General features: G+C 32.1%; 2 protein-coding genes across 2 annotated transcripts; one reads left to right on the top strand and one right to left on the bottom strand.

The window, feature by feature from the left end:
* Positions 1-27,733: 27,733 nt before the first annotated feature.
* On the top strand, positions 27,734-28,611 carry LOC132724584 (zinc finger BED domain-containing protein 4-like). The gene is made up of 2 exons (XM_060709460.1): positions 27,734-28,028; positions 28,213-28,611. The coding sequence occupies exons 1-2, from the start codon at positions 27,756-27,758 to the stop codon at positions 28,411-28,413; spliced, it is 474 nt and encodes a 157-aa protein (XP_060565443.1). The 5' UTR covers positions 27,734-27,755; the 3' UTR covers positions 28,414-28,611.
* Positions 28,612-31,320: 2,709 nt separating this feature from the next.
* Positions 31,321-68,846, bottom strand: LOC132724585 (PCNA-interacting partner-like). The gene is made up of 12 exons (XM_060709461.1): positions 68,717-68,846; positions 65,029-65,165; positions 63,185-63,375; positions 62,533-62,808; positions 61,306-61,479; positions 60,137-60,301; positions 51,838-51,992; positions 49,377-49,542; positions 46,482-46,654; positions 42,404-42,497; positions 40,182-40,300; positions 31,321-32,557 (listed from the first exon to the last, which is right to left on the bottom strand). The coding sequence occupies exons 2-12, from the start codon at positions 65,150-65,152 to the stop codon at positions 32,212-32,214; spliced, it is 1,983 nt and encodes a 660-aa protein (XP_060565444.1). The 5' UTR covers positions 65,153-65,165; positions 68,717-68,846; the 3' UTR covers positions 31,321-32,211.
* Between the last annotated feature and the right edge of the window lie 3,243 nt (positions 68,847-72,089).

Genomic DNA, 72,089 nt, shown 5'->3' with positions numbered 1-72,089 from the left:
GCGGGCGCTATGGTGCAGTGGTAACACTGTCTGCCTACAAATCAAGGGGTCGTGAGTTCGATCCCCCGCTACTCTACTGAACGAATAAATTACTACAAGACTGACAAAACCAGGACATCGACACAGAATGACGGCAACGATAGAAACAAGAGAAGACCTTAACGGAAAGGAAACAAGTACCGAAAGTACAAAACCGAAGACGACCCCATCCCCAGAAAAGAACGGAGACAAAAAACGACAACAAGGGGAAAAAGAGACGTCGCCCGGGAAAAGGGGGAAAACGAGACGGGCCCGTAAAAAAGAACGAAAACCCAAACACGGGACGGGGAAATTAAAAAATAGAGACGAAGCCCAAAACAGAAAAATATAGACGAGGGATTGGGGGAAAAAAAAAAAAGATGAAAACAAAAGGGGAACCCGAGACAAAAGTTGAGAACAAAAAAAGTCTAAAAAAAAAAGAAAAAATCCCAAACCCAAAGACGGAAAAAACCCGGAGAAGAACGAAGACGGGACCGATAAAAAAGGGAAAAAAAAGACGGGACGAATAACCCAGAGGGGGCCCAATGCCCAAAAAATTTTGGAAAAACAACAAAACGGAGCCCCGGGATTGTTTTCAAAAGAATAGAGACGAGAACGGATGACAGAAGAACGGAAAAGAACAAAGAAACAAAGAGGAGAACCAATTACAGAAGAACGAAGACGACGACCGGTAGCAGAAAAACAAAGAACCGATAACAGAACATCTAACAAAAAAGGAACTGAGACCAGGACCGATTACAGAAGAACGAAGATCACGACCAATAACAGAAGAACTGACAACAAGAGAACGGCGACGAGAACCGATAAAAGAAGAACGAAGACGACGACGACTGATAACAGAAAAACGAACACCAAAACCAAAGAGTACTCAGAAAAAGGGGCCTTTTATAATGTATATTTTGAATGCACACGTTTTAACCCCCTCACACATATTTACGCTGTGCAAATATAAGTAGGCATCTGAGTGCCAGATAAAATCTAGCAGATAGGAATTTTTAGCTCTTACCATGCCATATATATTAAATTGACTTGTCAATCTTTCAATCTGGACAAACCCATTCATTATTTTAAGCGAATTTAAAAAATACTTACAGACTAAATAGCGAACAGTGCAGGCACGGAAGTGCCGGTTGATCTTGGTCTTCATTCGTCGCGTTGGTAAGATCTGCTACTGGCAGCAAGCGAACAAAAGATGAATATGAGCTAAGATATAAAGCAACATTGTATGCTTCCTTTAAGCTATTGTGGACTTTATTGTCATTTAAGAAATCAAATATTCTGGGGCAAATTATTCGGAAAAAGTAAAAAAGAGTGAAATGTAAAATACATGTATGTGAAATATTGAAATAGATATATTTAAACAAAAATATTAACAAGTCAACTTACTAATAAATCGAAATAACAGTTTCCTTTAACATCAAAAAACTCTTAAGAAACATTCTGTGAAAGTATTTTTAAGCTCAACATTATGTTCATGAATGGTTTGGTTTTTTTTAACTTAAACTTGCTAAGTTGATTTCCCAAGCTTTGAAATTTAAAAGGTTGAAAGCTGAAATGACAAAATAACATACACAAATCTAAACAATGGCAATTAGGCTGTAAAAATTGTATTTGTAATATGGATTTGTCCTGCTTTGAATTAGTACAGTCTATTCAGTTAAAGGAATTTCAATACAAAACTTAAATTACCAACAGTATTAGGTCTAGACAGACTGCATGGATGGCCAGGCATGTATCTATACTGGTGGCAAAGACTTATCATTTTCCGGTTCCAGCTGGTTGAAAAGTTATACTAGAAATAAATAATCAAGAAAACATCACTTTAGAAACACAAAAATCCTAAAATCATTCTAGATGAAAAATTCACATATATTAAAGGTAAATCATTGACATAAAAACAAAGCCCATCATATCATACTAGAAATTATGAAATGTATTAATTCTAAAATAGGAAACAATTAAACCTATTTTCAATTGAATTATAATGTTGATTCAATGCTGACCAAAATAAAATGTTATTATTAGAATAGTGCATGTGTTAAGCACAAAATATACATCACAGTTTAATAATCAGCTAGTTTCCCTTAATTTTGTTAACTATATACTCTAAAAGGCTTATATTGCATCAAATTATTATATATAATTACTTGTAGCGGATTTTCTAAGAACCGATGCTATTTTAGAAACAAATTCAATGTAACTGTTTTATCCAAATTAATGCTTAAAAAGTGACATATGCTCCTGGTTTGCTTTCAAGTAGAGTAGAATTAGTTATACATGTATATTACTATAATGGTGATTGACTAATAATTGATGATGAAAAATGATTAGGATACAGTATAACAAGAGCTGTCGGTAGGACAGCAACGCTCGACTATTCTAAGTGCTTGATAGTAAAAAAAATGCTTGATACAGTTACCTCCTCCTGTTTACAGGTTGGGGTAATGATGGTGAACAAGTGTGCAAAGTTTCAAAGCCATATGTCAATGAACTTTGAAAAATATTTGAGGTATTACAAAAACTTTTACATAAATTCTAAGTCGAAAAAGGGGCATAATTCTGTCAAAATGCTTGATAGAGTTACCTCCTCCTGTCTACAAGTTGGGGTCATGATGGTGAACAAGTGTGCAAAGTTTCAAAGCCATATGTCAATGGACTTGGAAAATATTTAAGGTATTACAAAAACTTTAACATAAATTCTAAGTCGAAAAGGGGGTATAATTCTGTCAAAATGCTTGATAGAGTTACCTCCTCCTGTCTACAAGTTGGGGTCATGATGGTGAACAAGTGTGCAAAGTTTCAAAGCCATTTGTCAATGGACTTTGAAAATATTTGAACTATTACAAAAATATTTAACATAAGTGGTTACGCCGACGCCGACGCCGACGCTCGGGTGACTGCAATAGCTCTACTTATTCTTATCGAATAGTCGAGCTAAAAGCTACCAAAATTACTGAAAGATTGTCACATTCTTTTTAAAAAAAATAACTGTTACTGATACATTCAGAACGATATCACTTAAGACATATAGACAAATAGACATGGATGCCTAAAAATTTTTTGACTTTTTTCTGAGGGATGATATAGGAAACTAAAAAAATTTTGAAATAAATGCCAGAGCAAAAGATAAACAAACGGATTTTTTTGACCAATAAAAAACGAAAGGTTTACATTAAATTTTCGTCCGAGAATCTAATTTGGGCGGGGGATTCAAATTTCCCTCCCTTCCCAAACCCATTTAGCCGAGCGGGCGGTTATTTTCGTTTTTTTTAAAAGGGGCTGTTATATAATACTCCTAAAACAAAAATTTTAAACTCGGGGGCCCGGTGTTTGGGGAAATGAGGCTTTAGAGGGGAAATTTCCCCCTTTCTTTTTTCATTGTCTATGAAAAATTTTTTAAAAAAATATTTTTCTTTTGAAATTTTTTTGGGTTTTGAGTTTTTTTCGAAAAAAGCTTTAAAATATTTTAAACCTGTTCAAATTTCGAAAAAACTTAGCCACCCAAATTTAAGGCCAGGGGCCAAACCTTTAACCCTTTTATTCAGTATGACAGTGTCTTCACTGTTAAATGAATAAGAAAATTTGGAAAAAAAGGCGGCGTTCAATAAACTGCAACCCCCAAAACTGTAAAAAAATAATTGGGGAAATTCTGAACATGGAAGGGGGATTTAAAATTATTTTAAAACTTTTAATGAAGGGGACAAAAAAAGATGATTTAAAAGTCATGTTTATTTCCGAGGCAAAATACCGTTCCCAAATTCAGGACTCACATGTAACCCAATTGCATTCTGTTTTTGTTTAACAAGCACAAACACAAAAATTTCTTGCCCCCAGAGTTAATGCTGAATTTAACTGTTTGCTAAGATTATTAAAATTCAAACGTGATAGTTTGATGTTCCAGGGTCAAGTAAACATGTACTTATGGACATTTGAGTACAGTTACTTCACGTTATTTTTTTTCTTTTATATAATAAACTATATGTTAACATATACGCAAAACATCTGCTGCCAGAGTTGATATCATTCTTTATGATACATGTAACAAATAATTTATTCTGTTTTTTATTTTTTTATTTTATCTCATATATGTTTTTTACTAAGTATTAAAGTCTATACTATTTATATGCAAAAGTGGGGTAATTAAGTTCAATAAAATACACCGTTTGTTTAATCATTTATTTAAGAAATTCTTAAAAAAAAAGTATCCCACTGAACTGTGAAATTGTTGATAAGCAAAACTATCGAAATACGTGAATTGTAAAAAATACTGTTGGACAAAAATTTTACAATTCAAAAAAGAATTGTTTTTTATATTTACTTTCAAAGTCTTTTTAAAAATATATTTTAAGGTTCGAAATGTCATTAACATGACCGTGCAACATAGATCATATTTCAAAACACGAACGTATTCATTATTGTAATATTCATAAAGCTATGACCTTCAGAAATATGTTTTGACCGAACCTCAAGTACATAAAAAATGTTTTAAGTTGATACAGAATATTTATTTAAATTAACAACTAATTCCCAGTGTTGAAGGAACACTTCCTTAAATTCAAGTTAAGATAAAAAATATGTATGGACGAAGTGTCCGCTTATTTTTTCTTCAAAAGACGTCACAAACATCATAACATCATTAGGTATCTGTTCAACGTCAGCAAGCAAAGTTAATATAAACAGTGCACTGAATGTGACGATGATTTAAACTGAGTCTTGGTCAAGATCAAACTTAAGAATATGTTTTACATTTGAAGTGTCAATGTAACAAAAAGCAGCTGTCATCGATATCTTAAGCTTCTTTTACAAAGGAATGTTGCGTTTAAAATGTAGCAAGGAGATACAGGCGAAAGATTTCATCAACCACTTTTGTCAATGAACATCTAAATCAAACAGATCCTGTAACTATTTCATGATTTAATTTTTATATAATTATCTTTTTTTCCGATACAAAAAAATACTTTGCATACGTTTTGCTGTAAACTTTACATCTTAAACTGTGATGAATAATTTATAATGTGCATTGATGTATTTTGAACAACTGTTTATTGTTACAGTATTAAAATATAAAATATCACTGAGAAACTTTTGTTCTGAGTAGGACTCAACAATGCATGCAATAAACTAAACTGAATGCTACATGGATGTTTTTACAAAATACATTTTGCTCATTTGTTGTGTTTAATTAAACAACATGAGTGGGTAATTTAGCATGATTGAATATTACTGTATGGCTGCAATTTAACCTCAAATCTGCTTGAGTTAATAAAGAGACTTGTTCGTCATTCATTTGAGGAACTTCCTTGTATTATTATTAAGGGAAGCAATTAAAATTACGTCAGTCAACAGTATAGAGCCTGGTCAGACGCCTCGTACATGCAGGCTGGCCTGGCTCTTTTCTGGTCACAGATTAATGACTTTCGATTCTATCAGGATAATTGTAAATATGGTCGTGACAAAACAAAGTGTTACAAAGATAAATAAATAAATAAATAAATCCTTAATCATTTTATTATAGACACCAACATAGTGTTTCAAAAGTAATCGTTTGTGCTTGCATTTGGGGAGCTTGCAATGATATTCTTGGTATAACGCAGTAAGTTTAAAACAAATAGATGGATAGCACAGACATGTTGTGTTTTATATTCTAAACGCTTCAAAAGAATATTGGTTAACTATGCAAAATTGACATTTTGGGCTGTTTCTAAAGCCATGGCCGGAATAAATAAATTTTAGTATTTCTAATATCATTTTTCAATTCTAATTTAAAAAAAAAACGAAAAAATCTTAGTTTTCTCAATTTATAATAGAGCAAAGAGTTTTAATAAAAAAAAGCACGTTCTAACAGAGAGACAAATGTCATTTACAACGATAACTCGTTTTATATAAATAAGCTATGAACTACGCCCCGTTTAAAAATTAACTAACTACAAAAAAAAAAAAAGTTAAGGCTAAAAAATTTCTATAAATCCTCATTCACGTTAAATGTATTTTTTCTTATGTTTCCCAAAAATTTTTATAACAATTAGGGTATTTCAGGCCCAGAAAGACATTGCAACTGCAATAAACTATTTGAAACTAATAAAATGATATAAATGTCACGGGCCTAGATTTAATTTCCCATCTTTTTCTTTCTGTTTTTTCAAATATCTTTAAATTCTTTTTTTTTCAAACCGTTCAAATATTGGGAAAAATTATATAAAATTAAACATAACAAAATCTTAATAAAAATTATTTCGAAATAAGTTTTATGCCTTTTAATACATTTTATATTTTTATTTTATCACTATTTACTACCACAGCTAAACCAGATACAATATTTGAAGCTCGATAAATTTTTATTTTAAAAAGGGCCCTTTCCCTATTTGGGGATTTTTGCCAAAATATACCGGAAAAAGGGGTTTTTGGGTTGATCTTGAAAAAATTTCCCAAAATTATTTTGGGCAAGATTACTCAAATGGGATATTAAAAAATACTATTTAAAAAAACTTCAAAAACTAGTTGGCAGTGAACAAAGTTCTGACATGATATATATAAAATGCATTTCTGAAATATGCCCAAAATGAAAAAACTACCGATAATACTGTTTCTACATAAAAACACCCTTATGCATATCTTTTAAAGTCACTGACTTTTAAAACGGAAATGGGAAGGTGTAAATTAAAAAATATTCTTTATATTTTAAAAAAAATATATAAGGAATTTTAAAAAGCTAATTTGAACAAAAACGGGGTTTTGGTATTCGAATATATTTTTAATTGATGTAAATAACTAACAACAAAAAACACTAGGGGGTTGTTTTTTAGAAAAGATTGGGAAATTTAAAATTAATTTTTATTTTTCCCCCCTCAAAAAACCCGCAACGTTTTATTTCAAATATAAAACAAGATATTTCATTTAAAAGAAAATTTTGATTCCATCTTCTAAAAAAAAATAAACATCCATTCTTTTTTTGGGGGATTTTATGGAAAATGTATTTATTATTTTAGAATGTTAACAAAATGAAATTTACTTTTTAAATAATTTATCGATCAATACAAGCTGTGGAAATTTTTCCTTTTATTTAAAAAACAATTAAAATTAAAAACATCATTTTAAATTTTAAAATCACACTTTTATGACATTTCATATTTATTATTTTTTTCAGTGATTGTTTATTTTTTAATGTTTACAAAAACCTTTTGCAAGATTTTAAAAAAACATTTCCCGGGTTTTTAAATTTCAATGTACAAAATTCCAAACAATATTCACTCCAGCAATTTATGTATTTTTCAAGTATTAACCGTATTAAAGCACAAATGGTACTTTTAACTCTTACCATGCCATATATATCAAATTAACTTATCAATCTTTCAATCTGGACAAAACCATTCATTATTTTAGGCGAATGTTCAAAATACTTACAGACTAAATAGCGAACAGTGCAGGCACGGATGTTGCCCGGTTGATCTTGGGTCTTTTCATTTCGTCGCTTTGGTTTGAAGATCTTGCTATTCAGCAAGCGAAAGAAAAATGAAATATGAACTCCTAAGATTATAAAGGCAACCAAATTGTATTGCTTCCTTTTTAAGCTATTGTGGACTTTTATTGTCATTTAAGAAATCAAATATTCTGGGGCAAATTATTCGGAAAAAGTAAAAAAGAGTGAAATGTAAAATACATGTATGTGAAATATTGAAATAGATATGTTTAAACAAAAATATTAACAAGTCAACTTACTAATAAATCGAATTAACATTTTCCTTTAACATCAAAACTCTTAAGAAACATTCTGTGAAAGTATTTTTAAGCTCAACATTATGTTCATGAATGGTTTGGGTTTTTTTTAACTTCAACTTGCTAAGTTGATTTCCCAAGCTTTGAATTTAAAAAGTTGAAAGCTGAATGACAAAATAACATACAAAAATTAAACAATGGCAATTAGGCTGTAAACAATTGTATTTGTAATATGGATTTGTCCTGCTTTGAATTAGTACAGTCTATTCAGTTTAAGGAATTTCAATACAAAACTTGAATTACCAACAGTATTAGGTCTAGACAGACTGCATGGATGGCCAGGCCTGACTCTATACTGGTGGCAAAGACTTATCATTTCCGGTTCCAGCTGGTTGAAAGTTATACTAGAAATAAATAATCAAGAAACATCACTTTAGAAACACCAAAATCCTAAAATCATTTTAGATGAAAAATTCACATATATTAAAGGTGAATCATTGACATAAAAACTAGAAATTATGAAATGTAATAATTCTAAAAAGGAAACAATTAAACCGATTTTCAATTGAATTATAATGTTGATTCAATGCTGACCAAAATGAAATGTTATTATAAGAGTAGTGCATGATGGTAAGCACAAAATATACATCACAGTTTAATAATCAGCTAGTTTCCCAAAAAATTTTTTTAACAAATTATATTTTAAAAGGTTTAAAATTTTGGCATTTTATTTATTATTTTTATAATTACTTTAAAGGGGATTTTCTATGAACCGTTTTGCTATTTTAGAAAAAAAAATTAAATTTAAAAACTGTGTTATAAAAATAAATGCTTTAAAAAGTAAACAATGCTCCTGGTTTGCTTCCATTGTGGGTTTATAATTATTATACAGTATATTACTAAAATTTGGTGATTTGATTTAAAAAATTGATGATAAAAAATGATTAGGATACAATATAAAAACTTACAAAATTATTAAAAGATTGTCACATTCTTTTTAAAAAATAAATGTTACTGATACATTCCGAACGATATCACTTAAGACATGGGATTGTTCCTAAAAGTAATTGCGACTTTTCTTGAGCATGATAGAAGCTAAGAATTAGAATAAAAAATGCCCCAGGCAGAGATTACAAGGAACCGATTTCTTGACCAATACAACGAAAGGTAAAATACTACGTCCGAAGAATCTTTACTTGGGTCGAAGGGAATCACATTCCACGTTCAACCCTAATTGAGCCGAGCGGACGGTTATTTTCTGTTTTGTTAAAATGGACTGTTATATAATACTTCTGAAGCAAAATGTTATACTCGAGCCGGTGTTGGGAGTGAGACTAAGAGGTATTGCGCTTTACATTTACATTGTCTATGAAAATTAAGAAATATCTTCTTTAGATTTCTGTTTTTTAAGAGTTATTCGATAAGCTTTAACTATTAACCTGTTCAATGCCAAAGCATTAGCCACTAGAATAAGGCCAGGCCAGCCTGCACTTCTATGCAGTATGACCAGTGTCTTCACTGTTTACTGAATAAGATATGGAAAACAAGGCGGCGTTCAATAACTGCAACCCCCACACTGTAAATAATAATGGAAGTTCTGAACATGGAAGGCGGATTAATATATTTACCACTTTTAACACTTTTAATGATAGCGACAAATAACATGATAAATGTCATGTTATTTGCGAGTACAAATATCCGTTCAATTCAGGACATCACTTGCAACATGCATTCTGTTAGGTTTAACAAGCACATAACACATAAATATTGCACTAGAGTTAATGCTGAATTTACTGTTTGCTAAGATATTAAAATACAAACGTGATAGCTTGATGTTCCAGAGTCAAGTAAACATGTACTTTTGAACATTTGAGTATAGTTATTTCAGGTTTTTTTGGTCTTTTATATCATAAACTAAGTGTTAACATATACGTAATACATATGCTGCCAGGGACCAGGGTTGATATCATTATATGATAACACATATTTTATAGTTTTTTTATCTCTTTAGTTCTTATATATCCCATAAGTACATTTTGAATTGTGAAATTGTTGATGAGGAAGTAAAACTGGCGATTTACATAAATGTAAAAAAATAATGTTGGAAAATTTTTTTACAGACATCTTTTATGAACTAATGAAGAAAGAATTGTCTTTTATATTTACTTGCAAAGTCTTTTTAAAAAAACAACAAAAACTATTAAGATTTTAAATGTGAATAACATTTTTGTGCAATATAGATTACCTTTCAAAACACGAACGTATTCAGTCTTGTAATGTTCATAACGCTATGAACTTCATAAATATGTTTTGACCGAACCTCAAGTACATAAAAATGTTTTAAGTTTATATAGAATATTTATTTAAATTAAGAACTAATTCACAGTGTTGAAGGTACACCTCCTTAATTCAAGATTTAAAAAAGAAATATGAATGGACGAAATGCCCGCTTATTTTCCTTCAAACGACGTCACTTACATTATTAGTCAGCAAACGAAGTCAATATAAACAGTGCACTGAATGTGACGATGATTTAAACTGGGTCTTGGTCAAGATCAAATTTAAGAACATGTTTTACATTTGAAGTGTCAACGTAACGAAAAGCAGCTGTCATGTTAAGCTTACTGCAGAAAGGAGTGTTGCTTTTAAATTGTAGCAAGGAGATATAGGCGAAAGATTTTATCAACCACTTTTGTCAATAAACATCTAAATCAAAACCGATCCTGTAAAATTTTCATGATTTAGTTTCTCTATAGTTATAGCTTTTCTTCCGATACAAATAATACTTTGCAAACAGTTTGCTGTAAATTTTACATATTAAACTATGATGTATTTTAAACAACAGCTTATTGTTACAGTATTTAAATATAAAATATCACTGAGAAACTTTTGTTCTAGGTAGGTCTCAACAATTCATGCAATAAACTAAAATGAATGCTACATGGATGTTTTTACAAAATACATTTTGCTCATTTGTTGTCGTGTTTAAACAATATGAGTGGGTCATTTAGCATGATTTATATAACTATATGGCTATAATTTAACCTCAAATCTGCCGGAATCTTAAAAGGACTTGTTCGGCATTCATTTGAGGAACTGTCTTGTATCAATATTAGGGATATCAAGATGAAAATTAAAATTACGTCAGCCAACAGTATAGAGTCTGGTCAGACGCCTTGGAATGCAGGCTGGCCTGGCTCATTCGATTCTAGCAGGATAATTGTAAATATGGTCGTGACAAATAAAGTGTTTCAAAGATGTTTTGTTTAAATAAATCCCTTATTATTTTATAATAATACAATGCAATGGATATTCTTGGTATAACGCAATAAGTTTAAAACAAATACAAAATGTAGATGGGTAGCACAGACATTCTAAACGTTCATTCAACGAATATTTGTTAACTATGCCAAATTGACATTTTGGGCTGTTTCTAAAGCCATGGCCTTAGTATTTCTAATATCTTTTTCAATTCTTATTTAAAAAAAAATCTTAGTTTTCTCCAATTTATATAGACAAAGAGTTTTAATAAAAAAGCACGTTACTAACAAGACAAATGTCATTTACACCGATAATCGTTTTATATAATAAGCTATGAATACGCACAGTTTAGAAGTATTAACTTAACTACAAAACAAAATAAAGAGGTTAAGGCTGAAAAAAGTACATATAAATCTCTCATTCACATGCTAAATGTATTTTTTCTTAACTGTTTCCATGAATATTTTCATAACAATTAGGATATTTCAGGCCCAGAAAGACATTAGCAACTGCAATAAACATTTTTGAATCGTAATAGATGATAAATGAATCACGGTGACCTAATATGTTAATTTCCCGTCTTAAGCATTTCTGTTTATCAAGATATCGTGTAAATAGCTTTTTTGCTTCTTATTACGTTCAAATATGCTGGTAAATTATATAAAGATTAAACATATACAAAAGTCTTACATAATGAAATCTTATTGTCAGAAATAACGGGTTTGATGCCTTGTAATGAACATTTTTATATTAGACAGGAGTGATTTTAAGAAAATATTAATGCTAGAGGCATTTTATAGTACAAGTAATATCTTGAGTGTTTTAACCTAATTCGTGTATGCTGAAGACGATGAGGGCGGATACCAAGAAAATAAAATTGACATTGACCATCAAAAGGTCAATTCAAAATGGCCGCTTAAAATACTAAAATATGTTATTAAAACTATGATACAATATGATGCAATTAATATTATTCTTGTTAAAATCAAATGATTATTCAATATGACCAGATTTTAATGAGATTGGTCAACAAATATAGCGATTATAAGCCTAATGGCTCAATAAACAGTATATACAGTACTGTTTTACTAGCGCGTTAAGGTTTTAAGGATTGAAAAAAAAATCACATTTAATGTTTTGTTTACTTGACTTATATTGAACAATAAACTTAGTGGATAAATTTTACCAAAGAATAAATATTTCGTAATAACAAATCAATATTTCGTAATAACGAAATAATATTTCGTACTAACGAATCAATATTCGTAATTAAGATTTTGTATTTCGTTAAAACGAAATGATATTTCTAATTGGGAATTATTATCTCGTAAAAACGAATTCAATTCCGGGAAGAAGTGTGGAAAATGTCACTTCAGGTGTTCCGTAATTTTTAACATTATTTGTAGCTATGATTTTTTTTAAGTAGTTCATTTTGTTTTCATATATTTTGCACTTATTATGGTATTTTGGTTTAAAATGAGTATTTAAAAATTATATTGAAATGTCAAAAAGTGTCATTTCAATGCCATAAACACAACACAAACCGAGACAAAAAGTGTTTTAAAATATATACTGCGCCCCCACAAAAAAACAAACAAACAAACAAACAAAAAACAACAGGTCTTAAAAAATGGCAACAGTAGGAATCGAACCATAGACCTCTCACATATCAGTCAATCACTTAACCGGCTGCGCTACTGCGGAAGTAACGATGACGTTTACATTTTTAGCAGATATGACTTTTACTGACATTAGTTTCATAGTTTTTTTTTTATTTTATGCTTATCAGTGGATTACTGATTTATCCGTGAAAATTACATTTGATAATTTCACAGTGAAAATTATCAAAATATAATTTCACACTTTTCAATGACGAAACTACTTTCATAAGATTTTCCCCATGTGGTACCTCAATTTTATTTTTGCTGACAATTCTGACAATGTCATTCTGTTTCGAGAAAAACAAAGCTGAAATTGATAAATACTTAAATGTCAAAAGCAATAAAAAGAAAAAAACTTACCTCTATTCATCTAAATTATCTTAATTTTTTTTTGTTTCATTTGTACAGTCTGAAAAATACATTCCTTCCACATGCAAAACTGCTCTTGATGACATTTGGGCATATTTAAGTTAACCATCTTGTTTAAAAATAAGTGACTATTTAATTTGAAAGTTAAAGTTAAAAACATGGCAGCTCTCGAAAATATTGGAATTCAGTCACGGTTTTTAGAAAATACTACAAGAAGATTATCACATCATTCCGGGTACCCTCCAATAAATTCCCAGGATATCTTAAAGTAACAGCAAAGCTATCTATAAAAATATTATTTGTTATAATATTATTTGTTATAAATCGAGTAATATTTTCTTCGACCACATATAAAAGTCACGTGGGTTGGCTACATAGTAAGGTGTTAAAATATAATTGTAATACACCCTTTGTTAGCCATTGAAATAGTATTTTATGTATAAAGGATTTTCAAAAATGGTTATTATTCAGAGCGGGCGCTATGGTGCAGTGGTAACACTGTCTGCCTACAAATCAAGGGGTCGTGAGTTCGATCCCCCGCTACTCCACTGAACGAGAAAATTACTACAAGACTTACAAAACCTGGACATCGACACAGAATGACGGCAACGATAGAAACAAGAGAAGACCTTAACGGAACAGGAAACAAGTACCGAAAGTACAAAACAGAAGACGACGACCGATACCAGAAGGAAGAACGGAGACAAGAACTGACAACAAGGGAACAGAGACGTGGACCGATAACAGAAGAACAGAGACAGTGACCGATAACAGAAGAACTGACAACTAGCGAACAGAGCCGAGGACCGATAACAGAAGAAGAGGACAGAGACCGATAACAGAAGGACTGACAACAAGCAAACAGAGACGTCGACCGATAACAGGAAAACAGTGACAGGGACCGATAACAGAAGAACTAACAACAAAACAACGGAGACGTGGATTGATAACAGAAAAATAGAGACGAAGACCGATAACAGAAGGTTGAAGATGGGGATCGATAACAGAGACGGGACCCGATGACAGAAGAGTTAAGAACAAGAAAACGGAGACCAGGACTGATTACAGAAGAAAAAAAAACGAGAACCGATGACGAAAGAACGGAGAAAAACGAAGACGAGAACCGATAACAGAACAGGACAGGGACCGATAACAGAAAAACTGACAACAAGACACCGGAGACGAGGATTAATAACAGAAAAATAGAGACGAGGACCGATAAAAGAAGAATGAAGACGGGGATCGATAACACAGATGGGGACCGATGACAGAAGAATTGACAACAACAAAACGGAGACCAGGATTGATTACAGAAGAATAGAGACGAGAACGGATGACAGAAGAACGAAGACGACGACCGATAGCAGAAAAACATAGAACCGATAACAGAACATCTAACAACAAAAGAACTGAGACCAGGACCGATTACAGAAGAACGAAGATCACGACCAATAACAGAAGAACTGACAACAAGAGAACTGCGACGAGAACCGATAACAGAAGAACGAAGACGACGACTGATAACAGAAAAACAGAGAACCGATAACAGAACATCTAACAACAAAAAAACTGAGACCAGGACCGATTACAGAAGAACGAAGATCACGACCAATAACAGAAGAACTAACAACAAGAGAACTGCGACAAGAACCGATAACAGAAGAAACGAAGACGACGACTGATAACAGAAAAACAGAGAACTGATAACAGAACATCTAACAACAAAAAAAAACTGAGACCAGGACCGATTACAAAATAACGAAGATCACGACCAATAACAGAAGAACTGACAACACTTCTATGCAGTATGACCAGTGTCTTCACTGTTAACTGAATAAGATATGGAAAACAAGGCGGCGTTCAATAACTGCAACCCCCACACTGTAAATAATAATGGAAGTTCTGAACATGGAAGGCGGATTAATCTATTTAACACTTTTAATGATAGCGACAAATAAGATGATAAATGTTATGTTATTTCCGAGTGAAACTCTGCGTTCAATTCAGGATATCACATGTAACATGCATTCTGTTATGTTTAACAAGCACATAACACATAAATCTTGCACCAGAGTTAATGCTGAATTAACTGTTTGCTAAGATATTAAAATTCAAACGTGATAGTTTGATGTTCCAGAGTCAAGTAAACATGTACTTACGGACATTTGAGTACAGTTACTTCACGTTATTTTTTTGTCTTCTATATAATAAACTATATGTTAACATATACGCAAAACATATGCTGCCAGGGTTGATATCATTCTATGATACATGTAACAAATATTTTATTGTGTTTTATTTTTTTATTTTATCTCATATATGTTTTTTACTATACTATTTATATGCAAAAGTGGGTAATTAAGTTCAATAAAATACACCGTTTGTTTAATCATTATTTTAAGAAATTCTTTAAAAAAAAGTATCCCACTGAACTGTGAAATTGTTGATAAGCAAAACTATCGAAATACGTGAATGTAAAAAAATACTGTTGGACAAAAATTTTACAAACATCTTTTATTAACAATTGAAGAAAGAATTGTTTTTTATATTTACTTTCAAAGTCTTTTTAAAAATATGTTTTAAGATTCGAAATGTCATTAACATGACCGTGCAACATAGATTATATTTCAAAACACGAACGTATTCATTCCTGTAATATTAGCAAGGAGATACAGGCGACAGATTTTATCAATCATTTTGTCAATGAACATGCTAAATCAAACAGATCCTGTAACTTTTTCATGATTTAATTTTTATATAATTATCTTTTCTTCCGATACAAAAAAATACTTTGCATACGTTTTGCTGTAAACTTTACATCTTAAACTGTGATGAATAATTTATAATCTACATTGATGTATTTTGAACAACAGTTTATTGTTACAGTATTAAAATATCACTGAGAAACTTTTGTTCTGAGTAGGACTCAACAATGCATGCAATAAACTAAAATGAATGCTTCATGCATTTTTTTACATAATACATTTTGCTCATTTGCCGTCATGTTTAATTAAAAAAATGAGTGGATAATTCAACATGATTTAATATTGTTACATGGCTATAATTTGACCTCAAATCTGCTGGAATCATAAAGAGACTTGTTCAGCATTCATTTGAGGAACTGTCTTGTATTAATATTAGGGATATCAAAATGAAAATAAAAAAATACGTCAGCCAACATTATAGAGCCTGGTCAGACGCCTCGGACATGCAGGCTGCCCTGGCTCATTCGATTCTAGCAGGATAATTGTATATATGGTCGTGACAAATAAAGTGTTTCAAAGATTTTATGTTTAAATAAATCCCTTATTATTTTATAATAATACTATGCAATGATATTCTTGGTATAACGCAGTAAGTTTAAAACAAATACATGTAGATGGATAGCACAGACATGTTGTGTTTGATATTCTAAACGCTTCCTTCAAAGAATATTTGTTAACTATGCCAAATTGACATTTTGGGCTGTTTCTAAAGCCATGGCCGGAATAAATAAATTTTAGTATTTCTTATATCATTTTTCAATTTTAATTTAAAAAAAAACAAAACAAAAAAATCTTAGTTTTCTCCAATTTATATAGATAGTTTTAAGAGTTTAAATAAAAAAAGTACGTTACTAACAAAACAAAAGTCATTTACACCGATAATCGTTCTATATAATAAGTTATGAATACATACAGTTTAGAAGGATTGACTTAACTACGAGATTAAAGCTGAAAAAGATACATGTAAATCTCTCATTCACGTGCTTAATGTATTTTTCTTAAATGTTTCCATGAATATTTTCATAACAATTAGGATATTTCGGGCCAAGAAAGACATTAGCAACTGCAATAAACATATTTTGAATCGTAATAGATATGATGATAAATGAATCACGTTGACCTAATATGTTAATTTCCTATCTATTGCATTTCTGTTTATCAAGATATCGTGTAAATATCTTTTTTGCTTCTAATCACGTTCAAATAAGCTGGTAAATTATATAAAGATTAAACATATACGAAAGTCTTACATAATGAAATCTGATTGTCAGAAATAACCGTTTTGATGTCTTGTAATTAACATCTTTATATGTTTTATTTATCACTTTTGCAATGTTCGTTTGTTTCTACAGACGAACTAAACGCATATACAATTATTTGATAGTCCATCTTTCAAAAGCCTTCCATATTTGGTATGATTTGCACAATAAATGATACCGGAAAACGGGTTATTGGATTGATCTTGAACATTTGCACACAAGTTATTGGTCAAGACTTACATCAAATGGTATATAAAACATACTCATTTAAAAAAGCTTCAAGAACTAGTTGGCAGTTGAACAAAGGTTCTGTACATGTATGATATATAAACTGCATTTCTGAATATATGCCATTCATGAAACAACTACCGACTTAATACTGTCTCTACATAAATCACACCATTCTGCATATCTTATAAAGTCACGTGACATTTAAAGCGGAAACAGAGCTAGGTTTGAACATTAATATATTTTCTTTGATATTCAACAAATAAATAATATTAGGAATTTTAATAGGCTAATTTAGATACAAATGGGAGGTTTAAGATATTCAGAATATATTTTAATTGATGATACATAGGACTAGACAACAAAAGAACATTAGTAATTGTTGTTATGAGCAATGGGTGTGGTAATTTAAGAGCTATATATTATTTATCTCACAACCTCAAAATTTTCACTTTAAGATATAAGAGACAAGATCCTTGCATTAAACAGAAAGTTCAAACTATATCTTTTAAAACAAATAATACATCTATTCTTATTTCTGGATGATTTTCATGGAAAATGTATTCAGTTATTGTGTAAGAATGTTAATTGATACATTAATGCAGCAACCTTATTAATTACATTATTTCATGGAAGATATTGTCCAAAAATATACGAAATGAATTCCTTCCGCTATAACAAAGAATTAACTTTTTACAATAATTTATCGCGTGCCACTGACCCAGTCTGCGAATTTCTTCCTTGTCATTTAAAAGACATATCATAAATAAGAAATCATCATTTCAATTTAAGATCAGTCACTTGATATGACATTTCATGATTAATGAATTTTCATTGATTGACAATGTTCTATTTATAATGTATTATAATGTATTACAAATACTTAGCAAGAGTTTCTTAAAATGTTCATTTTCAGGTCTTAAATACAAAGATACAATGTCCAAACAAAACGCATTTGTGCAATTTACGTGTTTTTCAAGCATTCGCCGTATTAAAGTACAAATGGCACTTTTTTAACTTTTACCATGCCATATATATTATATGGACTTGTAAATCTTTCAATCTTGACAAAACCATTCATTATTTTAGGCGAATGTTCAAAAATTTACAGACTAAATAGCGAACAGTGCAGACCATGGTCACATCACACGGATGATCCGGCTGATCTTGGCCTTCACTTGTCGCATGGATAAGATCTGCTACTTGCAGCAAGCAAAAGGTGAATACCAGGTAAGATATAAAGCAACACTGTGTGTTTCCTTGGGATATAATAAAATTTAGTGTCAGTTAAGAAATCGAATACGAGCTAAAATATAAAGCAACATTGTATGCTTCCTTTCAGATATAATGAAATTTATTGTCATTTAAGAAATCAAATATTCCGGGGGAAATTATACGGAAAAAGTAATAAAGAGTGTACCGAACATAACTTCAAAATAACCCAATTATGTATGCTACAGAAAGGTTAACATAGAAATTGGCAATGGAAATCTTAAAGGTAAAAAAAAAATCATAAATTATAACATGTAACATGACATAACACTAAGTGCAAAAGCGTAAAACACTTTTTAAAATGAAATAATGAACGCGTTTTGACAAATTTATTCCCAGCGAATCGGTACAAAACAGATTAAATCAAAACGATGAATTGAAAATATGAATCAAGTATGTCAGACACGTTAAGAAAGTACTTAATGATGTTATCTTTTTCCTTCTTTTAAAAAAGAACGATCAAAATATATTGTTATCACATGACCTAATATTGCAACAACTAAAAATAGGTGCAACTTTTTTGCTTAAATTGAAACATTACTTGAAGCATAATCAAACCAGCAATTTCCATATTCAGAAGTATATGCTGAACAGTCAGAACAGTGTCTTCAAAATATTAAAAAGTCTAAAGGTTTGCAAACCTACTTATAAATCGAAAATACATTTTCATTTAACATCAAGACCTCTGTAAAAGTGTTATATAAGCTTAACGTTATTTTCACGATTTTTTTTTACAGTATAGAGCCTGGTCAGAATTCCAAGATTTGCCGACTGTCCTAGCTCTATACTGGTGGCAAACGTTTTTCACTTTTGGATCCTGTATGTTTGGGATTAATAAGATGGGCACAGGTGACATTTGGTCTCAATCAGAAGTAAAATAAAATTACTGGTTAAAGAATTTTAACTGTCCATTATCCTTTATTTAAATAGAAATAAATGGGGGAAAATGGTTCAATGATTTTAATTACCCATTATCTTATATCAAAATAGTTATAGGAATAGATGAAAAAAATATGTACTAATTACGAATGCACGAGATTTTGTGCGCCGTTTGGGTAGAATGTTTTAATTTCAAAATTCATATTACAGTGATACGTTTTCAATATAGAAATATCAATTCAAGTTGAAAGTCAACTATCAAAATAGCAAGGAAGACAATTGCAATTAGCCCTTTACCTTTACATTAGTAATATGGATTTGTCCTGCTTTGAAATGGTACTGTCTGTTTTGTTGAAGCAATTTCAATAAAAAAAATTGAGTTACAAACAGCACTGGGCCTAGTCAGACTGCAAAGATGTGCAGGCTGGCCTGACTCTATACTGGTGGCAAAGACTTATCATTTCCGGTTCCAGCAGATTGATTGTTATACTAGAAATAATTATTCAAGAAACACCAATCAAGAAGCAAGCACCAAAATCCTAAATCTTTTTAGATGAAAAAATCACACATAACAAACAAAACCCATCATCTTATATTAGAAATAATGAAATGTATTTACAATACCAAAAATAGAAAACAGTTAAATCGATTTTCATTTTGAATTATAATGTTGATTAAATGCTGACCAAAATAAATTGTTATTTTTAGAATAGTTCATGTGTTAAGCACAAAATAGACTGATCACAGTTTAATAATCAGCTAGTTTATCTTAATTATTTTAACTATATACTTTAAAAAGCTTATATTGCATCAAATTATCATATAATTACATACAGCGGATTTTCTAAGAACCGATGCTATTTTAGAAACAAATTCAATGTAATAGATTTTACCAAAATTAATACTTAAAGTGATATATGCTCATTTTTTTGCTGTCAAATTAAGTTGAATAAGTAATGGTCATTGACTAATAATTGATAATCAAAAAAATGTTGAGAATAATTAAAAATTAAATAAAAACTACCAAAATTACTAAAAGACTGTCCCACTCTTTAAAACTAAAATGTTATTTATACATTTCGAACGATAGGTATTGAAATTTCAACTGTCATGTGGATTATTTGGTGTTGTTTTTTTCATAGTTAATATCAAATTGAACACAATCGTAGCAATATGTTAGATTATTATGACCTTTGCCTATGCACTCACTATTTACATTTGGATTGGCATAATGCCAATTTAACAAATCTATTAGAAGATATGTATTTTGTATTTAAAACAGTATATACGTTTTACGTTTCTTTGTACATATTGAGATGTTACAATATTAAAATCAATTTTATGCACGTACGAGTACCATTCAATTTGTAATAAATATGACATATTTAACATTTTTATAGCTTCCTTTTCTTACATTTAGTTTTATAAATGGGTCGTCAAGACTATAGATGGCGTAAGAATGTGATTAGCAAGGGAAAACAGTTTAAAAATAAAAGTGTAACGGCAGCCAACCAAGCTAAGTTTTTCTTTTCGCATTCAACATCGGTTTTTTTTTCAGTACACATTCAAATCAATTCACATGTAGAATTTTATCATACAATATGAATTGTTTCCGTAATCATAATTTGAATTGCATGTGAAACAAAAAAAGTTTTTTAAAAAAAAGGCTGCGCTGAGCCAATGGGATGGGTGGGACAAAGGTATCATGACGTCTACCCGCCTGGGATTTGGCTAGTAACCATTCTGAGAATTGGATATCAACTCACGCATAAAGAAGGGAAACTGAGCAAACGCTTGACACATGACTCCCAATCCAAATTTAATGTTTCATATTAAAGAAGCTTATATTGTAAACTATGAGCCCTAACACCTAATATATCATAATGTAAAATATTGAATATTACTTTAGAAAGGAAAGTGCATACCAACATCCGATGGATGGATAGATGGTCTCCAAACGAAAATAACGTTGATGTTTTTGAAAACTGTTTCATAATCAATTAAGTATCGCATTTAACATCGTTTTGCATATTAAGAAATTATTGTAGAGGATTTGCATTTCTTACATCGTGAAACCATTATCATCACCACTCTATCAAAACAAAGCCGTCATTTCATAGACAGTCATAAAAATGACAAACAGGGAGAAGAAAAATAATTCAGTTTAAGGATTCACACATTTATTTGTTAAATCTCAATCTAGGATGAACTATTTCACTCCAAAAGACACGTCCTTCATATAAAAACGCAAACTTAAATACTAAATTTGGAAGTTAAAATAGCCAAAGAATAATGAAAAATTCGGACAATACTGAAACTATTTTAGTATTCTATGCATGTAATATGCAATACACATGTCTATCAAAACACTATGCAAACAAGCAATTTACGACCATCTTTCACAAATCTTTTTATTTGCTGACATTTTCATTACTAATCCATCATAAATTACACAATAAATAATCTTTATTTCAACTTTAAAACACTTAAAATGAATAATTACATCGTGAAACCCCTATATCGCATGAAATAACAGATTCAAGCATGAATCACAATGCAAAACAGGCGACCATCTGGATGTCTTCTTAATACGAAATAAGATTACATTATAAGCTCTGTCACATGTGACAAATTTTTAAACTAAACATAAGTTGTAAGTGTTCAGTATTAATGAGAATACTAAAAACAAACTGTATATGACCTGAACGACTAAGATTTGGTACGCCGCCTTAAACTGGTTTAAACTCACCAGTAGCTATTTGAACTTATGTTTGCGCTTGGACGGTGGCCAGCTGTGTACCTGTTCTTGTTTGTAATCTCTCATAGTTTTACTTAAGAAATAATATATCCCAAACAGTGATTGTATCGCTCAATAACATCACTGTTTGGAGTTCAGATGCGAGGAATTATATCACGAGGGCGTAGCCCGAGTGATATAATGATGCGCATCCGAACGACAAACAGTGATGTTATCAAGCGATAAAATCACCGATTTGGATATATTATTTCGATTCTAACACGACATCAACAAATAAATGTTGCCGTACTTGATATATAAGCAAAATTGCGCCTGATTTGTTTCCGTACTTATTTTCCGCGCGTCGGATTTTTAGTGGTTACGTCACGTGTATAATGATTACGTCACATGTCTAAATATAGAACGTCAAACTGTGCATCTGTTGCATAATAACACACACTTTCTGTTCTTCTATGCTCAATAGGGAAAAATGCGGGTCGTGTTAGAATTTGTAATATCTGTGTGTGTTTATTTGTTTGGTACACAATCATGTGCTGCATCGTGGTTTTGTAACTTTTGGGTGTTGTTGTACAATTTTGCTTATTCTTTATTATAAACGCTTGTAATGTACTGTAAGCCTTGCAATGAACAATGGAGCAAAAGAGTTGTGAAGAAAAGAAAAATTAAAAAAAAAAAAAAAACATAAAAGCGATCTTGATGTGAGGAAGCCAATTCTTTATCTGTGATTTTATATGCAACGAAGCATATGCATCTTCAAGTGAAATAAGTTTGTTGTCTTTATAGGATTATAAACATGCCAAAATCAACAATGTATAATAAGACTAGACAGTGCGGCCAAACAAGTTTCTGCAACTAAAAATTCCCACTCTTATAGTATATTCATTGTTTCCTTGTAGTTTGTTGATCAACAGTCATGTGTCTTTGCTCTTTGTACTTCGCTTTTTGAATGTTCAAGCAAACTAGTACATGCACTGCTGTATGACGAAATTGCATGGCCAGTAGTTTGAACGCGACGGTGCTTATCTAATCGTTATTTGAGCTGCGCATGACAAAACCAACATAGTGGATTTTCGGCCAGCATGTATCCAGACCAGCCTGCGCATCTGCGTAAGCAGGGTCTGTAAGCGAACAGCATGGATCCTGATCAGACTGCGCGGATGCGCAGGCGCTGGTCTTGATCCATGCTGGTCGCAAACCCATTATGTTGGTTTTGTCGTGACGCGGCTCATTTAATATTTCAGTGAAACATTTTTGCTTTTTCAGGCAAGATTGACTATTTAATGTATAAAGTTTACAAAAGGTAATCCATCAAACATTAAGATCTAGCATATATATAAAACATGAAAATTAATAGATTAATATAAATACTGCGTGATTGATATAAATACTGCATATGGCATATATATGTGCATGCTAAGATATATGCAGACATTTACTATGTTTTTATGCAAGATACATATGAAATAAAAAAATAGATAATGCATGCATGCAGTCCTATAATTAGACTATTAATACAAATTGGAAAAAACGAATTTTAATGGACCATGAAACGATGATAGCATATTAAAGAGCAAAACTCGTGTCTTGAAATGAACAATAAATTACTTCGAAATCAGCATGTGCCAATATAAAACTTTTTTTAGTTTGTGTATGTACATAAATAATTATACATACTTATGCAAAACAGTACCATGATGATATTGCATATATCGAGAATATGGTGCAATAAAAATTCACTAAACACTCTAGATTTATATACATAATAGCATAAAAAGGCATCGCGATGACTCTGATAAATTTATATGATGACATGTTCCTTTCTTCATCATCTTTATGAATGACTAACAAAAATAATACATTTCCTGCTATGTCTATAAATCAAATTATTTATTTCTGCGAGATCTATAAAACAAATAATATATTTCCTTCGACGTCCATAAATCAAATAATGTTATGCCATTTTGATACATTTTGATTACAGTAATGGGCATAGCCATGTCGTGGTTGCATCTATATTACGAAACCAAGTATTTTCTACCGATTTAAAGCATGAATAAGTGATGTCAATATTAATATATTAAAATATTGTAATTTAATGTAAAATTAAGAAGACTTCAAAAAGTTGTTGTTTTTAATGAGTGTATTCATTCATAAATAAATGTCTTGTTATATAGCATACATTTATACAATGTGACTGGTCCTCACTTTCCCTCGGGGATTGCACGCCGAGAAGGCACAGGGCATCGGCAGAAGATTTGAAGAAGTCGGGATAGCGAACTGCGAACCAGCTGCCGGTGTCCTGACTAATGCCGAGGGTAATGGCCCTACAAAGTAGACAGAGACGACGAGGAAGGTGTGCACGGATGTGAAGACTGGCCTAGCTCTGTGTAATGGTGACAATGGCTTATCATTTTCGGTTCCAGCAGTTGAATGGCTAAATGACAGTCTTCTGTATGTAGTATTCATTCTGCAAGCCCTTTCTATATATTCTTTAGTCAGGTCTGTCAGAACATACAATTAATAAATTTTATCATCATTTTAAAAAGTTATGTCTTTAATATGGTTTTATTGTGAACAATTAGAGCATTTTTAACTGTGGTGTCCGTTTGGGTTAATTTTGCGTTACAATTTAACAAACACTTTTAAGATAGCTGCTTTTGCAAATATGTTTTAGCTACCCACAAAGCTACAACGTAAAAATGCAGCATGCATGACACTCAGTCTTCAGTTTCATGTTTCTTGAATATTATTCCATCTAACTTGTAAACCCCTTGTGGCAGAAGGGTTGCTATAAATGGTTGAGGCATAAAAAGTGCATCCCTGCGTGGTCGTACGAGTAAGAGCCGACTTAATGGGTTCGAATAACTGGAGTGTATGCATCTCTTAGCTCCAACAGGTGAGAAGGATTTTTTTTTAAAGTTTGTAATACCCGAGGTTAGCCAAAATCATCTAACCCGTTTCGGCACCATTTGACCTATACAGTGTTGGTGCGCCGTAAAACCAAACTAAGAATCTAACGTGCAAATGCAGTTGTAATAGATAATAGATCACATATACATGTATACAGAGCAGTAAATGCAATTAGGCAAACACTTTAAAATTTAAATCGACATACAAGGAAATCCGCAAGAAAACGGGAATCTTCAAAAGGTATAAAGTTTAAAGTTTTCATATTTCATCTGAGCAACATTTCGGTCATTCAAAAAAATTATCTTCAAAGCATTTGCATACGTTGGAAATGGTAACAATTGTTTAATAACGAGAGCAGTTCCCGTACAGAAGCAGTACCCGTATTTTTCATTTAAACGCTTGATTTTTACATGCATTCTTCAAAAATTCATTTCAAATCAAGCAGATACATAAACGAGACAAAATCTAAATGTCAGTTCGACAGTACGTATAAAAAGTCTCATTTTAAATCACTTTTACCTGTGCGTTGTCAAAACGTGACCTTGTTTTATCTGGGGGATTCCGTCCTTGCGCGCATGCGCAAACATACTTACACGTGAGGCATGTTAAAGGGTTTTCCACTAATACCACCTGTTTACAGATAAGAAGGCAATGTGATGAAAACTTGTTTAATTATCAGAATTTTGACCAATATTACTATATAAAATAATTTTATGGCTGTGATGCATAAAATATCATGCATACAAGCATGCCATCGCATGTGAATGCGTTGGGGGTAACGGTACCGGGTAATAGATACACGCGTTTAGTCTAATTTCTATTTCCTGAATTACATCTATTTATCTCTTAGAAAATGGTCTGTTCAACAATTATAAATGAAAAATAGGTCCGATATAATAAAATTGTATAATTATAATGGGTTAAATTTTATGTACGGGAACTACTTCTCTTCATACAAAATAATGAATAATTTCGGTACCCCATATGAGGCCTCATAACTAAGGGTTATTCTATGTTTAGAACATGATGGAATTTCCATGATTTGTGTGACGAGCCGAATATTGATGTGTAACATTCAAATTTTGGTGAGTGAGCGTAATAAAAAATAATGTTTAAGTAACTACGATTTTTGTACGGGAACTGCTCGCATGCCAGTATATGTATTGTTATAAACTTTTCTGCATGAAATAATGAGCAATTTAAATATTTACTTTAAATATGTAATGTCCTGAAAAACACATATCATTCTATAGTGTTTTTTTTTCAAATAGAAAAATGGGTCAAAGACATAAAAGGCCGGGTTACATTTGTATACCAAATATCATGATGCTGTTGTGTTACGAAAATAATTTGCCACTGATCATCAATTTCGAAAATTTAACTAAGTCGGTAAACAGGAAGTGGATAAGCAACAGATCTGAAATCGAATCCCACGGTATGGGACCATGTATCAATGCTGTATGCCAAATATCAAGAGGCTGTAATAAGTAGTTGCTGAGAAAACTGTTACGAAAATTTCCTACCATTGACCATTTATGTCGAAAATTTAACTAAGTCGGTAAACAGGAAGTGGATAAGCAACAGATCTGAAATCGAATCTCACGGTATGGGACCACGTATCAATGTTGTATGCCAAATATCAAGAGGCTGTGATAAGTAGTTGCTGAGAAAACTGTTACGAAAATTTCCTACCATTGACCATTTATGTCGAAAATTTAACTAAGTCGGTAAACAGGAAGTGGATAAGCAACAGACCTGAAAGCGAATCCAACGGTATAGGACCACGTATCAATGTTGTATGCCAAATATCTAGACGCTGTGATAAGTAGTTGCTGAGAAAACTGTTACGAAAAGTTTTTTCCCGCCCGTCCGCCTGCCCGCCCGCCATACTTTAACCCGGGTTTGCACCAGTGCAACCCGGCCAAAAATATGACCATTATCATCATCATCATCACACACCAGATACTTTGATACTGTTTGTACACAAAACGGATAATACAATGTATTTTGATTGAATGGTATGAAAACAGGGTCAAAGTAGTACTATTGTCTATTTTGTTACGGTATGATTTCCTTTAAATAAGCCTGAATAAACTGTGTTTTAGAAATATACATGATGCCTTCGGTGTCCCATTAAGTCTCGTGGACGGGAAATACAAAAAGCTTTATCAAAGTCAGCCATTATTGTTAACGATGTAAGAAGATCAACAACAGCCTCAGATATATTAGAAGGAGAGCAAAGACTTCAAACAGCCACAGTTACAAGATGGAACAGCCAGTTAAAGATGATACGGTCTGTTCTTAATGTAGATCAAGATAAGTTAGACAAAATAAACATACCAACAAAACTCACTCAATTTGAAAGAAAGTTGTTGAATGAACTGTGTCAAGTTCTAGAGCCCTTTGAATCTGCCTCATTCCTTGTGCAAAAAGAGAAATCAGTGTCTGCTAGCTTGGCTATACCCACAACTTTACAACTTAAGCATGGACTAGAAAATGTGAAGGGTGGAAAGACAGATTCATAAGAGAAAATAACTGGAAAGCCTGAAAGACAAACAGTTAGCTTCATAGAAAGCTTAGAAAAATCAATCAATTCTCGATTAGCTAATTATGAAAAAAAGACGAATATAACTTAGCAACAATGTTAGATCCAAGATTCAAACTGGACTGGTGTGAACCTGACAACTACCAGAAGTTTGAAGAAATGTTGTTGTTAGATGTTCAACAGGAACAGAAAAGTAGTGAAACGGTAATTGAAGACATTTCTCCACCTAGAAAAATTGCCAAGAGGGAGAATTTCTTTAGCTTTATGGAGACTAGTAGTCCAGCACGCAAACGCCACCAATCAGGACCAGGAAAGATCATTACAGAAGTGGAGGCTTATCTCAATGAACCATGCATCTATAAAGATGAAGTAAGTTTTTTAATATGTATATAAATGTATGAGTAATTATTGAATTATGTTACTAGTATTGGAAGATAAGATTATTGCACATAAAACATCAAATTTAAGTATCTATCATTCATCTATTTATAGGAAAAGAGTAAAATTATGAAGCTTTATAATGAGAACTATGATACAATTTTCTTTGTTTCAGGACGCATTGAACTACTGGTCAAGAAATAGCATTTCTAGCCCAATCTTATCCATACTGGCAGAAAAGTATTTATCAATACCATGTACATCTGCACTTGTAGAGAGGCTGTTTTCAGTGGCTGGAAATATATTTTGCCCAAGAAGAGCTACTATGAATGACAAAACATTTCAAAATCTTATTATGATTAAATGTAATCAATGAACATTCACTTCACTGAAGTGTACACATGTGAAATACTTGTTAAAAAAATAATCAGTAAAATATGTAAAAATACATGATTATTTCATTTTTGATTGACAGTGTGTAATCATTCATACTATAAAAGTACTGGTACTGGTACTTAATTACTTCCTAAAAAAAAGTACTGGTACTGCAGTACCAAGCTAAAATCTAGTACTGGTACTGCATAACTTGGCAAGTACTGGTACTTAAGTACTACACCCTAAGGACTAATGCAGCTCTGGTCATGATGTACATTTGTAATTGAATATCACTTTATCATCCATTCGGTGACTTTCACGAAGGTGTCACATAGGATTTGTCTGTATTTTAAATATATTTTAGGAAGTATCCCCGAATATGAATTATTGTATACATACATTTTTTGACTGAATGGTATGAAAATGGGTCAAAGTAGTGCTACTGTTTTTGTTTGTTACATTATGATTTCTTGAACCTAGTCTGCATGAAATGCTTTTGAAAATAACGAAAGAAGACATCGGTGTCCCACTGCGTACCGTTCCAGTAGTCCTCTGTTACCAGATATTGTGGGGATTGCGCTCAATGTGCTTCATCAAAACATGTTTCAATTAGTAATGGGAAATATTGGAAAATGCAGATGTAAATATGGCACAATTGTATCAATTTTCTGCAGAAAAGGGGCTAAATTCACTGCGAGAAAATTGATGATCACCAAACTTTGTCTGTAGCATTCTTTGGTAGTTTTTTATCAAGGTTGCTCATATTAATTTGATTGGCCCCTTTAAGGAGTCTCTAGAGCTAAAAATAGTTAAACCTTAAAACGTCTTCTTCTATAGAACTAATTGATGAATGATCACCAAATTTTGTCTGTAGCATTCTTAGGTAGTCTTTTATCAAGTTTTCTCATATTAATTTGATTGGCCACTTTTAGGGGCCGCAAAAGCTAAAAATAGAAATACTTTTAAATGTCTATTTCTACAGAACTAATTGATGGATGATCACCAAACTTTGTAGCATTCTCAGGTACGCTTTTATCAAATTTGCTCATATTAATTTGACTGGCCCCTTTTAGGGGCCACTAAAGCCAAAAATAGAAAAAACCTTTGAACATCATTTCCTACTGAAATAATTGATAGATGATCACCAAACTTTGTAGCATTATAAGGTAGTCTTTTATCAAGTTTGCTGATATTAATTTGATTGAATCAAATTTAATATCAGAAAATATTGACAATGGATAATTTCCAACACTGAAAAGCAGTTGTTTCTGGGTGAGCGACTTAGGGCCATCTTGTTATGTTAGGACAGACATAAATTCAACTAGTAGATATATTCTATTTGGCAATGCTGCTTTCATTTCCATGTTAAATTTCTTCACCAAATGTCTGACTCTTTTTTAAATTTTTTTTTAGAGGGGGGGAGGGGGGGGGGGGACTTGGCTGGTAGGGGGCAAATCTAGAAATAAAGTTAACATAGATAAAACTCACAAACTATGTTCAAATATTTATTTAAAATAAGGATGTACATACATAAATGAGACAAACACCTACAAAGTGATACTTTTAAATACTTGATAAAAGACACATATTAAAACATTAATCAATAAAACTATGACATCAATGTTTATTTTAGAATTCAATAAACTCTACATATGGTATTTTCATTTATGATGGGAAAATTGTCAAAAAAATGATAACACATATGTATTTCAGATTTTCTATCTCAAATTTTCTATTTATTACAAGAAATTGATTATGCAAATATCTCAGATTTTCTATTTATGACAAGAAAATGATCACAAAATTTCTATTTATGACAAGAAATTGATTATGCAAATATCTCAGACTTTCTATTTATGACAAGAAAATGATTACACAAAAATTTCATAATTGCTATTTATGACAAGAAAATAATTACATTAACAACTTAAGATTTTCCATTTATGACAAGAAAATAATTACACAAATATCTCAGATTTTCTTTTAATGACAAGAAAATGATCACACAAATATCTCTGATTTTATATTTATGACAAGAAAATGATTTAAAAAGATTATTATGTAATAAACCTTAAATTCTCTTTCTTTGCCAACCTCTGCAGGGAATACAAAATACAATTGAAAAGTAAATGAATGACTTTGGATAGAGTATCACAGATTTCACAATTTTCCTATCCTTTCACCCTTTAACCCAAATACAAAGGAATACAGTGGAACCATACTTATATCATCTTTCAACACTACAAACAGGGCAAATATTGCATAAAAAAATCAGCTGTAAACAGTTCAACACCTAGGAGTACATTTACTATACGTGACCACGTCAGCTCACAACCTTGAAGTGACAATGACCCAACAATTTAAACCACTACAGTTTAAGAGTACAGTGAAGATAAACAACAAAAAACTAAGTAGGTCATAATTCACAATAAACCTTTGACAGTCGTACAATTTGATTTGACATCGTTATTACCAACAGTGTCGTAATCTCTAAAAAGATGGCAAAATATAAAATACTTGAATTAATTAACATTAAATTATACTGATTATTCACTGTAGTGCATTTTGGTGACATTGTTCAGATCTTATATGTGAAGACAAATAGCGCCTTGTCTTTTTACGACATGAAAATCTATTTTTAGTACTACGGCAGTCAAAACAGGATATAGCTAGTTTTATTTGACCATTAACCTCAAGAATTTCTTTTCTTAAATCGACTTTTCCAGCTTTTCGTTTTTGGAACTGCACATCATCAATTTTAGAATCTATTATCATTTCATAGGCATATTTACTAGCCTAGTTTCTCTTTTTTAAATTTATGTATCTTTTGATCCAGTTACTTTATGTAAATCTTTCGACAATTGTATGTGCTATTTAAAACAATTACCTCTATATTTTATTGTGTATTTTATTGTACAAAACAGCAATAAACAACTTATCTTATTATATAACATTTCTTTTACGCGCCAAATGTTGCATCTACTGATATAGAACTCTGTTTGGTACATTTTCGTCATTTCCTTTGTTATTTATCAATTGATGAAGCTTATTTTTTAAGTGAAACAAGTTTTTGATAAATTGTGTTGGTTTTTGACCTTTTTATCCTATGGACATATGGATGAAATTCTGAAGTCAGCTTAAGTCAGCTAACAGTATATAATAGGCCCTGGTCAGACTGCACAGACTTAAAGGTTGAAATGGGTCTTTAATTCAATATTGTTAGCTATGTGTTTAATAACAGTAAAACTAAGTTATCCTAAGATGTAAAAAATGCATAACAAAACAAAACGTACCTGTAAATTTGACTAAAATTATAAACATATGTACAAAAATGATCAATATACAAGAATAAATTAAAGATTTTATAATAATATCCAGAATAAATAATATCACTATAATAAATGCTAAAATAACTGGCATGAAATATAAAATTAAAAACACACACAAAAAAATCAAATTACCATCACTTATATTTAAACCCAATTTTTGAAAATATTTTAAAACTTTAAAAAAAAATTGAAACATATAAGAAAACTTCTTGAAAAGTTTTTTAGCGAAAACACATTTTATGAATTGTGACTCAGTCCTGGAAATAGGTAGAACTGATTTCACAGGATGGAATACAGAAGAGCTTAAACCAATTATCTTCAGATTAAAAAGGAGATATCTACAAAGCCACCTCTCTTGTTACAGGAATTACATGCTTTTCTAAGCAGAAGTAGTGCATTGGAGAGAAAAAAGAAAAATCAAATTTAAAAATCAGACATTACATATTAATGACTAGCAAAATTCATCATAATTACACCCTGAAAAATTTGGCCAATGACTGTTGACCTTTGACCTGAGGTAGCAACTTCCTTCTACATGACTTGGACTGGTCCTGCTTTTTTCTCTTCTCTGGTTGACTAGACTGGTTCCCATCTTGTAACTGTCTCTTCTTAGACTGCTTCTCATGTTGTTTTTTGTTGTTTTGTTTTGTGTTTTCCTGATTGGTTGACACCGTTTTTTCATTTTCTGAGCTTTTTGAGCTGGTAGGAACAAGAACTGGATCAGTTTCTGTAAGATTTTCCTGATCAAGTATGGTTTCCAAAACTTTTGCTGCTTCCCCTGAGCTAAACTTGTTTCCTGCGTGTACAATTGTTTTACTGAAATAAAGGAAATTCAATAGGCTGAATTATAATATGATTTATTCATTATAATACTAAACATAATAGATAAACTTATTTAGGTTTTGTTTGGTTTTACAGTAGACCAACACAATTTAGGTCATAGGGCGTCAAAACAGGAAAGATGATTTTCGCTTATCTTGAGTGTTAAAAACAGCATGGGTCAAAACCACCCCACCTGCTGTAGCAAGGAGATGCATAGACTCAAGTAATTCATATCCATTTTGTTGCCTATTACAACCATACAAGGATAAATTGTGGCTGCAATTTTAATGCCTCAACCCCTCAGTCACAAGGGAACAAAAAATAATTTATGAATTATACACAAACCTAAAAAATATTTATTGGAATAGTAATATTTCATTTAATGTGTTAAGTACAGAAATAAACAAAAAAAATTAAACTTCTAATGACGGGAACACCTTGAAAGGACAATATCCTATGATCTAGGTTACTAAGTACTTTTATATATAATTATATGTATCACCTTGAATACAATTATCTAGACCAGCTGTTAGTTATAATGACATGTGAAAACATAAACACTGATGTCAATTTAAGCAAATATTGTATCTACGCATTTACGTCAGGTAAATTGATCGGATGAATTCTAAAATAGAAATGAAACTATAATTATTAACCTTTATCCCATCTAATAAATGTAACAGTCCTATACTATAACGAGTTTATGTTTGCAAGCTTTAAAAACACTGACAAGAAAAACTTGCATTAATTCAAGCTAGCATATAGCAGTTACAATCAACAAAAGTTATCTTATATGTGTAAAAACTAAAAAGATGCCATAGGCACCTCTGCACAGGTGTTAAGTGCATTGATTGGTCACTTATATCGACCAATCAATGTGCCAAAACCTGTAGGCCTCTGTGGAAGAGTGGCCTCAAATCACAGCTGTGGGTTTGAATCCCATCAGGGATTTTGGATTCTTGTGTCTCAAATAAATTTTCAGCCAGCATATGGAAAGGCAGTGGTTATACACAGGTGCCACAGCTTGTGTCTAAAATAATGCACAGAGGGGCATCTGGGGTCATCCTCCAGCAGTCACCATACGATTCTTGAAAATGTCAGTATGACTTAAAAAGCAAACGTTACCTTTACTAAAGAAGTATATTTCCATAAAACACATTTAGTGCTAACATGCATTATGAATATTTATGCATCCTATAAACTCTTTATAACATTTAATAATAAAAACTTTGAGTCCTCATATCAAGGCATGCAGCTTTAACTCGTACCATGCTAGTAAATATCTTGAACTTGTTCATCTGTCAATATAGACAAAATTATTTTAGGGGAATATCTCAAAATAAGTACTGATTAATAAGCGAAGTGCAGTCTTTGATGAAGTGGCATGGATGTGGCAGCTGATCTTGGTCTGCACTGGTCACATGGGTACATTCAGTGGAAGCTAGTTCAGGTTATTCAAATCAAGGATATATACAAAATTTGAAGGTAAGCATAGTTCTATACTGGGGGCATAAGAAAATCAATATGCACTTCAATCGTAACCATGGCCCTCCCATCCCCAGGGAAAAACAGGCAATTTGATATTTCAAACTACTGGTAATACAATAAATTAAATTAACTGAGGCGTCACCCTGTTAAGATAGTCAAATAGTTAATTCCATGCTTTAAGCTCCTTCTACCCACCCCTACAACCACAAAGTTGACAAAACATAATTTCTACCCAGCAGATTATTTTTAGTAAAAAAAACCCAAAAAAACAATCATATTGATTTCACAGTACATGGTGTGTGTCATAGATGGAAAGTTAAAACATAGATTCCACAAGGGGGGTGTGGTTTAACAACTGACTGAAGCATTATCACCTCTTCAATATTTTCTCAATGGGCAAAGTTACAATTTCATCTATATGCCTTAAAAGATAATTTATGTGTCATACTTGAAACATAATTAAATTGTAATGAATGCTGACGCTATAATGAAAGCATTCTTGCATTCTTGGCAATTTATGTAATAATATATATCGTAATTTATTTTCAAAAACAAAACTGAGACACTGAACTGTCATAAATAAAGCGTATTTTCATCTGATTTGAGTAATATGAGAATTTAACTACAAAAACATGCATCCGTTTGCATTTTAAGTGCCTTTACTGTCTGCTTTAAAGGTTCTAAAACTTATTTACGATAATAGATCATGACGGTGTATTATTTATCAATTAACCACATCGATACATCAACCTGTTTTTTAATTGCATCTTTTTCAGCTTGACATAAAATCTAACTACTTTTCAAACATTCATGAAGGTATCCCAATCTGTCTTGCATTATCAGATGTTATAATCAGCCAAAATTAGAAAGGAGTTTAAAAGTTGAAAACAAGACGGCCTTGGATTGATCATCTTTTCTACTTGACATAAAATCTAACAATTTTAAACAAGTTGAAAACTAGAGGACCAAAGTGGCCCCAGATCGCTCATCTGAGTTTCATTGCTAGGAAAGATTATAATACTTCAAAGCAGAAAAAAATCAATGGGTCATGGTAATTTTTTAACCTTGCTCATTACATAAAAGTGAACATATTTTTTTTATGCCAGAATGTACTTCATGGTTATTTACAAAAATCACAAAAAAAAAATGTGTATCAGAAGAAACAATGCAACAAGAGCACAGGATGTGGTGTTATGAACGCTCAAACAAAAATGGACATAACTTAAATAATATTGCTTTCATAATTATGCCCTTTGTCTTACAACTGCACCTTGTCATCATTAGATAGAATTCAAAGTTTAATAATGATACCTTTTGAAATTCTGGGCACCACTTAAGTTTTTGCAACAACGACAGCTTATCAATCATTATAGCTCGACATTTGTTCAAAACAGACAAGCTAAATATGTACGAACATTAACATAAATGAGCCGTGTCACGACAAAACCAACATAATGGGTTTGCGACCAGCATGGATCCAGACCAGCCTGCGCATCCGCGCAGTCTGGTCTGGATCCATGCTGTTCGCTATCAGTTTCTCTACTTGTTATAGGGTTTGTAAGCGAACAGCATGGATCTTGATCAGACTGCGCGGATGCGCAGGCTGGTCTGGATCCATGCTGGTCGCAAACCCATTATGTTGGTTTTGTCGTGACGCGGCTCAAATGTGTATTGGGTTTAATATACACAATCAGTTGTTATAAAATGATTAAACCTTCTAAATCATCAATCTTCATTATGTTTTTACCCTTAAAATATGTAAAATTTGTTGTTTTTGTAGGAATATAAAAACCTTGATTAATGTGTGAACAAGCCTTAAAATAACCTTGTCTACACCTTACTGGTATTTATTTATCTGAACCCTGTCACTTATTTTCATTTCCTACCTTTTTTTTCATTTTATATTAAAACTAGGTACACTTTACTGGACAAAAAATTGACCTAGTACATGTAAATCTATAACTATGATCTATTATGTATGCAATTATCAGTTATGTATTACATACCAATTAATTTGGTGTACTTGTAGTACCTGGGTGGGTCTCTAGTACTTGTATGCTGTGTCAAGGGTGTATAAATGTAACATGGTGCTTTTTATTTTAGATGGGTGTTGCACTAATAATTGAACATAGGCGGAAATCAGTTTCTAAAGGTGGTTAAGTCTGATGTAAGTTTGACGTGGCAGGCCTTCAGTTTTTAAAATTTTTTAGACACCATTTTCCTGAATACTAATATGCTCATTAGCAAACTCTGTGCACCCGTTACACTACAGCCAGTAACCATAGCCTTCACAACCATCACATGATGATGGTCTTATCACATGATTGTGTCAAGATGGCGAATTATTAGTAACACCAAAAAAATCATTGAACAATTATTGTTTTATCTGTAATTATAAATAAACAGCAACATTATTACCTGAGCTCTGGTGTCAAGTCTGTTGAAATGATTGAAAAAAAAATAATAAAAAAAATTTTAAGTGTATAATTGAAATTATTAATTACTTGAATGATTTTTCTTTCGAAAGAGTCCATTGTTTTGGAAATAAACGGTGCGATAACAAAAATTATTTTCATTATATTTATATTTCTGAAATTATTTTTCATTTTAGTTCACATCTAACACTTAACAATCTTAAAACATTAGCAAAACTGTGTTTACTTTTTTCAAATAAGTATCAAATTTGAAAAAGTCATATCATCAAAAATCTTGAAAAAAATGTTGTGACGGCAGAGATCTAATCCTGTAAGGGGAGATCACTGAGTGGGTGATTGGCTCATTAGGTTAAAAAAGTTCTGACAAATATAGTTTTTTTTTTTAATGTTTTCTTTTTGAATATACAGTGCACCTTCTGAAGCGATGTCCATCTTTTACATCAACAGTATAATTTTTCTTGAAAGTAATACTTCAAAATAAATGAGCCCCGTCACGACAAAACCAACGCAATGCGTTTGCGACCAGCATGGATCCAGACCAGTCTGCGCATCCGCGCAGTCTGATCAGGATCCATGCTGTTCGCTTACCAACTCTATTACAAGCAGAGAAACTGATAGCGAACAACATGGATCCTGATCAGACTGGGCGGATGCGCAGGCTGGTCTGGATCCATGCTGGTCGCAAACGCACTATGTTGGTTTTGTCGTGACGCGGCTCAAATTAAACATCTCCAAAGCAACATCGCTCAGGAGCAACCAAAATCTTTGTCTCAAAAAAGTTGCTACTCTACATACATTGTACTGAGTACTTGATATAGTATTTCAGTGCCTTCAGTAATTACTCACTAAGTCAGGGGCCATTACTCTTACATTTCTGACATTTTCCATTCATTTGGCCATAAAAAGCAGTCTATTGAACGCTTTACTTTTAACTGTCAGGGGCCACAACTCTGGGATGACTGGACCGATATATCTGAAACCCAACAGTCAAGAAACAAAAATCTTATACAGAGAACATTAAATGTTAAGCATCTCAGCTTTTCAAGTCCTAATCTGTTTCTATGCTATGTTTAGCTCTAATATAACAAGCATTAAATGCCAAAGTTGCAATCACACATGCATATCTTATTTGTTTACACAATGTAATCTAAAAAAAACACACCTAAAAATCTTAAAAAATATATACATCATTCAAACATTAACCTTTTCAGTAAATATTTAATTTTTCCCAAAATGACAATCATTTACAATTGATGTCTGCCTAAAACCATTTTACCGCAATTTTTTTTCCAAACAAATCTAGAAACGGCAGAGACGAATGATCTTTTGATATTTACATATGTTAATTAAACTTTTGAAAAGAAACAACATAATGGTATATCAAAGGCAGATAATAAAGGTGTGTGGTCATAAATTTAACATAAATATCAATAATGACATTCAAGCGTATGCAGAATATTTCATTGTTGTATCGAGACTTCCGAGGAAAAACAATGTTCGCATATCGAAGTTGTCAACCTTGAAAAGGTCGACGTTATCTCATTATGACAAAGATAAATCTTAATAGAAAATCATTGTGTGCAGCGTTTGATGACAAACTGATGTAACTTGTATGAAATAACGATAAAGATGCAACAATTTTGCACTAACTTGCAATTATTCAAAATCCAGTATTGACCAGTACAGGCAATTTCTTTTTTTCAAAAATAAAAAAGCTTTTGTGAAGTTGTGAACCAACTGCATTAAAAATCAACTTTTCCTGTAAAGCACCGAGTTTTCTGTAACGGAAGTTTCGAACACTATCGTTAAAGGAAGTTAAAACGCAGTAAATATTTAACACAAGGAAGAACTCGTAACCATGACATTTTTATTCTAAACATCACAATGAAAATATAATAAGCTGCATTCAAACAATATGTAATTGAATAGAATGAAGGATATAGACAAGGGAATGACACAGAAAAGAATGAGTGCCATTGATAAAGTCATTTTAAACTAAAATAGAACGAAAGTACTCCAGTAAATCATGCCGATGTAAATAAAGTTCATATTTCTCTTTAATCAGCACATGGTTAAAATAGCTGTGGACCAATAAATTTAGTTGTCTTGCCTGTTTTGACAATTCCATTATGAATTTATACAAGTTAATTTAAATAAAGGTCAATGATGAAGAGATTTATATGAGACCTACACCCACGAGTATACAAAATTATCTCAATCTTGCTGAATAAAAAAATCGGTCACAATTTCCGAAAATATCTCTGGATAACTTTTATCCTTCCTCTTACACATACATGCCATAACGTCCCGGATGCCCGGGATTGTCCCGGAAATCGGATGTCTGTCCCGGAGATGTCCCGGGCATCAATTTGATCCCGGAAAAAAAAATCATGACTATTTTGCAAAATTTTTATAAATTTTCTTAAATCAAATCTCGCACATTTCACCTCTCGATCGTAAAACATATTCTGACCTGGTACACATAATACACAGGAACGTTGACACTTACAAGTTTACAATATACAGCCCCCCAATTATCGACTGTTGATTCCCCTCGGCAATAGCTTTCTTCATGCATCGGCAATTAACATTCTCTGTTGAATTCGGCAGCGTTTAATGGGCGGGTTAATTAATGGTTTACGGCCCTTAACCATAATCGTTAATCCCCGATAATCATTAATTTTTAGATCAATCGCTAACTTGCCGAAAGTCTAATTATTACAATGTAAATATATCTATCAAATAAAAAATTAAAGGTGTCAAATAAATCACCTTGCTGTGTTTGTTTTTATGACTGGAAGAATTGCATTTCGTGACATGTAGTAATTATCACGACTTTAAGATATAACGGGTGAACAACATGGCTGCGCCCATTCACCGGGTTTATAATAAATAATAACTTACAACTTACTTGCTTTTAGGGAATAATAAATGAAATAAAGAAATACTATAAAATGATAATTATGTCGACCTAAAAGACTACTTATAAAACTAGTAAGTTAACTGTTTATCATTAAAATTCAGGAGAAAGTCGTCCTAATTAATAACGTTATACGATTGACACCCCCCCTTTTCCACAACTGCCTACAAATCCATTATTGCCGCGATGAAAAGTGTCCCGGAAAGCTGTCCAAAAATTATGGCATGTATGTCTTACATTATGTGTAAATAACATGTTGAGCAGACCAGGAACCATTGCCTAAATACTGTGAATGAAACAAGTAAGCTACTGTCTACCCTTTAACACTTAAACTTCAGGAATCAGAAGTAATAAGTGCTACCAGTATAAAGCCAGGCCAGCGTGGACATTCAAGCAGTCCCAGAATAAAAGGTCAATGATTTACCATTAGCCTATTGATGCAATTTACTACCCATATACCTGTTCTTTTCTTTTTAGGTTTTAAGTCAGACTGACAGTTTAAAGGTCATATGGTGTCTTTCAAACTATATAAGTGGAGGAAGACCTCAGGTCAGGTGCCCCTACAAGCATTATTTTTGGCACAAGCAAGCACCTGATTAGAAAAACCAACATACCCTAAGCTAGATGGATAGCTTTCTCACATGACAGAATCCAAAGTCCCTGACAGGATTCGAACCCTACAGCTTTGAGTGTCAAATGGTCTCAAGTCAACAACCTTATCCACTTGGTCATGGACAACCCTAAACCAAAATATCTTTTTTCTTTTTCCCCTTACCTTGGAATTACATAAACTTGAGATGCACTGAAAATATCTACATCTTTTTGCACATCTACATTGTGAACTGGATCTGCCCAATCATAAGTTGACTTGTACCTTTTGGCATATACAGGTGTCTGAAAATGAAGACAAAATATTAGTTGCAACTTTTAAGTTTCACTTATATTTGACAAAACAACAACCCCTTTTGTGCCAAAATGAGGCTGTAAACTTTGGCAAATTGAACCTTTCAGTGAGAGGGTTTCTTTACTGTCAGGCTGTCATATCATGAGGTATGACTACAAAAGCTGCAATGCAAACATTATCTGCTATCAATTACAAACATTTTTTGAAACTACAGTAACTCACACCAAGTGGACTCCTCTTTTTTACGGTCAAGCACTGTTGCTATAAAGTTTGGCAAAGGTAAATGAGACAGCAACAAGTTCCTTCTTTTCAGCTTGGAAATGAACAAAATGTTTTACAATCAAGCGACATAAATATATTTTATTTCTATGTGCTCAGTTATATTTATACCCCATTTGAACCAAATATTTTCAAAGCTTTAAATTCATTGTGTTCATACCACCAAAATAATTTACCAAAATCTTTCTCCACCAGCATAAGTTAGTGCTACCTTGATATAAAACACAACAAATTTAACTAGAACTGCCACTATCATGGCGTGAATACCCCCGCATACCACTTTGTCAGAATCAACAGTGGCCATTTAGAGCTCAAGGACAACCTCCCTGCCAAATCTGAGGTTACTAAGCCAGTGCATTGCTAAGTTATGTATTCTACATGCTTCAAATGTGAAAATGTCAAAATCAATACATTGCGGACAGGACATTCTTTAGCAATTGAGAAGAAAAGCTTTTTTTTGTCAAGGTCCCTGTGACCGTGACCTTTGACCCAGTGACCTCAAAATCAATAGGGGTCACCTTATAGTCATGATCAACATCCATACCAAATATGAAGACTGTGGGTCAAAGGAATCTTAAGTTAATGGGTGGACAAACTTTTTGAAGTCAAAGTCCCTATGACCTTGACCTTTGATCCAGTGACCTCAAAATCAAAAGGGGTCATCTACTAATCATGATCGACATCCATGTCAAATATGAAGACTGTGGGTCAAAGGAATCTAAAGTTATTGGGCAGACAAAGTTTTTAAAGTCAAAGTCCCTGTGACCTTGACCTTTGACCTGGTGACCTCAAAATCAATAGGGGTCATCTACTAATCATGACTAACCTCCATGCCAAATATGACGACTGTAGGTCAAAGGAATCTTAAGTTATTGGGCGGACAAGCTTTTTGAAGTCAAGGCCCCTGTGACCTTGACCTTTGACCTGGTGACCTCAAAATCAATAGGGGTCATCAACTAATCATGACTAACCTCCATGCCAAATATGAAGACTTAGGGTCAAATGAATCTTAAGTTATTGGGCGGACAAGCTTTTTGAAGTCAAGGCCCCTGTGACCTTGACCTTTGACCTAGTGACCTCAAAATCAATAGGGGTCATCTACTAATCATGACTAACCTCCATGCCAAATATGAAGACTGTGGGTCAAAGGAATCTTAAGTTATAGGGCGGAAATGAAAAAACCGACGGCCGGACGGACGGCTGGACAAGCTGATTCCAGTATACCCCCCTTACAACTTTGTTGTGCGGGGGTATAAAAAGAAATATTTTGGTTTTAATTGCAATAAGATTTTATAATCAAAGAAAAGTTGTGTGTTTGTCTTGTTGGATTTTAAGTAGCAAAATGTTGTAATATGATGACTTTCCATCTTTAGTGGTGAAGGAAGACCTCAGGTGCCCCTCAGTGCATAATTTCAGGCCCAAGTTAGCACCTGAGAAGAACCATCAACTTTCCATAAGCCACCTTGATAGCTTTCTCATATGAAATAATCCAAAGTCGCTAACGAGATTTGAACCCACAGCCATAAGGGAAAAATGGTTTGAAGTCAGCAACCTTACCCAGTGTCTATTCTAGGAGGAGCGATGGGGGGATTCACCCCTATTTTTGAGAATTCACCCCTATTTTTTGAGAGGAAGGGGAACAATTTTACATAGACACAGATGGAAAAAGATCAACAAATGTAATAAATTATCACTTTTCGATAAAATTACCCCCTGTTTTTCGAATCCTAGAATAGACACTGCCTTACCACATGGCCACTGAGGCCCAACAAAGAAATTTTGAAAATCTTGGGGAAATGAACAAGTGAAAGTACCTGTGCTTTGTTGGTGATGTTGAGAACACGTTCTGATAGTGACAGATTATATTTGTTACCAGGACTTGTCACCTCAAGTTCTTCTTCTGGTGATCTGAGATAAAAGAAAATATATATGTATATGGTCAACCTTTCTTCTTCTGTTGATCTGAGATAAGAAAATTTACATGTACATTTGTAAATGGCCAACCGTAGTTCTTCTGGTGACCAAGGTCAATATAATCATAGCAAAATATTGCACTTCTTTCAAACCAAACAAACCTTATATGAGCCGCGTCACGACAAAACCAACATAATAGGTTTGCGACCAGCATGGATCCAGACCAGCCTGCACATCCGCGCAGTCTGACCAGGATCCATGCTGTTCGCTTACCAACTCTATTACAAGTAGAGAAACTGATGGCGAACAGCATGGATCCTGATCAGACTGCGCGGATGCGCAGGCTGGTCTGGATCCATGCTGGTCGCAAACCCATTATGTTGGTTTTGTCATGACGTGGCTCATATATGTATAAACAAGTTACTAAATGCGGCAACAATAACTGACACAAGCAGATTTAACCTTTCATTTACAACAACAAAAATTTATGAGGAGACCAAAAGCAGATTGGATATTTCACCTCATTATAACAGACAAAAAAACCTGCAGGAAATTCTGTTTTATAAAATTATTCTCTTAATTATGTAAAGGGGGGGAAACAAACATTTACGGATATACAAATATAGTCGCCGATTGTAATGAACTTCTTGTCATAATGACAGCGGCAAATGGCAAAGTGTGTCGCTCCGTGTTAATTGGCAATAACTGTCCTTTTTATTTCAATAATTATAGATATTTATTTGAATACTACATTGTTGAAAACAGTTTACCACAGCAAGAGACAATAACCTCTAAGGATCTCTGAACATATATATGTATTCATGCAATCTGAAAAACAAGCCTGTTTAAACATCCGCATTCTCTTAATGTTCAAATCAAATTTTTGAAAAAAAAAGGTTCTGCCTAAGATAACAACTAATAAATATCCAGTAAAATAACCACAAAAACAAACACAATGCTCTTCAAATGCTATTAAAAGTAATAAAAACACCACTTCCATCACAGTTATCACCGCAAATTCTTGTGAATTCAGCAACATTATATAGAAGGAATAGTTTTTCTAATCACAAAATGTGGTTTCACTTCCTTTATGCAATAAATTTTTATTTCCTTGTATAGAGTTATAATGTTGAATAATTCATAGCAAAGAAATCTGAACTGATTTTTCATAAACAAATAAATATATATTCAAGATGCTTAACTTGTAAATGTGTCTGCTTTTCAACCCAGTGAACATGGGTTCAAGTCATATTAGAGCAAAACCATGCTTTTTTTTATCTGACACCTGTATTACGTGTTAATTACTTGAAATCACATTTTCATTGTAACCTTGACCTTGACCTAATGACCTCAAAATTAATTGGGGTCATCTACTGGCCACAGCCCATAGCAAGTAACATTAACCTAGGATTTATTTATCAGAAAGGGATTTTATAAAAGTGACTAACTTTGACCTTGACCTTTGACCTAATGTCCTCAAAATCAAAAGGGGTCATTAACTGGTCATGGGTTTTGAACCTACAAAGTAGACTGATTTCTTAACATAAGGTTGACTTAAGTTCTTTCCAATTGCTCTTTTCATGCATATTAAATTAAGGCACCCTGCTGTGACCTTGACCTTTGAGCATGAGACCTGAAGTTGATATGTTCAGCACATTGTCTTCTTATAATAGTCATGTGTATCAATTTATTGTATAAACCCATCACACAAGCAGAAATTATGGCCCAGACCCAAAGTATATACTTTTTTTGATCACACACACACATACAAGATCTTCTCCTGCTTGGTAATATGCTCCCCTACCCCATTTCATTGCAGGGCCATAAAAAAATGAAAAATTAAATTGTATTTCTCAAAAACCCTTCAAGCAGAATATAAAACAGTTCTGAAGTCTTCTTCTCCATAATTTCATCATCATCGGACACAGGAAATGCAAAATTAGTTTATTAATAAAAACTCACTGTCATTTTTACAGTGATATGAAATAATTAACTATCCCTGTTTAAATCTATTTTCTCCAGAATCATTTAACCAACATCATTATGTCGTAATTAAGTGCATGAATGTCATCATCAATTTCAACTTTTATAGCTCTCTCAAAATCTATACAGAATCTGCATACAGCGGCATTTGCATGTTCAATGATTAGAAAGTAAGTTTTGCGCACTGAAAGGACAGACAGATGGCGACAGACGACTGTTAATGTCATAAATTTACCATCAAATTTTAAATCATTAATATAACATCAATGTAATACACATGTAACGTAACCTATATTTCTCCTAACGAAGTCAGCTGAAACTGTTTATTTCTTTCCAAACAATGGAAGCTTTTGTGCGATTCTATAAATAGATTTAGGAGATACGTCTTTTTATTGTGCTAATGTTTTAATTTTGAAAGCTCGAAAAAGTACAAAATCAGGTTAGCCCAAAGCTACATACATGCAGTATAATACTGTATTACATCAAAATCCTTCAAACATTCATGGAATATCTATGTTATTAAGAGATTATGGAAGTATATAATTTTACTGAACTGCTGATTTAAGTTGTAAGATGGAGCATTTATTGTTATAGTGATTTGGTGTATTGAAAACTCGCTTCAACTCCCTGTAACATACAGTATGTAACAGTGTTGAAGGGAGTGATACTTATCATATGATGAAATACTAGCTTTGTAAAGTGGATGACCTTAGGTGCAAAAAACATATTTATGCACAGGCAATAATCTGAAGAAGTAAAACAAAAGCATTAACCTTTAATAAAACAGTAAGCTAGAAAAAGCTTCTAGTACTACGATAGTTTTACTATAAATAAACAGGTTTATATCACCATATAAAAAGCATGGTCACTCAAAAAGTTAACGAAAATCAGCATAATATATATGTATCAGTAATACATGTATCAGTCATGCTATATACAGTGCAACCTCCATAGGCTGGCCCCTCTGTACAGCAATAACCTCTTTATAGCAACCAATTCAATTTTTCCTACAGTGAGTCTTCAATCAAACCGGGTCTGCAATTTTCATGTAATTTTGTTGTGATTAATGCTTCCGAGGGATCACTTTGTTTCCAGATTTTCACGTTAGATTTTACCTTTGTGGAGTTTGTACTGTATATTATAAGCAATCTCTGTTCTGTTTCTTATAGGGACCATGTTTTTGTAAAACTGTGGTGGAATAAAGGTCAACTGAGTCAACCAACGAGAAAATCGGACAATTTATTCATGACATTTATAATTTGCCTCAACTTAATCTTGTTTACTCATAAACATTTTCTTTTCTTTGTTTTAGACAAGGAAGTGGTCTTCTCAGTATGATGGCATAGGTCATGTGACTAATGACGTAAAGGGGGGATAAAATGTCAGTGGCTCTACGTGGAAAGTTATAAGGCAGTAAATAAAAACTCCCACACTCAAATTTAAAATGCAAGTCCTGTGATGCTTTTTGTCTAAGTAATAGGTCAAAGATGATTATACTGCAACTGTAAAATGTCAATTCTTTGTTTGGAAAAGTGTCTGCCAAATCACTGATGGAAAAAATGTCTGCCAAATCACTGATTCAATGCATAATAATAGAAAAAAATTGGGCTGATGAGAACACCTGTGGGTTTCATGCAACACAAAAAATTATTTTTTTTACACAGCTCATTTGCAAATTACAAATCCATTCTTTATTTTTTATTCTATTTTTTGTGTGTGTGGGTTTTACATTGCACCAACACAACCATAAAAAAATTATCAAAGTACATATACCTATTTTGAATGTTAAATTGCTATACTTGGGGAAAAAATAACGCTTAATTAAGTATATAAAAAAAATCAGAAAAAAAGGGATAGAAAATTCCTTAAATTCTGAATAAATTCTAAAATCCAACTTTAATCCATGTCAACTCTTTCAGAATATGGGCCTAAATGACTGGTCTGCATTATTGCGTGTGTTTAGTAAACATCCTTTGTATGTAATTAAATTTCTACCTGAATTGTGAGATAACGGAAGGAAATCTGAGTGGCGTGCGCTGGCTCGAGTAAATGTCTGTCAGGTGATCCAGTGATGACATGTCATCATCTACCGTCGCAAGTTTATCTAACAGTTGACGCAGCGCTTTCCGAGCCCGTCGACTGGTTAGAGAACCTCCATTAGCTGCAGTCTGAAACATTTACATAACTGTCTCTAATTTTTTTTTTCATCAAATTTTCCATTTTTTTATATGACATATAATTGCTAAAATAAATATATCCAAGACACAATTAGCATATTTATTGGGGTCTGAACAATTTCATGATATTTCAAGAGAATTTAGTGAAATTATCACCTGAATGCAGTAAATGGTTAACTCCTACTGAATTGTATTGGGAATACCGACCCCTTACTGTACTAAGGTGACAAAATATTAAATCATCTATCCTACAATATTATTATTGGTTATTTTAAATTTACAACATTTTGTATCATTTCTGACTGCTTAATTGGTTCTTGTATTTAATATTATCTTTAATAATATCATGTAAAGTCATAATTGTTTCATGCTGATTTTGCATAAGTTCCATTTTACATTTGGGGAGGGAGTGGGGTTGTAAGAAGTGGAGGTTGGTGGGTGGGGTTGTGGGGAGGAAAAGGGTGAATGAGACCATATTTGGCCTTCAAAACAGAAAAATGATGGCCCTGATTAGGGCCATAAATATAAATACATCAATTTTATGTAATTCAAAAATTAAAGCTGCATGCCTCCAAATGTGCCCAAATATTTTAAGAAAATCAACCTTGAGCAAAATGTTCTTATATTTTAAAAAATGTAAAAATATTCACAATTCAAGAAATAACATTCATAATATGTAATAAATGACTGATATTAAAGTATTAAAGGGCTATTTTTGCATTATCCTTACCTAATTTTTAGTAATTTTCGTTGATTTTTTGGGCCGTTTGGAATGTGTAGATTACTTTCTTTGTTCAATAGATAATATTCTACTTTTAAATACATCTTAAACTTTTTTATGAATCTGAAGGCATGCTGCTTTAAACTGATACATAATATATGAATCTGGAGGCATGCTGCTTTAAACAAATACAAAACATATACAATGTATCTTACTTTAGCACATCTGTTTAAATAAATCAGTTACCAATATTTGTATATTTGTATATACACAGATGGTTCAGATGACTTTTTAATGGCAACTTTGTTTTCAATAATGAATAATTTGTATGCAGACAAAGATATCAACCAAGCAGTACTTTGCAATGAGAGCTGAAGGAAATAACGTTGTGCCCCTGACGGGGTTTGAACCAAAATCGCTAGCGATCTTACGAACTCTAAGACCTTTATGCAGTCTTACCAGGCTCTGAACTGCTGCCTACAGGTCTATAACTTTTGAATTAAAAAAATTTGCTAAAAATAAACCCCTTAACTTGCTTAATTTCTTCAATGTACTTGCCCAGATTCCTTTTTTGGAACTGTCCATTATTAATTTTAGGGGTATCAAGATAAAAATTTGAATTTAATTAACCAATATTACAGAGCCTGGCCAGACTGTATGGCTATGTAGGCTGGCCTGCTCTATACTGGGGGTGGGGGTTAAAGGCGGTTCAGGCAGGGTAAAAGTTTACAATGAACAATTCAAATCTAAAATTTATATATGTAATCCATTTCATAAATTCAGTCAGCTTAGGGTTTAACATAATCAGATGTCTTTCAATGTCAGCTGTGTTTTTGTCTACAAACATAATAAAATTAAAAATAAACCCAGTATAAATTCCCATTGTTAGTACTTAACGCACTTTTAAATTAATGACTTACATTGTATTTACAAGTGACTTACTCATAAACGTATAAATATGTCAAGAAACTGAACAGAATGAAATATCGTAGGGGCAAGGTCTTTGTCACAGACAACTAATTTCTATGAAATCTAGAATTTGTCATGTAAAAGTATGACAGGTTCTTAAAAAAAATAATAATGAAGATTATTTCACATGAGTGAAGTTTTACCTACTAACATAGTGACCGGGATAAACAGGTTGACAGTGATTAACGCTAGAAAAAAAACTAACAAAGTCATCTTTCACGTTTATACGCTTCTTACTTCCCTTGGTTGTAAAAATGAACAAATGAGGGCCGTCATTACCTCCCTTGATATTCATTTACGAGAATTTCAATATATGCAAGCTGAAGAATTTAAGTTACAATGAAACAATTAAGGAAGTCAACAATACATAATTTTTGAAGGAACAAAAAGCATGATATTTTTACGTTATCATGCCACTGAATCAGGCCATTTTGATAAATTTTACCCTGAAAATAGTAAACCTACATCAATATTGGCCGTGTTTTTTTTCATGTTTTTTTTTTTTAAATACTTATTTTTTCAGAAAATAGAACCTTAATAAAGGTCTTTTTTCCCTATTGACAACATACCTTAGTTAAAAATTCTCAATTCACTCTTGAAAATTCTTAAAAATGGATCTCTGTAATACGTTTTTTTATTATATGAAAAACACCATTTATATAACAGCAAAACGTCTTCTTTTTTTAACATTTCAGCATTATGAGCAGCATTTATATCTTAAAATTTACAAAACTTAATTGCTCTTTTCATGTGTAATAAACATAATAATGGTTCGTTTTTTTTCTGGTACTTTAACATTTTCTACACGATCAAGATCTTACCCATTTGGGCCTCAGTATAAAAAGATAATTTAGGATAAACAACGGCACAACCTTGGATATTTAAAAAATCTCCACAAACATATTATGTTTTTATCCAAAAAATAAACTTAAATCTATTTATCATTAAGCAATTTCTGTCAAAGCAAGCTGTTTTAATTCACCATGACATAAGATTTTATAAAACACTGAGAATCTTGTTTACCTTATCAGGTGTTACAACAATGTTTTTATCTAGCTCATCAATGATGTCCGCTATCTGTGCATGAAGTAATTGGGACACGGACTCGACATTCGAGTTCCGTATTTTGCTGTCCCTACACTTCAACATCTCTCGCTTCAGAATGTTCACCGTCCTCCTACAGGCTGATCTGAATATATAAATATATATAAATATATTTAAAAAAAAAACGAAAACAAACAAACAAACAAAAATAACAAACAAACAAATAAAAAGACTCAGTCCATGTGTTTAATGACAATTTAATGATTTGACAACCAGTTTTTTTTATGATCATCAGGGCAAAACTTTTTTTTTTTCCTGGCACTTATTTTTCTTTTTTTTGTATATATATACATGATTCATGATTTAGGCAAAATTGTAGCACAAATACCATGTATGTGTTAACCCATAATCTTTTAATTAATTTGTTAAATGGATTTGCCCTGCTTTGAATTTGGAATAGTCCATTTGGAGATCGAAATTTTTTATATAAAGCTACAAAAAAACTTGAACTGCCAACAATATATTTGCTTTCTCATATTGCAGACTGACATGGCTCTAAACTCAGGCAAAGACCACTCAATTTCGGTTTCATTCGCTTATCAAGATTAAAGTGATATAAACAAAAATATAAAACCATATGTATAAGTTGGATACCATATTTAAAAATCCTGAAAATACTTTAGTTTGCATTTCATATAATATAGAAAAAAAATTGCTTAAGACTTTATTGGGAAGCCTACATGTTTGACATCACTAAAATTCTAATTTTTTTTATTAAATTTTTTAACAGAAAAACTGTACTGTTTCCATAATTTTACAGTTCAATGCTTCTAATCAGAGTTCTAGCATAGAATGTCTCTGTTATTTCCAAAACAGTAGTATTGTTAATCTTAAAATACAGGTCAAAGGGAAGCAAATCTTGCATTTACATGTACAGCTCGAATTCTCTATTCCTTTCATTATCTGTTTACATCAATATTGACAAATTGTTAAAAATTCTTATATAAAAGCATACTACAATATAATTATCGCCAAAATCTTTTACCACCTAATCACTCATTTTCTATGCGTTAAGCATAATGGCGTAGTGGTAGGGTGTTAGCCCTGTGAGTGTAGAACCCTGGTTCAAATCCTGCAAAAGGCATTTTTTTTTTTTCCTTTTTTTGTTTGTTTCTTTTTACAACTAACTTGATTTTAGTTCCCCATGAATAACATTCACACAATGTTATTTGAGCTCATTTAGTTAAAACACATTTGCATTCAATAGGTTAAGTGTAAGACAACACAGTTGTGATTTAAGAGTGATAAATGAGCAATAGAAGAACATATAAACAGTATATACAAATGAGCCAAAATTATTAAAAATGTGGGGAATGGAGTTAAACGGAATGGAGTGTCAAACAGAATAAAGTTGATAATACTGTTTTATTCCATTCAATGACAGTTAAAAATCAAATACATTCATTTTTGCTTAACTGTCATAAGTTTAACTTTAAATTGTGCAAAGCAAAACATTATAAAAGAGAAAACAAAAAGTTATGGGACGCACTATAAATATATTCTGAAAGTAAAAACCGTACTCAAGAAATGTGCACAGAGATAAGAGATTTGAACTCAAAAAAACCATGTCCATAATCTGAGATCTTCATAATCTGAACTCTCTAACCACTATGCTACTCAGATTTACGTGTCTATATCCACATTTTATTCTCCTATATTGCAATGAAAATGCACAAAATTGAAGAACTTGAACAACCCATCATATCATAATGGTACCACTGATTTATGTAAACATTATTGTGTTCTACGTCTACATCATATTTACAAATATTTACAATAAAGTAAAGTAAGTGAATTTATGTTTTTGCATCTGTTGCAAAAATAGTTCAGACATAAACAGACAGGCGTTACTCTGACTTTGTTTAAATTAACTTATTTTTCTGAAAGTTGCAACTTCTACATGAATTATCTAAAACAATGTTGAGGAAAAATTAGTACTGCCAATAATGGCTTTAACCAAACTGCATAAAAAATGCATGCACAAAAGTTTTAGGTTTGTAAACAAAACATCTTCCCTGCTGGAAGCAGTGATTTGTTTTTATTACAATAAATTATCCCGATCAAGTAACATTACAAAAGAAAATCATTAAGGGGAGCGATGGCCTAGTGGTTAAGGTGTATGCCTTTCAATCCTGGGATCATGGGTTTGAGTCCTAATTGAGTCACAACCATGTTTCTTCATATGACACAAGTAATGTTTGCTTAGTTAACAAGGAAGCAGACTTGGAAGAGATGTTTAAAGTAAAGAAAATCATGATAGATAGATCTAAATTTTTCTAAAAACTGGATACTAATCTTCATGCCTCCTGAAAAAAAATATCCGTTTGCAGTTACACCATTTGGAATCGAGGCCAAAACAGACGAAAAGGGGATAATTTACCTGATATCAGGGTCCTCCTCTATGACAGTCTCCATCCTATGCATGAGAGATACAAATTCTCCAATACCCTTCACATGGGCTCCCAGGGGGTTGTTGCAGTCCGGGGCATAACCCTTTCCACCAAGTCTTATCTTCATAATAAATGATGTGGCAGTCTGGAAAAGAAACACCTGTGTTAAACTACTTTTATCCCATGACCTGCTGAATTTTATGGATTTGCCATGCTTCGAATCAGGAACAGCCCATTTAATTACTATCAAAACAAGAGCAGTCTGTAAGACAGCCATTTGTCTATTCCCAGTGCTTGACAGTAAGAATTGTGGCATTTCTCGGTAAAAATGTAACTCATAGTTAAGAGATCTTTGCCCTATTACATAAGATAATCGCAGAAAACATTTATGTGACAGTATGATGTTTCAACCCATTACTTGCAGTTGTTCTGGAGATATCAGCTTGCATGCAAAATTAAACTTAACCAAAATGTGATGGCAATGCCGATGCAGAGTTGAGTACAATAGCTCTTCCTATCCTTCAAATAGAAGAGCTCCACAACATGGCCACGCTGGACTTTTTCTTATTCACATTGTACAGTAGGAACAAATATTTTATATTTGACCTTCACACAAGGTGATACTTGGAACTCATAATTCAACATGGTGTTTTCATAAAAGTTGATAATTTAAATTTATTCAGCATGAATTGAATCTGAAAATTTCAAATTCATGATTTTTTTCCAGCTTGATTAAATAATTTGACCTTGATTGTTAATACCACTTTACAGTAAAGGTAATATCTTAATTATAAAACATACACGTAGGGGTCATTTTGACAATGCATGAATCAAATCCATAAATAAATAACAAATTTGGGGCAAATTTTAGCAAATTTCAATTATATGACCTTCAAGGTTACATTACAAAAGTCAAAGTCAAGTTAAATTAAAGAGTCCTAAAGTTGTTATTTGTGGCAATCCATTCATTAATCACAAAGTTATAATAAACATTCAATACTTTGACATACAAGGTCATGGTTTTTTTTTAATGAGTGAAGGTCAAATTTATGCAATTTTGTCTTGTTGAATGTCTTTTTCTCAAGGCTGTTGTATATGAAGACAATCCACCCATAAAGTTATTGCCAGTTATAGCAATTGATAAAAAAAATATTTTTTTTTAAATTTGACAGGATAACACTTTAAAAATATATATTAACACAAGTTAAAGTGACATTATGTTCATTCAAGTGTAAATGAGCAGTCACAGCTAAAAGTCAAAATAAATTTTCATTTCTCATAATTATGTTTAATCTTATATTTTGCTATGTAAAATTAATCAATAAGCCATGTGACTCAAACATTTCTGGCAGTCTTTTTATAAATCATATAGTTATATTTAATTAATGATTAAACATCTTTCATTTGAATAATTGGTTAATCACCATTATCACTGTTGTACAGCTTTCACCGGATATAGCCCCTAAAAACACCGAAAACAAAAGTAGAAAGCTTCACACTGAGTACACCTAAGGTAATGTTTTAACTTATTTCTTCATCATAACTTCATCGATTTTTCGTTTTTGTTGTTTTTAGGGGCTATATCTGGTGGACGCTGTACAACAGTGATTATAAAAGTCAATCTTTTGAAACAATTAGTTCTAATTCAACTTTAAACTTGACAGCAAAAAAATGAACATAATGTCTCTATAATACCAAACAAAATTTAGGGATATTTTTCAGTACTTTTGGAACATGATCTACTAGATAACCCAGAAACAGTGAATTTTATAAGAAAAAACCTAGTGTTTCACTAAAAATTTAAAAAAATGAAAAAATGCTAAAACCCATGTAACAGTAAATTATAAATTAAATGAACACAATAATGAAATTTGTACTGTAAAAATCAATAAGGTGATTTAATTTAAATTGCCTAGCTGAAATATTGAAGTGCACAATTTGAAATAAAGACAATGTCATATTGATCTCAAACAACATGTGTGCTGCACTAGTTTTCTTGTACTTGAACAATTATAGTTTGCAATAATAAGACAGCTAAGTGCACTGCCATAAATGTCAATATAACATGAACTAATATAGATACGAGACCAGCCAATGTCTTATACAGATATTAAACAACGTAGTAAGAATATATCAGTGTTTATAGCAGGCTGGCAGAGTGTAAAACTGAAAACTATTTATTTACACAAATTAAACTGCAAAGAATTTATTTTAAAAACTAACATTTAATGTACATTTATTCAAGGATGGCCGGCAGTGTTACTAATATAGAAGCGACTTTAGTGAAAAATCACTGTCTTACATCAGAGGATTGTCTTCAATCAGGAAATTGTGACATTAACTGTGATCCATGTCAGTATGATAATTTACAAACCATTGCAGAAGGGTATTGCTATAACTGCAAGGAATACATATGCAAACAATGTTTGAAGTCGCATAGAAAATTTGGAGCTTTCAGGAATCATCATATTTTCACTGGCGACTTGGGACCGGAAAGAAAAATGGAATATCCACAAGGACAGCCATTACTTCATAACAGTAAGCTTGGGAAAAAAAAAGAACAATTTACCTCTCGTAATCATGAATTCAAGCGTTTAGGACAGTGCGAAGATGTACAATACTCGACGTGTGACTGTCATCAAAATAAACAGATTTATGCAGGAAACTGTCACAAAAACTTAAAACTCATCATCCACGACAATGAAAATAAAAAGATGGAGTTTGACGGGCTGAAAATATCAAATAATGAAAGAATCAATGCAATCAAAGGAGTCGGTCAGAAATGTAAAGCACAACTAAATGTGATGCGTGAACAAATGTTAGAATTCTTTGATATTTTAGAGAAGGAGGTAGATTCGGCTGAATTGCAACACATGTCTTTAAATGAAGACCTGATAGAGAATATGGCAATCTACACTGAGGCAGCAAATAACATACTTTCTCTTGGTGAGCACTTGCAACAAAATGATCAGTCAAGTGAAAATTTGGCAGTTTTTGTTTCAGAGCCCAAAAACCCAAACCCAACCCTTTAAATTTGAAAAGAGTATTCCCACTTTTAAAAAAAAGGGTTCATGTGAAAAGTTTACTTCAAAAATTTCCCTAATTTAGGTGAATATCCCGCATTCCCAAAAATTTTATCAATAAAAATAAATTGAAAAAAGAGCAAAATTTAAAGGGACGAATCAGCTCCAGACAAAAAAGGAAAAGCACAAGTGGATCAGTGTCAAGAAAAACCTTCAAGCCTGCAATTATCAGCATCAACATGTATACAAAATAATCTCTACACGGAGAATGAGCGAAGCTTCAAAAATCTAAAATTGAGAAAGAAATTTTTGATTCCGATCAAAGGAGAAGAGGAAGGTATAGCTTGCAACATCACAGACTCTGTGTTCTTACCAAACAATCAACTTGTAGTTTGCGACTTTGCTAATTCCACGGTGATTCTGTTACACGAGAAGAACTTCAGAGTTATTGACAAACTTCAACTCGAGACCAAGCCATGGGGTGTGGCACTGATTGACGCTAATAAAATAGCCGTCACCCTTCCTGAATCTAAGAAACTGCTGTATATCATAGCAGATTCTGGGAAACTGATACCAGCTGAATCTTTAAGTTTACATGGAGTTTGTTGGGGAATATGCGTACATGATCGGAACCTTATTATCACCTACCAAGACACCAGCACAGCCTATATAGAGGTAAGGAAACTGGACGGAAAAATGGTTAAATCTTTTACTATCACAACCAAGGTCACGAATGAGTCATATTTCTATGTATCGTCACATCAAGATAAAGACAAAGCTTATATTTACGTCTCAGATGGAAAATCGACACTTTCTTGCTACACCTTTGAAGGTCAGTTGTTATCAAAATTCAAACACTATGCCATTCAAGAGCCCAGAAAAGTGCTCGTTGATGACAATGGTGACTGTATCGTGTGCTCGAGCAGAAAAATGAACCTTGTATGTGTCCTTGACCTTAGAAACACACAGAACCTATGGAAAGGCGACGACATATTTAAAATTTGGACGAAACAATGCAGACACCCACAAATGATGTCAATGAGATGGAATGATCTGACACTCGTCATTGGTCATGAATCGAAAAACCACATCCAAGTTATTAAACTGAAGTCAAACAAGAAGGTCATTCAAAGATAAAAAGTAAACAGGAGACACTGTGACGATCCTTTAAGGCAGCTAGATGCATACAAATTCATGCTAATTTTATTTACATTTCAAGAACTGCTCTAATTAGATAATCTCTGTGAAGAGTACACAACAAAATAGCAATTTAAGCTTGCCTAAAACACTTCCAATCTACTATTCTAGGGAACGTCCTTTTTTTGTATCAATAGAAGCAAGAGTGGGAACGTTATTAAATATTGTAAATTCAAACAATCTTTCCACAACATATCTCGGTCACATGTATTGTATTATATTTATACACAATAACTTATTTTCTTAAACTATCAATATGTATATATTTATACTGTTTACATATTAACTTATTTCTTAAACTATCAAAAACTTCTTTTTTTTCAATTTGATTGCCTTGAAATTTTTTTCCTCATCTGGAATCAATCAGCTTTTTAAATGTTAACACCAAACTTTACCAATAACATGGCCCAAGATTACATTTAATGTATCTTGGCAAGACTGATCATTGGTAGAGAGAGACCATTTCCATTTCCCTGTATTCCTGTGTGTTATAATTTACATGTAAATTGTATATAGTATAATATTGATGTTTTTCATGTTTTAGACACCATATTGGGGGTTATTTCTAAACTTTTTTATGCTTAAGATGAAATGTCTCGCAATTCTATATTCTTCATGCAACACAATAAAAATCTTTTAGATATTGGTGACTTTTTGATGCTATTATATTTTCCTCCATATACCAATAAAAGAATTTGAAAATTCTTCTAAAAAAGCTGCTTATTTTGCCTCTCATATTTCTTCAATTATATTATATAGAATATTAACCCCTTAAAATGGCTGCGATGTTTGACAAGGGAGATAATTGAGTATTTTAAAAAATCAGGAACTATCTACAGTATATAAAATAGTGTAGTAATAACATATTATCTATAAAAAATTATACAAGTTTATGAACTTGTGACGTTGTGTTATTCAGTAGCAAATTTGAATAAAATGGGTCTTCTTCTGTTGATTTTTTTCTCTTTTTGCTCTGTCACTTAATGGATTAAATTTAGTTACATACTGTAAGATAACTTAAATTTCTTCTACAAAATGTGGTAGGGGCGCTAATCAGGAAGGGGATGTTATTTGGAAACAATACTGTTTACATTTTTTTTTGCTTTTTTTCTATAACTCAATGGAATCTCTATAACTCTGAAGTCGGATAACACTTTTCAAGTGCTTGCTAAATTTGAGCAATTATTTTATATTGAAACCCATATAACTCACAAATGAAATAGTCAGTTTTCATAATTTTTACATATTGAGTATTACAGTGTATAAAGCTGTATCTGTGCCACCTGCACACAGTTTTCATAAGTGTTGTTAAATTACAGCATAATCATATTAAACAACTCACAACAAAATTCACCCAAAACATATAGAAAAGTATGTGTCCGTGTCAAATACTATGCTTTTGTTAGAAAGTAGAAATATTTCATACTCGTAGCAATGATGACAAAATAATGGTCAAGAAAAAAATCATGCAATGGGTATTTATAAACAAGACACTGAACAGAACATGTATTTTACTGCAGGCATGAAAGAGTATGACAGACAAGTATTTTTAGGTAATTATCGATATATATTGGTGTAATGTTGATATTCGTTATCCGATATCGATATATATCGTTGACATGTTTTGCACTGAATCAATGACAGCTTCATATAGCTTTATACCGTTTAATAACAATATTAACTGTTTATTAACATCAACAATTGCCAATAAGCACATATTGTACTTCTAGATGTGTTTACAATGAGCTGCAACCTGTGCCAAGACATCTGTTTGATTTATAGACAAAAATAACCAAAAATAACATAAGCTTCATTAATTATTTATTGTTTTCAAACAAAATTTTGTCAGCCTTGTGTTTCTCAAATACCTTATGTTTTACAATACAATTTTATGAAATACAATGTATGAAAATATAATTGATGACCAAGGTTGTCATTAGGGGGGCTGCTGTTAGCTTAAATGACTGTCTCAAATGTGGGCTGCCAAAATAACTTTGGAAACACCCTTATGTTGTATGACATAATGCATAAAATGGCTGCCTCAAATTCAAAACAAAATGTCTCAGAAATTTTCTATGACAACCCTGTATGTCCATTATCATTATTATACACAACTTCATGAGGGATATTTTCTTGTTTAATTTGTAAAGTAAATGCATGTTTTCAATATCTCTTTTAAAAGAATAAAAATTATGAAAAAACAAATAAAATCTTGACTGTCATTTTTACTGCATGCAAATAAAATATGATAATGACTGAAATTGTCAATTTTATTTTCAAAAAAATAATCAAAAGTAACCCTTTCACTGCCAGTGATTTTATTTTAAAATAACAAAATATTTGCCAGAGCAGTTTCTAAGAATTGCAGGAACTACATGTAAATGAAAAGGCATATGCATATTTTTCTCTTCATGCATCAAAGCTCTTGAGCCTAAAACAAAATATTATTTGTTTCCCCTCCCGCTACCTCAACCAACGAAAGTCACAGATACCCAAAAAATATTTTTGCCTTGCAAAAAAAAAGAGAACAAAACATGGAAGCAGAAAGTGTATCTGTCTCATGTTTAATTGTAAATATACAAACTGGGATTTATGTTGTTAAAACTGAAAATATGGTTTATCTTAACAGATGCTAAACATTCACTTTCTGTTTTGAACTCCATATAATTTTGATAGATAGAAAATAAAATATTTTGGATTAAAAAAAAAAAAAAAATTATGAACCTACCTACCTTATCCATGCTAGTTTGCATAGGTTGCAGGTGGGGAAACAACAAAGATCTTAAGGCTTGCCTTGTTTGGCAACATTAAGGACCTATATTTGACCACATTCTCCTATTAAAATCAATAGTATGTTTTTTCCAATCTATTAATAAAAATCCTCTAAAAAAATAATAGCAGACCCAGATAACATTGATGAGAATGTTTAGTATTATATAAATGGTACCTGAACAAACAGGACAATGTTAATGTTTAAAAGGAATTTCAGTTTAGTCTCCTCTTTACCATATGGTTGCAAATCGCAACTGTCATTTTCCCAAAATTTGGTTTGCAAAATCAGAATGTCAGTAGCCAAATGTAAGCAAGTGTAAGAGGGTCATGAAGAATATGAACTTGTGTTAAAATGCTTTTATCGTTGTAGATTTTAATTGTGTAACATCTCAGGTACTTCTCTATAAAATGCATCTGAAACAAAGATGCTACAGGATTTTCTTTCCTTATAATAAAGTAAGTGGTATGAAACTTGTAAAATGACACATTCTTAATACAAGAAGTCATATCCCAACTCCAACAACCTTGTCCCTGATGACCTAGACAATGGACCATGTGACCAATTACAGGGTTTGACGTTTAGAGCTCATGAAAGTGCATGCACCAGTGAATTTGGAGGTCAGGGTGGGAAGGCTTCCATGTTATGATCAAGATAAAAGTTTTGTGACAAATTGAAACAGACAACTTCTCCAAATCCCTCCCCAGGTGAGCATGTAGCGAAGAAGGCACACATAAGGTCAAGGTCAAGTTGTGTCAAGTACCAGAGACGATTGGTTGATCTGTTGTGACTAATTTGGGAGGGTGGCGCTAACAAGAGCCGTTTTATGTTTGCTGCCTGTTTTCTGCCGTCACGGAATGTGGTGATTTGTCATTATAGTCTTTCCTCAAACAAACAAAGAACAGGTTAAGGAAGATAAGCATGAAAATGAGACTTCTAGAGTGGACTGGCATACTAGTAAACGCTGAGATCTTGAACATATGGAATTTCAGGCGCACAGCTAAAATAAAACTAAAAATCATCATCATCAGAAACAGACAGACAAACAAACACACAAACCAAAACAATATGCCCTCCAGATTTGTTGATCTGGGTAGAAAGAAATTTGAGACTATTGAAATAGATCACAAATTTAGAGGCGGATCAGGAAAAATGTAGATGAAAAGATGTCAAGTTAAATTTAGTGACTTTCCCCAGTTGAGTTCAGTCAATGCCTTTCCTAAAATTTGGACGAAACCCATGCTGATGTATGATATTATGCAGCTCAGTTAAACAAGAAAATATTTATAAAGAACCTACCTGATACATTGTCATTTTCTTTTGCCTTGATTCATGTTTAACAGCAGTGAAGGCTGAATGAGTTAACTCCCTTTCTGGAACATTGAATACTCTAGCCAAAGCAAGTTCTGATCTTGAATTCACAATAAGTTCAAGGTAGGACAGGAACACCAGACGTACATAAGCCTGAAGAATAGCATACCATATGATTTATCATAACTGATGAGAGACACATCACGTTAAAAACATATAAATGCAATCTTCAACTTATTAAATTTGTAAATGTATTTGCCCTGTTTTGAAGAGTATATAAAAAGTTTAAAGGACCTAAATATCAAAAGTGAGCTGCTTTTTTTTTGGTTATGAACAAAAAGTGTTTGAAGTTATTTTTAAAGGGTTATATTTAGATATAGTAACATTGTAACAATATGTGCTATAATGTCCTTGAATGTGACAGTACTGTAATAAATGTTTAATACACTTGTTACTATATATAGTATGAGTAATAGTAACAAAACTGCCTATGATTTCAGCTGATTATGAGTGTCATGTGATCAATTATCAGTTTGCGGCAAGTGGCCAATATTTTATAATCATAATCGGCCCGCTGAACACGAGTACGTGCACAAACTGAAACAATGACGCCACATTTTACGTCATCAAATCAGCTGGCTGTAAAAGTGAAAGTAGGATTGAAGCATGAATAGCTTGATTTTTTAACTGAACTAAACGTAATTTCTACAAACATAGCTTTATTGAAATTTAAAGAAAAAAAATACTAGCTACAATTTCATTCCTTGAAAATAAATCATGCTTCTGATTCTGCTGCATATACATAAGGGAAGCAATTCTGTAGAACTTACTGTACAGTATAGATCTTGTACAGAGATAAGAATTTCAATGAAAGAAATATCATAGTAAATTTGAGACCAATCAAGTGTATTTAAAGACATTGATGCACGTCATAGATGGGCCAGAGGGTGATTATTGGTCCTAAAATAAATAATGCCCTCAGACTGAAGCACTCAGGGCCATTATTCATTTTGCGGGCTGATTATCACCTTCCGGCCCTACTCTGCCGTGTATTAACCTCTTAACCTTTACCATTTTTGTCAGACGACTACATCAAAAATACAACATTAACATAGTGAATAATTCAATATAATTTTTCTGTTGAACTCAACACTAACCTCTGTTATTGATGGTGCTTTCTTTACTGTGCTCAATGGAACATTTACATCTAGCACAGTTGCTAAGCAACTGTTGTCAACAGTAACAGAAATATTCTCCTCACAGTCTAGAGGCACTTCAACAGTTACTGATTTAACATCTTTGTTTTCAGCAAGAAATTCTACCATCTTTCTCTGCAACGTAAGAAACAAATACAAACTTTTTACTATTCGACTTAAAAGGAGTATAACAAATAATAGATTAAAGGCCGATTATGCCTCAGAAATGCTTTCATTTTTATTTCTCAAAAACTTTTAATTTTTAGTAATTTGTTAGAGTTTCAAAAAAAAAACAAAAAAACCTAACTCATTTGCCACATAGATGAACTAACTTTTGCTTCTTTTGCAATTGATATAACTAGTGAATTGGTATTTTGAACGGAAGTCAAAATACTACTGTGTTTACATTTTGCTACCTTAATGACACATTACTGCATGTTCAGCCTACTTTCTTCAGTTGTTAAACATATAACATGCTTTTAATCCATTATTAAAACATTATCAAACACATGTTTCAACTTAAAGATTTCTGAAGAATTAACAAATATGGATTTCTGAAGCATAATGTGCCTCTTTTTCATGTAAAATTACTAATTTTAACCTTAAGCCTGCTGGCAGCATCTTGATCTACCTTACTCTATTTGATCAATGCATACCAGGACCATCTGTCCTACCTTATAATGGTCGGCACAGTTTGCTATTCAGTCAGTACATATTTCAAAAATTTCCCTAAAAATAATGAATGATTTTGCCTTGATTGAAATATGCACAAGCCTATCTAATATATTTAGCATGGCAAGGTTTTAAAGCCCCAATCTCACACTTTTAAATCATAAATGGTTAATTTCTAGCATATACTTGTGAAGGAAGACCTAAGTAAGGTACACTATACAGTGCTGTAATATTATTTATTTTAGGCATAAAAACTGTCACCTGTTTAGTCAAAATAAAATTAATGATATGTATGCTATATGAATACAGTGATTTTTCTCATTTAAATGGAAAAATGCCTTAGCCTCTTGATTTTGTGAAAAATTATCGCTAAAATTGCTTATTTGGGAAGTAAAATGCTGATTTAAGTTGATGGGAAAACTGCATGATTTTAAAGAAAATTTTAATTGGGAAGAGGCCTTTAATAGGTCTTTGTTATATAAGGTGAAAAATCACCAGAATATGAAATCAAAATACCTCCAAGATTGACTTAGGTGGATCCAGAATCAAAAAACTTTGTTCCTTGATCAGCTTTTGTAACTCCTCGTTTTTACTCATCTCTTTTTTCAACACATTGTACACATCACAACCATCTAGGTAGTTACAGTCTTTCAGGAACTTGTCATACAGCTCACATATCCCAGAATCCTTGCTACAGGAAGTGATGTCATACTGACTCAGCAGTTTTTTATTTGTAATATCCTTTACTGCTTGCAGTACAATACTGGTCTCGACATCAAAATCTCCGGTTTCCTAGAAAATTAGAATTTTGATAAAAATGTGACATCACATGACACTTAATACACATATGTATGCTCAAAAGACATTTTATATGTATCATAACAACATACTACATACACAAATTTATCTAAACATCAAATTATACAGCTATAGGCATAGCTCTTGACTTTTGGCCTGTGTTGGTTGTGACTATACAATCAACAGAGAAGAAATTTACCTGACATTGTTTGGTTAATCGACGTCATTATGCATGACGTCCTATGACATGTCAAAATGTTTCCTTTTTTCCAATGTTCATGGATCGTATACTTTATACACATAAGAATTTTGTCATTGTTAAATAAGTAAGGAAACCATGTAAAAATAAGAAATAATTATATTGCCGTACCTCTTTACTCTTTTCAGCAAGGCACAACTGTATAGCTATCAACTGATCCATAGGAGATATGAGGGTCACTCTATCATTAGGTAGTAGGTTCAGCTTTCTACACAGTGATATGAAGTACTGATGGTAACCTTGGATACTGGACAGAGCTGTCAGATGACGCTTACTGCTTATGACAACAGGATATTTGTTACCTATAATTTGAAAGCAAAACATGTGATGACAGATACTGATGTTTTTAAACATTCATAAAACTTTCTGCAAGATTAAGAATAATTACTGTATTCCTAGAAATGTTCGCGGATACAATATTTCGCGATTTTCACAACGTCGGCATTTTCGCGGAGACAAACTTTCGCGGATATGTAGTAACCGCGAATTCCGCGAATGTTAAGTAGCTACGGCCTAAATTACAGTTTTTGGAGGCTACGTTTTTTATGCTTGACCTTGTCTGTTGGGTGCTTTTAATTATTTTATTTTTTTGACAAGTCGCGCCTAAAGCGCAACGTTACTCGATACATTTTCATCTATTGACTAGTCGAACAAGGACGGTTGTTCCGTGAACACATTCATATTTCCTTACCTTTTTCATTATGTTATTAAGTAAGATTTAGTCAGACCCGTTAGCTTTTATTCTCATTTGAATCATAACTGACTTTATCTTCAAAATGTCGATACGTATTTTTTTACACATTATCGGACTGTACATCGCTTTCATTATAACAACATAACAGCTGTTTATCAATGTAGCACTTGATTGCTATTGTACTTTTAACAAAGGATTACACCTACTCCAAGCAAATAAAATCCAAGTCATTTAATGTTCTCAAACTGTAAATTTGTTTGTCAACGCCGTTACTAGCAAATAACGCCAATAAGCATGTTAATTACTAATAATTGTTTTCAATAACATACATAAATAATTCTTTACACATTTCTATAACACCTGTGTTTATATGTTGTTTTGTGTAAGTAGATTATAATAAATATTCTGCACTTTTTATGCTATATTTGGTTGAAGCTAGAAATGTTCGCGGATTTGTTATAACTGACATATTCGCGGCTATAAAGATTCGCGGAATCATGCCTACCGCGAAAACCGCTAACTTAAAATGCGCGAAATCTTTTCTAGGAATACAGTATTGTTATTATTTATAATGGACACACCTATCCTATTAAAGTAGGAGTGATTGTTTGGTCATCCTTTTAAACCAATTTTCTCTAAAGGATACCATGAAAAATTCAATTACACGCCTCGTATTAATAATGAAAAGTTTGGTCTAAATAATTATAATATTCCGAATAAAGGTCAAACAATGTGATAGTTTGGCATATATTTATGATAATAGATTAGATATAACTATAATATAAGAGCGTCTGTCGCCGATTGGTTAAGGTTGTTGACTTAAAACAACTTGACTCTCTAATGAATGTGGAGGGTTTGAATTCTGACATGGTCTTTAAATTCTTTGATGTGAGGAAGCTATCCTTCGGTGGTTCTACTCAGGTGCAATAATGCATGGAATGGCCCATGAGGTCTTCCTCCACTAGTAAAGCTGAGAAGTCTCCACATGACCGATACTTGGTTGGAGAGATGTAAAACCCAAATGCCCGCTCCGCCCCCAAATATACTATATATATATAGTTATTATAGAAATATAAACAGATATCCTATGCAACTTTAAGTTACAGTTTTTTGACTCCAAGCCCCTAAAATGTCTTTTAAAGATTGTTTGTAGAATCTTTTAATATGTATTTTACTTGCAACAGTTAAAACCTTACATTGTTGTTACCAAAACATTAGAGAAAACTCAGTACTTAAGATTAATAATAAAACATGTAATTACCTTTGATCACATGGCTAATCACAGTAGTCAGACTGTTTCTAACAATCTCAGCATCACAGTTGGACACAAAATACACAGACCCAGTCTCATTTCCCTGGTTACAAATGTCAGGATTTTCAGGCATTTTTAATATTGTTCTAAAAATAAAAAAATAATATTACAAGTCAACAAGAGACAGTGAAATATGTTAAATTTGGGCTTATTTTTCCATATATAATATAGTTATTACCGATAAATACTGTGAATTTACGAGCATGAAAATTCATGGTTTTGTGAATTCATGGGTTCTTGAATTTGTGGATTCTTTTATTTTTTCAAAAGGTAAAAAGTTAATTGTAAATAATGTGATTAATAATCTTACAGCAGACCAAAGGAAATGTCAATTAGTGCTTCTCAAACAAATTATTCATTTAGATTTTACCCTATTTAGAAGCACAGTGGATTCTGTCATTTTTTTTCCTTTCCCACTATGTATATATAACCACGGATTTACATTACAAGGATCGGACACTTTCATTTAGCTTAAAGTCTCCTCGCGCGCTGGCGCGGAATCGCACACCGGATAAAGGTGGACAGAATGAGAGATGGCGGAACGTGCAGAGTGCAAATATGACAGATTTTCACAAGAGTATGTGGTGTTATTGCAGCTTTGTGAAAAATTATACACATATGAATGTATTGATACAGTATTATTTTGTGCCGCTAAAGTATTAATATATGAAAATATGCCGATAGAACGATGCAAAGCTTAGTTAAAAAAGTACCTAATTATAAAAATATTTTCCTATTGTTTAGGCATACTCTCTACACTTTGACGCCCTTTTACTTCAAGCACAAATTATTACCGCAATTTAGATTAAGATAATTCTTTTTTACATGGTTTAATGGATGCATTGCAAAAAAAAAATGTTTCTTGATTGCTTAAAAACTTTTAAAGAAATTCATGTTTGAAATTTGTCTTTATTTCTGTGAATTATTTCCAAATGATTTGTACATTTTTTATTTGATTACCTGTATATTAGTACAAATATAGTAAATATTCTACTAATTAGTGTATTAAATATATTTTCAGATCATTCTAGACAAGCGTTCTGCTTCATATATAGACAGTGTTCGAAATTAGCAGTAGTCCGATAGCCCCTGACTACTAAATTTCTCCTCGGGCTACCAACTTTTCACAGTAACACGCCCGACCAGGCTACTGTATTTTCAGAGGCAATATCAACAACTGTTTTGAACAAATGAATCGTGCTAGTAAAATGTCTTTTGGACCAGTGAATATTCCAATCTGGTAGTCCGACCAGCCTAGTCGATTCAAATCCTAATTTCTTACACTGTATAGATGAATTCATTAGATTGGCAAGGAAGAAACTTTTATTGGCATACAGAACAGCTGTTTTATAATATATTTTTTTTACTTTGAAACAGATTTTTTTCATAGTTATCCTTTACAATTCACGTCAAATGATTTATTTGTCATATGTTTATTTTCATTATTTTTCAAAGAAAGGGCTATACAAATTTAGTTGTATATTTTCTATTTCATCTATAAATGTTAATAAAGAAAATAGATTTACATTGTATTTATATATATCCTCTTCAGAATCATTTTCTTATCACACATACCATGGACTGTAGTTAAAGACCGCGCACATACAAAAATACAGTTTTTCAATTATCACTTGTTACCTGGTAATTAACCCCCTTCAAAAGTAATTCAACTTCAAAGAAATTTAAGTGATGTGTAAAAAATAATCAAAAGTTACTTTCATTTCGCATAATACTGACTCAAACTGTAAAGATTTTTATTGTTTTTCTAGCGTTACATTAAAAAATATCAGAAATATCTTTCTACAGGCATTCAAATAAAAAGAATAATTAAAATATATATAATAAAAAGGCCGGAATCGAGACAGCCACACGAGAGTACTTTTAAAACTGTTGTGATGATTGTCTACTTCACTGCACCGACTTTTGAAAATAGATTTACAAAAAATAATAATGATATAAATGATGAATGAAATTTAAATATTCTATGAATGTGGCAATATTCAAATCTCGGCAATATTTTGTACTAAAAAATGAATAAATTTTCTTCATGTGTTGAGCAAATTGTAAAGCCCGCAATACATTACTCTTAAAACAATTGTGCGTTAATAAATTTGACTACATAACCCAATGCATCTTAAATATTGCATCTTTGATCATCTGTGAATAACTTCCATCGGCATCTTTTTTATTTTGAAATTGAATTTATTATGTTACCATAATAATAAATTTCAAATACCTGCTTTTTATATAAAAAATGTAAATTTACCGCGAATTTCGTCAAGATAATTTTTTAATCGTCGTTGCACCTTTAAAAGATAAATTAGATATTTGGATTAAACAAGTATTTTTCTTCAAAATAACCTTTAAATTTCCAAAATCGGATAATAAATGGAAAAGCTATATGGTATTTTTTAAAGTAGGTATCCATTGCGAACGGGCATTTACGCTTAGCGCCGGTAAATTATCGATCGATGTACCTTTATCAGGTGCACGACAAGATATAATTTAAGCATTTATATAGGGTTAACTGGGAGTGTCCGATCCCTGTAATATAAATCCGTGCATATATTGACCGTCTTAAAAAGCTTAAACTGCCAAGTCTAATACATCGCAGATTAAGAGGGGACATGATTCAGACTTTCAAAATAGTAAAAGGCTTAGATGACTTGTAATGTAAATTCCGTGATATAACTTATCTATATCCTCAAGGTACTTTATACCGGGAGGTACTTTGTACCGGGAATGTCCAGATATTACAAACAGTACTTACATAAAAAATTTCTTTTGTATGTAAGTGTTTTTCACATTAATTTCATACAAAATATATCATTTTTTTAAGAACACTCAAAGTTTTAATAACCCTATTCCCATATTATGTGTTTTACGTATAAAAACCAGTAAAATTGCTAACGATTTGGACCCATCATGATATTTTGAATGTGTGTGCAAATACTTATCAAATTGTTACCCTTTTACTGTGTGAAACTGATAAATATTGAATAGAACTTTAGTATCATTAACAGTAATGGACCATTTACATATGTTTTTAACTTTTTATTGATTACTTACAAGTCATTCCTGGTATTAAGTACTTAAAAACAAAAATGGCTGCCACTCATATGAGGTTATTAACAGAACTATCTTTTTGATGTACAATTAAAATATCTTTTGGATGATTGTTATTTTCATCAAAAAATGGTATCTCCTACAGAAAATAACTATTTTATATTAGATTTTTTTTTGTATTATATCATGGTGGCCCTAATAAGGCTTACACTCCCGGTAGATAGTACAACCAGGATATAGATTTAATAAAATAATGACAGATTTCCCTGTGTTTAGAAGAATAAATATCTGAGTTGCATATAGCCAGCCTATATAAACTGTATATGAGGTATATTTTCTGTTATCAATAAACAGCAATTTAGACTTTGGTAACCTCCATTTTAACATAATTTTTTACAGCATATGCACAGGCTTTTTTTTTTACAAACAGTTCAATATAATCACTGATAATTACTTTCACAGAATTGATAATTATGATGTTAAATTTCATTGTAAATGAAAGAAATAAGACATAGATAACTTAACAATTCATAAAGAGTCGATTCATATCCAAAAACATATAAAAATATACCTCAAGTAATTTTTGGACGAAATGTCTTTGGGCCGAGATGACTCGAAAAATTATCGTTTAAAAGAGCTTTTGTAAAATAATGCTGTATAAAGTAAACAATGATTTGTTTAATAACATTAAAACTTTATAAACACAAAGGTATTTCTATCACACTTTCTGGTCATTTATGAAAATTTTCCATTTTTTTTTGTTTATCTTTGTCGGCGTGTCAATCAACTGATCAAATTTGGCTCCAAAACGTCATGACTGAAATTACCCAATGAACGAATTCTAGAGTTGCGATTCGTACTGAAACTATTCGCCCCCTAATAATTCGCCTCTGTTGAAACCTGCATTGTCACGAGTGTGCTTTGAAGTGTCTCAATTCGAATTAAAACTGTTTTTATTGTGATTTTCAAACTGTTAAAATCCACTTTACACCGTAATTGTACAAAAATAGAATAAAAACTTTCATAAAGACAGGGCTGTACATATATCTATATATAATAACTGAGATATATGGGTAAGTAAACATGATAAAGGAATAAAAAAAATACTGATGCTCGTAGAATATTCGATTAGATCGCGACGAAGGAATAATTCATTTCTCTTCCTTATATGTTTCATGATCACACAAAAATGCGCTGTCCAGAGCACCGACACTTAGTTAATTACTAAAAAGAAAATGTTCTTAGTCAAAGAACAAAACTGAATAAAGTTATAATTATTATTTGGAAGGGGCGGGGATTTTCCGCCTTCCCACTGTCTGTTCCTCGCGAGTCTACATCTCAAGAAATGTATGTAGCTACATGTATGAAAATTATTTGTAGATCAGCAGAGTTATGGCCCCGGAAGAAGCACGAGCTCTAAAAGTAAAAGTAGAGCCATGAACTTTCTAAAACATATTTTTTTATTTGTATTTATTTGAAGATTTATTGCTCCTGATTAAGCAAAAAAGAAACCTTAAATAGCACTCTTCTCACATCTAACAAAATAAAAAATAACTTTTGATACTTAATGTAACAGAATTTATTGTAGGCCCTTCAATTATTTTGGTGACAAAATATTGGAATGTGGGGCCATTGGGTCATATGGACACATGAGCATTTTTGTAGATATCCCGACTTGATATTATTTTGTAATTGGAATATATAATTACAGGACAAGACCTAGCAATTTAGTGATGCTATTTTTAGAGATACCTCGATGTACTTAGGAATTTACTTGCCTGACCACCATACTGACAAATGCTGTTTCCTTTTTGTATATTTCGATGACCAAAGACTAAATAGTTTAATTTGTATTAACTTGCGAATAAAAAGGAAAGTTCAGATAACCAAGAAATCTATATATTCTGCAAATATCGGCAATTTCCTTTTCAATTGTAAAGGAGTAAAATGTGTAAAAGTTAAAATAAATATTTTATTTCCAAGAGATAGAATCTGGAAATGTTTCAGCTACTTCAAGGGAAGTCACTGTTATTTGCAGTTTGAAATAAAGGCAATATTTGTTATTTGTCATGAAAGTACTCTATCATAGAAATGTTTATTCTATTTCATAGTTTTATACCAATGTATAAGAAAAATTACCAAAAAGTAGAGAAAACAATTTTTAAAGATACTTCAAAGAAAAAAAAGTTTTTTCAGGTAAATTTTCATTTTAAAAGGAAAAAACCCTTGAGGTCCAAAGGTCCTTTTAAATTTACATAAAAATTAAAAAATACCCAAAAATTAAGTGAAAACCCCTTTAAAAAGGAAAACCTGCAAAAGATAACAAAGAAATGTACTCAGAATTAAATTGAAAAACGAATTTTGTGAGATTCTAGGCCGAATTTGAGTGAAAAGCGTTGCAACGTTTTTCATTTTTGGATTATTTTCACAAAAAAAGATTATTCTGGTAAAACAGAGTCAGGGAATGACCTCCACATTTGCACGCAAGTCATTAGTCCAGACCTTCAAAATCTCGGGAAAATATTCCCAGTCCTGTCAAGTTTTCTATACCATTGAAAACCTGTTACCAGCTGCTTAATCAAAATTTTAAGGGCCCATTAACCCCAACAATTCTTTTTCATTAATTTCTCAAAGGCGTTTGATTTTGGTGTTATGTTACAATTTCCAAAACATTAATCTATTTTGTTTACGTTTTGCTACTGTAATGTCAATTATTTCACACCAAAACTGCTCTAGCTTGCTCTAAATCCAATATTAGAAGATTATATATGAACTTTAATTAAGAGGAAAATCGTTTTTATTTATATGTACCTTTAGAAAGCATTACATAATACTCAACGATGCAGTTATATAATGCAAGTATTTACTTGGACATCATAGTTTATTGGTAAAACCAGTCACTAATTTAATCTAGAATGTTAGATAAAAGCATTCTTTGGCTATATTATTCGTCTAAAACGATCGATTGCAAAGAAAGCTTTTAGCTTATTTGCACTTAGCTTCCTTTATTGTTTGAAATATACCAAATACATCATATCAATTGTATTTACCAAACAAAGTTTTCAAAGGACGTAGTATTGCTTTGCTTTGGCATAAGTCGATCAACAGTCAACACGATGTCTACGGTACTTCAATGCTTAAATTCTACCAATATAGCCCCCTTTCAATCAGAGACTGTGATTTTCTTATAGATATGTAAACAGTTAAAGCTTTATATATTTAATTTAAATAGATATCAGAGTCGTTCTTGTTTCATTAGGTACAGTGTTATCAGCCACGTGCTTCGCATTTATCGCGTTCATTTCACAATTAATCTCGTTTCTATTTGTCGTCTGATTATGCCATGAGTGTTGGCAAGTGCCGCTATGTTCATGAATTTTTAGTTTATTCAAATAGAGGACTGAAGCTAAAGGAAATAGTCCAGAATTGTGGCACCTATACAGATGTAAGGTGAGTTTACGTAAAAAATAGTTGTTGTTATTTTGTTATTATTATTATTGTTGTTGTTGTTGTTGTTTTCATGATTTACCAGAAGACTTGCAAGCGCTTATATAAAGAACTGTGTAACTTAGAATGAAAATATATGTCAATATGTATAATTTTAGAACTAATTTGTAAAAATTCACCATAAGAAAGATAAATATTACATGAAAATGGCAATGGACTTATTGAACTCCATTAAGAAATATAATATATTTTGCATATATATCTGAGACAACGTAGAAAATCGCGATGATGTGATAATTATGTCAGCTAATGATGTCATTTAAGTCACGAGGGTACGTTTATTTTTGAATTCTAATTTCTTTAAAGGTCCACCGTGGCACGCGCATATAAATGTATGTTGTAGGATTGGTCTGGTGAAAAGATTGACTTGCTGTCTCCGCGAACGTGAATCATTGGTAATTTGATAAAAAGTAACGTAAGTTATCAACAGAGAAAAT

Source organism: Ruditapes philippinarum, unplaced genomic scaffold, assembly GCF_026571515.1.
Source record: "Ruditapes philippinarum isolate M1 unplaced genomic scaffold, ASM2657151v2 ctg2089_1_1_1_1, whole genome shotgun sequence".
Lineage (NCBI taxonomy): Eukaryota > Metazoa > Mollusca > Bivalvia > Venerida > Veneridae > Ruditapes > Ruditapes philippinarum.
This window is presented reverse-complemented; position numbering and strand designations above follow the sequence as displayed.

Excerpts from the sequence above, each read along its gene's own strand:
- LOC132724584 (XM_060709460.1), top strand. The coding sequence starts at position 27,756 with ATGTTAGATCCAAGATTCAAACTGGACTGGTGTGAACCTGACAACTAC. Across the intron at positions 28,029-28,212 it reads CATGCATCTATAAAGATGAA|GACGCATTGAACTACTGGTC; the intron begins GTAAGTTTTTTA and ends TCTTTGTTTCAG.
- LOC132724585 (XM_060709461.1), bottom strand. The coding sequence starts at position 65,152 with ATGCCTGAAAATCCTGACATTTGTAACCAGGGAAATGAGACTGGGTCT. Across the intron at positions 63,376-65,028 it reads GATTAGCCATGTGATCAAAG|GTAACAAATATCCTGTTGTC; the intron begins GTAATTACATGT and ends TTCAAATTATAG. Across the intron at positions 61,480-62,532 it reads CACCTAAGTCAATCTTGGAG|AGAAAGATGGTAGAATTTCT; the intron begins GTATTTTGATTT and ends CTTACGTTGCAG.